The sequence below is a fragment of the Terrapene carolina genome, unplaced genomic scaffold (genome assembly GCF_002925995.2).
Source record: "Terrapene carolina triunguis isolate 2854851 unplaced genomic scaffold, T_m_triunguis-2.0 Scaffold180, whole genome shotgun sequence".
NCBI lineage: Eukaryota > Metazoa > Chordata > Testudines > Emydidae > Terrapene > Terrapene triunguis.
Genome location: NW_020664531.1, coordinates 10,843,707 through 10,915,795, shown reverse-complemented (window position 1 = coordinate 10,915,795; position 72,089 = coordinate 10,843,707).

The window sequence follows — 72,089 nt, the reverse complement described above, 5'->3', positions numbered from 1 at the left end:
GAAGGTCTGCAAACAAAGGGAAAGGGTAAATAGCCAAGCACTGAGTTAGAAGGGATGAGGGAAGGGGAGACACATAAGTAATGCATTTTATATCATATGGTGATGTTATATCATATAGATTATTAATGAAGAGAAAATAAATGGCATGTTAGTGAAATTCACATATTGCTTAACTGGGACATGGCATGAATTGAAGCAATGACAGAGAAATTATGCAAAGGGAAAGAGAGACAAGAAATAAGAGGCAATTTTAGGGTATATCTACACTGCACACTAAGGCTGGGTTCTGACTCAGGTTTGAGCCCAAGACCCCATTCTGTCCACACACAAATCAGTCTGACTAGGGTCAGCAAGCACTCAGGACTCAGGCTCCAAGCCCCTCCAATGGGGGTGGGTCAGAGCCTGTGTCCTGCTGTGACTCAGATGCAGGACCTGTAATTTGCAGTGTGGACATAGCTCAAGCAGCAGACTGAAATCAGAAGATCTGTGTAGCACAGTATGTATGCATTAGCATATCTATGTGACCAGGAGCCAGCAATTGTAAGCCCTGGTGCACAATGCAGTCTGGATGTTCAAGAGTAGGCTTGGAAACACTGAGCCAACAAGTCTGGGTCCCACAGATCCAAGTTTACAAAGCTGTGTAGACATACCCATAGAAAAAAAGAACAGATAGGAATTGCCCTATCACTGACACTATAGGCTGAATATTACCTTCACGTCCACTGCTGTAAAATGACTTGACCTAGCAATACATTTCACTACTGCTACATGAAGTGTGGGAGGAAGGCAAGAGTACGGACTTGAAGGCCCCAATCTACATCTCCAGCATGCCATGTAGCTCTGCTCCTTGTGGGCTCAGGATTCTACTCCCCAGAATAATGGGAACTTAGGTGATTGAGAAGAGCATGGATGGGTGAATCCTTGAATACATGGTTCACCAGCTATCCACTCTTGGGGGTCAGAGGCACACAACTCATAAGGATGATTGCTGCAGAATGGCATCACTGTCCCTCTGGGTCCTGCAGGAGGGAGTAGGAATGCTCTCCCACCAAAATCCCCATAACACAACCCATCCATTTGTGCTGTACGCTCAGGTCCAGCATTTGGTTATATATAGGCAAACTGTTTATTTGTTTCTTACAAATTTTACTTCATGTAAACATTCTCCCGCAGGAGATGTTGATAGCATTTAATTTATATGTAATAATTCTACCCCATTCAGACCAATCTTTTTCTTCCTCACTTACCAGACAAAGAGAAATATGTCCAGGTTCTATGAGATCCTTATCACATAGACCGCCTTTGCCAGCCAGAAAGTCTCCATCTCTCCATGCCCATTTCCCCCACCTCATTATAATTATTATTTTTAGCAGTATTTTCACCTGGGACATAACTTGCAGGATTGCTGCAGGGGATATGCCATTGCAACCATTCATGGTAGAAGAGACATCATGGAAGAATAATTATTCCTCCAGGGTGCAGGCTCCTCACAGTCTGCATGGCACGGATACATATTTTCCCTTGTTCGCCATAACTAAAACTAAATCAAAACCCATATGTGCTGCTTTGTCGAATTAGTTAAAATGCAGAGGGTCAACATAATTCATTAAGTTGCAAATTCTCCATGGCCAAATTCTTATTAGTGAGTATTGGACACTACAGTTGTACTTACTGCTGAACCCTAACTGATATAATTGCTGATGGGTGGAGTTACAGGAACCAACTAATGTGAAGGTACAGCCAGTTACCACAGAAGCGAGATGAGTCTTTAAAGCCAGGGTCTAAACAACAGGATCCAAGAACACCCCTCCCCTTTCAGGAGTGAAAAATGTTTGACTCAGTCCTCTTCCTCCTCCCTTTTCCTCAGCGATGAATCTTCTTCTGCTGACGCCTGAAATCTTAGCCTGACCGCCCTATGTCTGGAACCATGTTGTCAGCTATAACTAATGGCTTCTTGCTGTGGAACTGTTGCTGACCTAAAATTTTTTTTTTTTGACAGGGATTTCGCCCTACTCACATGATTGGTGTCTCCTAGACAGTGGATGTGTCAGATGTAATCACTGTAGTAAGTTGATGTATGAGATTCAGCTACTCGTACAATTGATCCTGTTCTTAGCATGCATATTTCAGTAAATGTTACATCAACTACATATCAAGTGTTTCATTTATCAAAGGATGTGTGTATTTCACATCAATGTATCTGAGTCTATATTCATACGTTTTGTTGGATGGAAAAATTGAATCAGTTTGCTAAGCATCTTTTTAAGCATCAGATGTATCTAATTCAGTCAGTGACATATTTGCTCCTAAAGGTGATGTATATGATTCAGTCAATCATGCACCATATTTGGTTCAATGCATGACAAATCCGATTTAGTGGTTGACACAAGGGATCCATTTCAATAAATGGGTATATCTGATTCACTAGGTAATGTACTAGTTTCAAATAAGATCTTTCTCTTCAGTGAGTGATACTTTTTTACTTCACCTTCCTCCTCCCCCACAACAGGTGAATTATTTCTTTGAGTATGAGTGGTATCAGATTTATACTGGGCTGTATACTTTATTTCAGTCCATGATGTACACCTTTTATAATTCATTTAAATATCAGCAGATGACGTATCCAGTTCATCTGCGTAACGTTTCCACAATATTTTGGATGTTGCATTGAATACTGCATAAGAAGAATAACAGGGTAAGGATATACTCGACACAATGCATAGAAAACCTGCAGCAAGCTTAATTAAACAGAACTAAAAATTGCCCTTACGGTGAATCTGCATAGCACTTGATTCAAAGACAACTGAAGTCAAAGGGAGTCTTTCCATTGGTTTCAATGGGCTTTGAATAAAGCCTTGAGAAAGTATCAGTCACTCTTCTAAGCATGCCTACTTTGGACTACCTAGTGGAGGCAAAGGGGAGGCAGCAGAGCTTAGTCCTGTAGCTTCCTTGTGGCAGGTGTCCAGTGCAGGTACTCACTACAGAGGGGATATTGTTCCCTTCCAAACAGGAGCTGGTGTGGATTTAGGGGGGCATATCCCCTAAGGAAGCTGGAAAAGGGGGAATTTGGACTACTAACGTGGCACAGTGGGGAAGCAACACCCCTCTTTTCCAGGCCCCTGTTAGTTCCCATATAAGGGCAGGGTAGAAGGATCCCAGCAAAGGGCTGGGACTAGATTGGGAAGGAAGAGGGCTGAGGGCAGCCCTCCCAAATAGGTGGGAATATTAAGGAAAGACTGATGACCTGCACTGTACGATTTATTGCTGGGTATTCCCAGATGTGTTAAATGAACAAAGTTACGACAAGTCAAACAGCTTCTATTGTTTCCTTTTCTGTCTTCTCTCATGGCCAGAACAAAATCTCAAGTCACTCTTCTAAGCATTCCTGCTTTGGAACTGTGAAAGACAAATGATCTGGTTCTAAACTGTACTGGGGATCAATTCAATCCTCCATCTCTACTGCACCAATTTTTACAGAGTTTTCACGTCGGGGAGCTTTAAGGTAACATTTATTATTAAGGTGTGCATACACAAAGGATTTCACTCTAAAGTGAAAGAATCATTTTCAAATTCTTTTGTAAAACATGTAGAGAATAATTCTTGGTCAACTTGCACTTGATTTTGGTGTTAGCTTGTAAAAAGAAAATGTGTGCACCAGAAGCTGGGCAGAACTGAAAATTAATATTATTGCCCTGTGTATTTGTAGTTTTATAACTCATGGGTACATTAGAAATTTCTAGATTGAGACGAGGGGCACAGCTTCAGGGTAAATAATAAACACTATGGTTTAAATTCCATGTCTCTTGAATATTGAAAATTCTTGGCTGGGCCCAGGATACAAGAGAAGATGCCCAGTTGTTATCTCTCCCCTTCGTCTAATAACAAATGCATCATCCCACTTCCATTTCTCTCCTAGAGGGAGTGAGATGTGTGAAGCATTATTTGCCTTTACTGGTACCAGCCCACCACTGCATGTCCAAGTCGTCACCTCAAGAACCAACAAGAAGGATTTCCCTGAGAGTGGCACCTCATACTCCCTCCTGCAGCTCCTGTCCAGACAGGTAGAGTCATCTGGGAATTAGTTTGTTTTTCTTTGTTTCTTTGTTGCTTTAGTTGACACACACACTTGTAACAGTATTATTACAATTTGCCCTAGAACTAGTACAGACATAGTAAGACAGTCCCTAGCCCAAAGACATAGGTTAGGACATCACATTAGTTAAATTAGGGAAGATGGGCGATTAGTACAAGGACTGTAACTGCACAAGGAACTGGCTAATGGGAAGAAGGCAACGGCTTGTGTTGCAAAGTCAATAATTGGACCGGAGGGAAGTTCCTCAAGGATCGGTCTTGGGACACATCTTATTCAATATTTTTATTAATGACCTTGGCGCAAAAAGTAGGAGTGTGCTAATGAAATTTGCTGGTGATAGAAAATTGGGCAGCATTATCAATATCAAGGAGGATCAGAATATTATATAAGAGGATCTGGATGACCTTGACTATTGGAGTAACAGACATGGGATGAAATAAAATAGTGCAAAGTGCAAGGTCATGCACTTATGGTCTAATAATAAGAATTTATGCTACAAGTTGGGGATTCATCAGTTGGAAACAACGGAGGAGGAAAGAGACATGGGTGTGTGGGTTGATCATACAATAACTATCAGCCAACAGTGTGATGCAGCTGTGAAAAAGGCAAATGTGATTGTAGGACATGTTAGGCAAGGCATTTCCAGAAGAGATAGATAAGTATCAGTGCCATCGTACAAGGTACTGGAAATACCTCATTTGCAATACTGCACACAATTCTCATCACCCAAGTTCAAGAAAGAATTTAAACTGGAGACGGTATAAAGAAGAGGTACTAGGATGATCAGAAGAATGGAAGACCTATCTTATGAGAGGATACTGGAAGAATCTGGATGGTTTAGTCTAGCAAAAAGAAGGCTGAGAGAGGTTATGACTGCTCTCTATAAATACATTAGTGGGGTAAATACGAGGGAGGCTGAAGAGCTATTTAAGCTAAAATCAGTGTTGGGCACAAGAACAAATGGACATAAACTAGCCATAGACAAATTCAGGTTGGAAATTAAAAGAAGTTTCTAACCATCAGAGGGGTGAGGCTCTGGAATAGCCTCCGAATAGGAGCTGTGGGGGCAAACAACTTAATAGTTTTACCAGAGAGATGGACACATTTATGAGTGCAATTGTCTGATGAGATTGCTTGTTTTGGTAGGTGCAGGGTTCAACAACCCTGGTGCTCAATTCAAGTTTATATCTTATGTTCCTGAACCTCATGCTTCAGAGTTTCAGCCAGCCACAAGCAGGGGTCAGGAAGGGATTTTTTCTCTCCCTGCAATGTATTCTGTTAGGGTTTTCTTTATCTTCTACCTCTGAAGCATCAGAGATATCCAAAGCTGCAGATGGGACTTTAGGGGGATGTGGTGAATTCTCAATCTCAGGGCACATGTCTGGCTGGTTTTTGCTCACATGCACAGGGTCTAACTGACCACTATTTGTGGGGTCGGGAAGGAAGTTCCAAAGGTTGCCGATCCCTGCTTTAATGCATGCCTCTCCCTGGCTCCTCAGATGGAAACTCCACTTCCCCTCTTCTCATCCCTAAGATAGGGGAACTGCCATACATTTCCTATTACGGTCTTGACTCCCCACCCCATCCCACCCCCCACTGCCCCTGGGGTTCTCCCTTTCGGTTCTCCCTTTCCCTGGACCCACCCCCACAACCTCCCCTGCCTCTTGCCTATCTCTCCCATCCTGCCAGGGCTTCTCCTCTGCCCATATCCCAAGTAGAACAGAAGTCCCAAGACAGTGGAAGGAGGGAAGTGATGCTGGTGTGTCTGGGGCCCTGGACCCAGCAGCAGCTTTTTCCTGGCTCCCTGCTCCACTGCCTCAGGATCCCCTCTCTACTATGGGACCAGACATTGAATTGAGGGCTCAGTAGCAGGGCACGTCTGTGTCCTTAGAGCTCTGCCCAGCTCTGACAAATGAGGGATCAGAAGAGCTTCTCATGGCATCACAAGAGTCCTTCATGTAAGCGCCAAAATCCTGTGACTCACAATCAGTTTGTAAGAGGTGGAACACTGCCTTCCCCTGGCTACTTCAACAGCACTTTCCTCACCCACCATCAATCCCCCAGGCTGGGGGTTCTGCCATCCAATCCCTCTCTCTCCCATCTCTTCACTGCCCTCTGTACACACACCCCAGCCTCCCTCCTGGCCCCCCAAATCCCTTGCACCTGATTCCCCTGCAAGCCCTAAATCTGCCTCCTGCTCCCCACAGTACCCTGCTCCCCCTCATTCTTCCCATCCATCTTTCTCATTGTCTCTCCTGCTCCTCACAGTCCCTGTGTCTTGTCAAGCCCCCTGACCCATAGAGTAGCAGCCATTTTATCTGTGGGCTTGACTTCAATCTCATTTAAACTAGTGGGAGTTAGCAGCCAACTTTATTAAAGGCAGTCTCACTTCCACATGCACACAGGCTGTAGGGAAATGGTTACCATCTTGCTGGCTTCATCCCTATTGACAGTAATGAGCAACTGTGAAGATTTTGAATAAGGGAAAATTCATGAGATGAAACAGTTCATGAAACAGTTGTGATAAAAATCACAAGTGTTGGCAATACCACAAATCTGCTACTCACTGTACTCCCAACCTCACAATTTGGGTCATCTGTACTATTTCACAATGTCCCCAAATCCAACATCCTTATTCAATTATATTGAAATCACTTGTGATTTTTTTTCTTTGTTGTACCCTGATGAGATTGGCATCTGCATCAAACTTTGATGGCTAAAGCACGTTCTTCAAGGGCCTTTGCATTAGAGGAGCTGATCTTTAAAAAACACCTTTTTGGGAGACATAAAACAATAGACATTGAGTAGTTATTGCAATGCATTGCATGAAGGCTGTGATTAGCCTAGCGATATATTTTAGTGCTTGCATTTTTTGTCAAGCACTTAAAGACAATAAAAATGTGTCCTTTTATGTATGTGCCAAGATATAAACCATGGTAAGCAGTAAAACCTAGCCATTTTATACATCTATCTGTCAGCCATCATATGACCGCAAGAGTGTCTTAAAAACCACATAACTTACTAACACTCATGGCTTCTATTATAATCCACACCTTTATACTCAAACTGATTGTTGGCTATATTAATGGAGATTAATATAGTTTGAATTTCTACCAAACTATGGCATTTTTTATGCTTATGATTTTCCTTTAAGATGTCTGAATGTTATTTTATTGCATATGTTCAGCTATTACTGATAGTTGTTTTTCTCATATGAAACAGTCAATTAAAGATATTAAGCATAAAAGGACTTCAATCTGCTAAAATAATTTAATATAAAGAAAATTTCATACAGATTGTGCAGTACTTAATTAGTGCTTGTCTTACTACTGCAATTCCAAAGACTTAATTTATAATGTATTGTAACTGTGAACAAACTGAAAAGTATTGTTTCTATGGCTTTCAGTAAGCTTTGGATCAGCCCAAGACTGCTTTTTTCCACCAATAGATATTCAAGCCTTTTACAAGAGTATCTTTTGCCCCATTTTACAGATAGAATATTTGGAATACAGAGAGGTTAGCATGACAAAATCCTCAGAAGCTTGTGCAGGTGCAAGTAGCCATTTGGGAGCCCAACTCAGAGCTCCAGATGTAGTAGAGCATAAAAGGGTATGCTAAGTATCACCTGGAGCGACTGTGTCTCTTGAAGCACAATCCATCCAACTGCTCCTCTTGGGAAGTTGTGACTCTGTTTTGCCCCCTCTGCATGTGCAAAAGTCTACAGTGCAGCCTGGCTTTACTCCTTTGGCTAAACAAGTAAATAACATTTATTGCACCTGACGCTTGCCCTGCAGCTGATGGGAGTTGTAGTAAGGAACCTTCCAGGCAGCTATCAGGAGTACTTGGTCAGACTGGATAGATACAAGGTTGAAAAAGAGACATCCCTTTGGATGAATCTCTGTTTAGCAGAGCAAAGATCCCCTACCACTTACTCTTTTTTTTTTTTTAATTTCACACACCTGACCCATGAGATATGAGCCAGCACAGCAATCCAGGTGTGATGTTGTGCAGTCTATATGGTTTTATAAAAACATGATAATAAGTGAATATAATGTAACTGGGATAGTTTTAGAAAAAATATGGTAATAAGTGAATATAACGTAACTGGGATATGCTTCATGCAAAAGATCTCTTGTAAGGTATCATTACAAAGCTTATAATCTATTGAGTGTGATCATGCGATTTGTAGAAATGTACCACTCTTGTATCTAAAACTAGAAATATAAAACATAACTCTGAGGTCCTATTGTAATTATGTAAAGTGTGGGCCATTAATGATGGTTTGGAATCTTGATGACTCCCATTAACAAGGACCATTATCCGCAGATGGCTGTGTTTACCTGTGAGTCTTCCTGCATATGTGTGTGCTGGCAAGTGGGCAATGAAGTCTTGCAGTGACATGTGATCATGTCACCTGAACTGGAATCCATCTTTAACCTGGTGCTTTTCCAGTGGGGGGTGGGGGGTGGAAACCCAGAGGGACAAAGGGTTCCCGCCTTATGCAAAAGATATATAAAGGGGTGGAAGAGAACAGAGGGAGAGAGGAGCCATCATGAAGAATCCCCTAGCTACCACCTGAGCTGGAACAAGAGCTGTACCAGGGGAAAGAATTGTGCCCAGGCCTGGAAGGTGTCCAGTCTGAGAAAAAGCTTACTGAAGCATCTCTGAGGGTGAGATTATCTGTATTCAGTTTGATTAGGCATAGATTTGCGCATTTTATTTTATTTTGCTTGTGACTTACTTTGTTCTGTCTGTTACTACTTGGAACCACTTAAATCCTACTGTCTGTATTTAATAAAATCACTTTTTATTTAGTAATTTACTCAGAGTATGTATTAATACCTGGGGGAGCAAACAGCTGTGCATATCTCTCTATCAGTGTTATAGAGGGCGAACAATTTATGAGTTTACTCTGCATAAGCTTTATGCAGGGTAAAACGGATTTATTTGGGTTTAGACCCCATTGGGAGTTGGGCATCTGAGTGCTAAAGACAAGCACACTTCTGTGAGCTGTTTTCAGGTAAACTTGCAGCTTTGGGGCAAGTGATTCAGACCCTGGGTCTGTGTTGGAGCAGACTGGAGTGTCTGGCTCAGCAAGACAGGGTGCTGGAGTCCTGAGCTGGCAGGGAAAACAGGAACAGAGGTAGTCTTTGCACATCGGGTGGCAGCTCCCAAGGGGGTTTCTGTGATCCAACCCGTCACACCAGGGTCATTGTCTAGACACAAGAGGCTAGGTTCTCCATTGTCTTGCACATTGTGCAGCTATTTACACCAATCCATTCTGATACGTTGGCAGTGTTGCCAACTCTTACAATTTTATCGCAAGTCCCATGATATTTGATATTTTTTGCTCACAGCCCCAGCTCTTGGAATTGTGTGATTAGAAGAGACCTTCCACTTCCAGGTAAAAGAAAAAAATGTCTAGCCCTGAAGGTTGCAAAGAAAAGTTGTAAAATGTGTCCCAAGTGCTCCCAAACAATTGAAAAACTAACAAGAAGTAAAAAAGAACCCCAAATGTAGTTTCCCCCCGCCCCCCTTCATCTCATGGTTTTTTGTGTCTGACTCATGATTTTTTTTAACTCTTTCTAAAGTGATGGTAGTACCTCACACCAACTTTGCAATGGGATAAATGTCTACACAAGAGGCAGGACAACAAAGAATCAGGACCAAGTTATGATCCTGAAGTAGCACAAGCTCCCTTCCCTTACTGCCCCATTAAAGCATTATATTTTTAGGCCCCTCTATAGCTTGGACATTGCTTTTATATTTGCCGATACAGTAAGCTATTTTTCTAATAGCCTTTCCACTTTTTGTACCTTTCCACTTCACTCTGAACTTTGATTTTTATTCAGGACCAAATATCAATCTGGTCTGATGTATCTGGAGCATTTCAGGGGGAAAAAAATCAGATTTGCAGGTGTATTTGTACTGTGAAGGAAGCATAGGCCGAGCTGTTAATTGTGCCTTTGTTTGGTGAGAGGAGAATGAGATGATGCAGTGCTGCTTTCTGTGCTGCTGTTGCTGATGCTGCAGTATCTGTTCCTGAACAGAAGGCTGTCATTGTAACATAACTCCCTTCTATTTGCTCTGCTACCTGTATTATGTGGAGACACCTATAAATTCATATAATTTCCAGTGCCTGAACAACAAAACCATTCTCCCCCATTTCAGCTTTAGTATCAATTTTATAAGTGATACAAAGTCCTTTGGGTGGACCTTCCTATCATAATGTCCCTCAAGATTGTGTGGCAGCTTTCAGGTTCTGCAGATTGACTAGTTAAAAATACCCATCTTACCCGTGACCTAAACATTACTATTGTGCAGGATATCATGCTGTTTGAGGACTCCAATGTTGTGCAGACTTCCTCTGTTTGTATGTCAGATATATCTAGTTAGAAAAGTCTGCAAAGATGGTGCTTTTATATTTACATCTTCTCATTAATGCACTCAAGCATAGCCTTGGTTCACACTGACTGTTAATCCACACATATACACAAAGGGAACATTCCTATTCAGAATCAGATCCTGAAGCAGTGATTCCACTTGAAGTATTGCCTTTGATCTGAGGTGTCTCCATTGGCTTGTGCAGTTGGAGCCATTTGATTTTCTCACCCTCAGTGGTACATTTTTTACCCCTGTCAAGGGCACACTCAAATTACAACACTGACTCTCAACTTGTTTGAAACTTCATTAGATTACATCCCAACAAAAATATGTCTCTAAATCCAGGGAAATCCTGACAGCGATAAAAGAGAATGGTGACTTATGAGTGTGTTGTATCCTTTGCTTTTTACACAAACAAATGCATCAGGAAGAAACCCCATGGGTCAGTGGGGTCTAAACAACTGCATTTGCTAACAGTGTGCAACATACAAGACCTAGCTATGTTGGCTTCTGAAACACAGGAGGCACTGAGTACCACTGTGGACCTTAAAAACTATTTAAAGGATACTACTCAATTCCTATGTACTACAGGGAGGTATCTGCTCTAATTGCCCTGTAACACCCTCTTCAAACTCTGTTAAAATAAATCTCTCTGTTTTTAAAGACAGATGTTGTAGAGGTTGTTAAAATTCAGAAACAAATATTAACATGGAAGCCTGAGGAAGCTCCAGGTTCTCTATGGCTGGTGGAGCTCTGCTCTTAGTGCCCGGTATCTGCCATTTTGCAGTATACAGAATAATCTGGACACATAACTTACTCTCCTACTGCTGCTCCTGGCCAAGCCGCCACTGTACCAGCAGGTTACATTGCATGTCTCAAATCCCACCTGTCCTAACACCCATGGTCCCATTAGGCCTCCCCCAGCTGGTGGGAGATGCAGAAGTGTATGTGTCCTGCTAGCTACCTACAGAGCACTGGAACCAAAAACTGGTTCCTTCTGCTCCTCAATGAAGTTCTGGATAGGGGCCCTTGAACCCCTCACTCCATGGAGGAGCCAAAATCAGGCCACTTTTCCCATCTGGACAAGTAGCATGTCTCCCACGTTCTGACACAATGGCAGTAGTGGCAACAGGGTCCCCTGCCCTCCTAAGCAGCAGCAGGATGGATCCATCAGAACCACTGCTAGATGGGTTCTTAGAGCAAAGAGAAAAGATGTCAGCTACAGTAGCTGGAGCCCTGGTCTGCGCTGGTGGTGGGTTTGGAGTTAGGTGGCTTCCTTCCTGGCTCTACTCTCCCCTTCATCTTCTGGAGGTTTTCTGCAGACGCAGGCAGAGATTACTGCATTGGTTTCACTCATGTCAGTTTCCTTCCAAATCAGAGCTATAGTTTCAGGCTCTCTGCACACTCAAGTAGAGTTACTCTCAAATCATGTTTTCATATCTATCTTCAGAAAGATGAGGGTCATCAGCTTTTTTTTTTTTTAATGACAGCTTAGATTCAGGGAGCCAGAATCCCATGTACCAGCCTATAATACCTATGGCTGAATCTGGCTCTGGTTCCCTACATTACAAACTGGAAACATTTCTTCAGCTGGTTGAATTTAAATCACCAAAAACACTGTGGCAAGAGTGAGAGCATGGGGTGGCGTAGCAGATCAGACACATCCCATTATTGTTTATATAAGCTGATATGGTTTAGGAGTTTGAAGAAAAAACTTGAGTTGTCCTTCTAAACCTAACAGGTAGAACTACCTACTGTCCACTCACAGTCAACAATCTCATGCATGCCTAGGCCAGAATCAGCACCTATCAAGTAGGGAGGAATAGCTCAGTGGTTTGAGCATTGGCCTGCTAAATCCAGGATTGTGAGTTCAACCCTTGAGAGGGGCCACTTAGGGATCTGGGGCAAAATCAGTACTTGGTCCTGCTAGTGAAGGCAGGGGGCTGGACTTGATGACCTTTTGGGGTCCCTTCCAGTTCTAGGAGATAGGATATCTCCATATATTATTATTTTATTTTTTATTATATCTTTTCTATTTTCACAATGAGAGATAGGCGCCTAACAACAGGCCAACACACTTCTGCAGCAGCGATGGTTGTGAAATTATGCCTACAGCACAACGAGTTTGAAAGCCCACTCCAACTATCCTAGATAGTCATGAGGGGCAGATATTTATATTCCAGCTGTCAGGTCCACCAGCCAACTGATGAATTATCCTAAGAGTTATAATCCAGAAGATGAAAGGAAAGGCAATAAGGACCCATGCAAATAAAGAGATTCATAAATACTCGTGTCAGAGAAAGAGGTGATTAATAGTATGACAATTTTACAGTACAACCCCAAACCATATACTAGAAGGGAACAGTGTGCTACATACGAAAGCCCTGCTCCCTTGCTGGGGCATCCGACCATACATGTCATAATGTGATATTTGGATGTCTCCTAAGTAGAACCCATCAGAACTTAGCCCTGTAGGGAGAATGGATGGAAAAGAAGTAAATCTGCTACACAAGTTTCCTCACGCAGCTACCTTTAAAGGGACAAATCCTGGTATTGGTTCAATTTATCAAGAGATCTGACACTGCCCCCAGTAGTCCAAAAGCATACCTTCCACTCTGCCATTAACTGGCAGTCATTACAGGCCTGGAGAAATCATAGTGTCATAGTGTTTAAGGCCAGAAGGGACCACTAGATCATCTAGTCAGATTTCCAGTATATCACAGGGCCCCAATACTGCCCAGCACCAGCATACTAAACCCAACAACTGAAATGAGACCAAATTATTACAGCCCACAGGTAACTAGACTATTATGTGCCACAGGCAGAGAGGAGGAGAGACTGAGGTGCACCAGTGCTCGAGGCCCCCACAAGGGCAGGGAAATAATTAAATGAGATATACCCAGATAATCCTGGCAAGTGACCCACACCCACACTTTGCAGAGACAGGTGAGAAAACCTCCCAGGTCACTGCCAATCTGCCCTTGTGGAAAACAACTTCTGAATCCCATACATATGGTGATCAGTTAGGCCTTGAGTGTGTGAGCAAGAACCAGCCAGCCAAGCATCTGAGAGAGAGAACGCCCAGTGCCACCTCAGATCCCTGGCCCACTCTGCCCAAAGTCCTATCTCCAGCCATGGACATCCCTGAGTCTTAAGAAGGAGATAAAAACCCTCCCAGTATACCCTGGTGGGGGGGGAACATCCCTTCCTGACCCCTGCCAGTAGCCAGCTGAAACCCTGAAATGTAAGGGTTTAGAAACATGCATTTAGAAACATAAGCAAGAAATACGTAATTCTTGCCTGTGCTCACAAGTGTGAAGGAATTACTTTGAAAGTTCTTATTCAGACTGTAAGATGTTCAAGATGTTAGTCTGGATCTGTAAAAAGCGACAAAGAGTCCTGTGGCACCTTATAGACTAACAGACGTATTGGAGTATTCACCCACGAAAGCTTATGCTCCAATACGTCTGTTAGTCTATAAGGTGCCACAGGACTCTTTGTCGCTTTTAACTAGTACAATAATCCATGACTAGGGCCTACAGGGACTAACTGCAATGCAAATAAATAAATAAATAAATAATAAGGAAGGTTATGGTCCATTTTATTTCATTTTATTACAAGCCTTTCACTCTAGGCACATTCAGGCTTTAAACAATCCAAAAAATGCCATGTTGGGATGCTAACAGATCTTTAAAAATAATCAGAGATGTCTTCCCCTTCCCAAACAAGCGTAGAGCTCTCAATAGAGCAAGAGAAGTTATATTCCTCACATATCAAGGGGAGAACAAACTCCCTGGAAATCTAATGTATTTTAGGGATGAGCAGATCTTTATCTCTTATTTTTATGTTTAATTTTCATATGATGATTAAAATCTATTCAAAACTGATATGAACAAGCCTTAGGTTTAATTTTGTTTTTTTTATCCTGAACCTTTTGCCCTTCCAATCTGTAAAATGCCTGATACGAGCTCAAATTAATTGAAAACTGTATAGATAATCTTTTGCATCTTGGAAGAAAATGCATTTTTAGATTTTTGCCCTTGATAACTGAAGTTCTATTAGCAGCTGTGAATTGAAAATTTTGAAACAGCTTATGCAATAAATTAGACATTTCCAAACTAGACATATGCAGATCTCAAATCACCCCTTTCCATAAAGACAAATGCAAACTTTTGAACCTAATTATAACCTCCCCACCCCCCAGCTTTATTTCTGAGCTATGGCATTGCAGTGCAAGGCTATTTACCTCATTATAGAAATGTCATAAATTGCTGCTAAGTGAGATAATGTACCATAAAAGATCATAAAATGTACCATAAAATAATGTTTAAAAATAATCATTTCTGCGCTTGTACATAACAGTTCAAAGTTAGAGATGCTGCTTCAGGTGTGGACCCTAGTATGATTTGCATAATTTCTCTTTGATACAAGAACCAGCTGAATTATTTCATAAATGAACTTCAGCAGAGCTGGATTTAACATAAATCTCTTTCTGTAGCCAGATTGTTCTATTATTTCTTCCAGACCCCAAAGTCATGTTGTAGGTATCTCTCACTGATACTGTGATACTGATTCAACTGTGTAGGCTTTGGGGGGAAAAGAGGCTGGTATGTGGGAGAGGGCTCTAAGAGGTATGATAGACTCATTTCTCCAGACCATCATTGACTTTAATGGGAAAACACACCAGTTCCTCATTATGCCTGCCTATAGTCTGCTAACACGGATTTCTGGGCTGTAGCTTCTAATGTTCATAATTTGTGGTGTCACTGTATTTCTGTCCATATGTTGACCCCATTTAGAAGACAAATAATCTATCTTCTGAACTTTTGACTTGCCCTACACAATCAGAGCTATTTCTCTTCCACAATCAATTTGAGCAAACTCTCCCCAGCTCCCATCCCCATCTTTTTCCTATTTGAAAAAGGTTATACACGTGGTGTTGTCATGAAGACAGGAATATGCTTCCTTGACTCAGTGACAGTTTACCAAGGCAAGTGTAAAACTTGTGTTCTAGTCTCTGTTCAATTCTATTCTACTTTATGCTTCAGCTTGACCTGTGGTGTCCCTCTCTGCAATGGACTAACATTCACAAAGACTTTGTGTAGGCTATACATTTCCTCTCAAGTGGTCTCCTTGAGCATTTTAGATACTACCTTTGGATAGATTCACACGCCCACTTTACTCATGAGTAAAACAGTCTCCCAGGGTGAGGTTGGGAACAGAGAAGGGAGCAGACTTTTAACTGTATGGGTTTCTTTATAAAACAGGATAGCTCATTTCCATCCAGAACTGAATTTTGGTTTATATTGGTCTTACCTGAGTATGTTTTATTAACAGTTGCTATGCAAAGTCTAAAAACTGTTTGGGTCAACACTATTGTATATCAGAAAGGGGATTTCACACAGGAAAAATCATTCACATAATCAGACTTCAGTGTTAATTTAGTTACTATACCCACCATGTATTTTCAACAATTTTATTACAAAGCTTAGTAATTGTTGAAGAACTTGGGTGAAATCTATTTGCACTGAAGTTGATAAAACTCCCTTTGACTTTAATGGGGCCAGGATTTCACCCTCTGTGTTTAATCAGTGATTCACTACCTAACATCTTATCCCCTTTCCATCCTATTTGGTCCCACAGTAAGGGCCTAATCCAACATCTTGGAAAGACTCAAATTGACTTCAGTGGGCTTTGGACCAGGCCTTATTGCCTTGGGGCCAAATTGTGTACCCTTTGGAAGAGCAAAACAAAAAAACTCAAAAGCAGAAAAGCGTTCATGGTGTGTGTCAGGTCCAGAGAGGCAATGCACCCTCCATGTGCCACAGATCAGTGCACTCTCTGTTATCTTTTCTACATTCACATTTCTACATTCTGTTATCTTTTCTACATTCACACGGTTACCTGTTGCTGACAACATATTCAGCAGTGGATACAGCAGTAGGAACTGGTGCTGAATACAATGTAGCTGAGAGTGCAGCTAAGGACAAACCGTGCTTGGAGCGGGTTTTTAGAAATGGTGCAGAACATGTTTTGTCATTGGTTATTATTGTCAGCTGAGTCACTCAAAAGAGTCAAATGGTCAACAGAGAATCCCAGAAATTTAGGGCTGGAAGCGACCTTCAGAGGTCATCTAATCCAGCCCCCAGCACTGACGCAGAATTACGTATACTGAGACCATCCCGGACAGGTGTTTGTCTAATAAGTTCTTAAAAACTACCACTGATGGGGATTCCACAACCTCCCAAGGTAACCTGTTCCAGTGCTTAATTAGCCTTATAAATAGTAAATTCCAATTTGTCGACTTCTTTCTTAAAGTGTAATGCCCAAAACTGGACACAACATTCCAGCTGAGGAATCACCAGTGCCAAGCAGAGCAGAATAATTACCTCCCATGTCTTACATCCAACTCTCCTGTTAATACATCCGAGAATGACATTTGCCTTTTTCACAACAGCATCCCTGGCCACATACTTTTAAAGACAAGTTCTGAACATGGAATTGCTATTGACTTTACATAGAATGTGGCCAGATGGCTGGATGTGATGTGGATGGCTGGATAGATACATGCACCTGAAGACTTCTCAATATTTTACAGCCGCTGTACAACAATTAAAATATTATTCACTTGTAAATGGAGTAAAGAATAATAGGAATAAATATGAATCACATGTTGGAAACAGAATCAAAATTGCCAACCATTTTTTTAAAATATTATGTTTTGCAGGCAGCTTTACCTCAGCTCAGAGCTTCCTTTTGTGGCTTAAATACAATTCAACCAATTAATTTACAGTCATTATTGACCTATCTTTCCTTTCCAAATCCTGACACTAAAATGTGACTCCCAAATTGATTTACCCAGGCTTCCTTTATAGAAATTATCAATCAAAAATGATCCATGACTAAAAAGAATTTTTTTTGTCTTGTTTTATTTTACATGCATGCAAGGATAATGTGACTGAGACACTTACATGAGACTCTGGTTCTCCTGGTCATGATTACAAATGATTCTAGCATTTTCTCCAAAGGCTCCACATAATTGAGAAATTTCATATTGATGCAGTGCTGAAAAAATTACAGCATTATTGAATTGACTTATCATCCAGCAAGATATACTATAGGTTTAAAAGGGTAAGTGTCTTCACATCAGCAAGAAACAAAGGTAGACACTTGAAAACAGAAAATTATGATTTCATGAGTTATTCCAGACAGAAAATGTACCTAAATTGATCAAACTATATGAAGTGAAAATACCCATTCCTCAACTTCTGACCCTACCTGACTGCCAAGAAATCCATTTGGAATGTTCGGAACCCAATGTAATTACCAAACAAGAAGAAATGACTGCTTAGGACATACTTTATATATTTTCTCATTACTGTTCAGTTTACACTATTTCATAAAGGTACAAAGGGGGAGAGGAATAGCAACATGAGGAGAAAAGGAAATAAAAGGAGAGAGAGACAAAAAGATATTGGTTAGATTCTCAACTGATGTAAATATGATGTAGCCCCATGTAGGTCAAAAACTTGCACTGATTTGCACCAGCTGAGCATCTTGTTGCATTGTAGTTTTGGTACTCTACTCACAGTCTCCTCCTGTAAGAGCTGCAGTTGCCATGCAATAAGCATTGTGCTTGTTCAGCACAGCAATATACATAAATATGTTCTACATCCCATTAGTGTGGTTATGATTTTGTATTTTCCAGCTAGCAAGCAGAAGCCAGATTTTTTTTCTTTGTTGAAAGTAATGTAAGACAGAAGTGCAATAATTATCTACACTAGAATTTGTACATGACCAACTCCTCTTAGAATCATCCCTGACTGAAATCCTTTTCTTTTTTTCCTTTGATCTGAATAAAATAGCTACAGTTTTCATTACATTTAATTGATCTGATGCTAAGAGGTGCTAAGCACCCATAGCTCTCATTAAAGTTAATGGAATTCGGTGTCTGTGGTGATGCGCTAGAAGACTATGATCTAAGATGATAAAGCAAGACCAAAATTTTAAATAGTAATTACTAATTTTGAGTGCCTCAAGTTTCATAAGTCTAGGTGGTAGCACCTTGGAATTGATTTTCAGAGGCCATGACCACTTGCAGGTCTTCTTGAAATTGGTGGGAGTTGCTGGTGCACAACAGCTTTGAAAAATCAGGAAAGCGATTATCAAGTTAGGCATCCAAAAGTTGAAGTATCTAAAATGCATGAGCACTTTTGAAAATCAAGCTACAACTCTCAAGCCAGGGGATAAAGGCATTGGGTCCTTTAAATACACACACACACGTTTTTCTAATATTGGTATAGATGGAAATAATTTGCTGGGCTAATAAAGATTTTGGATTATACTAATAAGACAATATACAGGCTGGTTAGAATTTCTTTGCCCCAGGCTCCTGCACAGGACCCTTTGCACATCTCTGTTGGCACAAAGGGGCCAGCAGTGTAGTCAAATTGGGCATCTGAAGATTAATCAGCCTGGGAGCTTCCCCCAGGTGGTGTTGAGTAGGGTGGTCAACCTTCCAGGATTGTCCTAGAGTCTCCAGTAATTAAAGATTAATATTTTATTAAAGATTATGTTATGTGATGAAACCTCCAGGAATACATCCAGCCAAAATTGGCAACCCTAGGCTGAACTGGAATAGGTAAGGTATTTGGGGCTTAAAGGAGGGAGAAGGAATGGTTGGCGCACACTGTGCTGTAGAAGTCACTAGCCAGCAGAGTAGGAGGCTTTTACAAGAGAGCAGAATTTAGAGGCCTCAGAGGTACAAGAACAACAAATAGGATTTTTTTATGGGTTCAGTGTCAGCAGAACCACAGTGTAATTCTTTAGAGGGTGCATGACTTCCCCCTAAAACTCCAGATGAAAAACTATTTGTTATGACTTTTTCCCCCCTAGGTATTTTCACATACTAATGTTCACACTTCTATCTCTTTGTGTGTCTTATAAAGGAAAAACAACTCAGCCATTTCATGGCGAAAAGTGGTTTACTGCATCTGCCCACTACTTTTATCCTCTGCTTATTTCCTAAGGAAACTGTATTTAAAGTGCCAGCAGTGGTAGTTTCACTGACATGAAAGAATATAAGAGTTCCACAGAAGCCATTACATTCCTTACTGTCAATGAGCTGCACATTAGGAACCAAATTCTGCTCTGTTAGAATGGTGTAAATCCCTAGCAATTCCACCAAATTTAATGGAATTACTCCTGATATATACCATGTAACCAAGATTGGAATCTGAGCCTAGGAAGTATCAAAGTGGGGCGTAATATAATAGATCATAAAGACATCAACCTTAAAGTTCTCTTTATAATCCCCATATCAAGGAGTGCCCTCGGTAGGCTATGGGTTCATAGATTGTGGATGGTTCCTGGTTTAATGCACAGTCTAAGGGAGTCTAGAAACCACACATACAAGAGTCCTAAGCAAGGAGTAAACACAGCTAAAATCCCATCATGTTTATGATAGATTGTAATGGCTGTCTGGTCTATTATGTCAGTAATATAGTTACTGAGAGTCAAAGATCTCATAGTTAAAGAAACCCCAAGTAAGCAGTAAAATCATAGACTATAATGGCTCTAAAGGAGCCTTTAGAGTTTATCATGTCAAAAGTCAGTACATTTAATTGTCCATTTTCCAATTTTAAAATGTCTGTGACTAAGTATATGTACTACAGACTAATAGCCTTGAAAAAACCATTATCGACATCATGTAAAACTCCAGACTAAGGAAAAGAATTCATATATAAGCCTTCCAGGAATGTAGCTGACAAATACCATTTCCCTGAATATGGGCAGGGAAGGATTTGCATGGAATCATGTTATCACAATTAATGCATTGTGGGTAGATTGTACAGAAACATTCTGCATTTTCTCCCACCTTAACTATAGCTGTTGTCCACATTTCTAATACATTTTATTTTCACATTTTTTAAACACACCAAAAAAAAAAAAAAAAACCCAAGGAAAACTACAACATTCAGTATTAAAATATGGTTAAGTGTTTGACAAGTCCACAAACTAAAAGCCATACCTGTTCAGTCCCAAACTGCGTTTTTAGTCTTCCTTACAATTCTTTACTGATTTTTGGCTTCCAAAAGTATTAATACTTTGCAAAATATATATTTTCCTTTCTTCATCCAAGCATCAAACTATGCTTTCCAAACATTAAAACAAGCAAGATTTTGACTTACACGACCATCCTGATCAGGATATTGGATCAGTTGAGGCTTTCATTATTTCTGGTCAATATGTGTTGGTATGTTTATAATATCAACAACAAAACAAAGAAAAGACAACCAAAGGACAAAAATAATACATAAAATGTGAGAATATATTTACAATAAATGACCATCCTGAAGGGCATTCATTTTTGTTTAATTCCAAATGTATTAGTACAAACCAAAAGAAAACATAAAAATTCCACAGCCAACTTTTAAAAGATGTATAATGAACCGGAGGCTTTACACATACAGGATGACACGTGTAGGAGCAAGTGTAGTTTTATATTATTTCATTTAATAGCAGATGTTTTGCCTCTCTGGCTTGTATACAAACAATGTATGGTATCAATGTACTTTTAATATTCTATATAAATCACTCTGCATTGAGATCTGTGTGTAAAATACTATGTAAAAAGCAAATGACTTTCTTGCCAGAAGGGAGGGGGAAATGAAGCGAGGAAGAGGCAGATGATAGCACAACAGGGCCCTGGTCTGTGACTGAGGCTCCAAGGCAGTATGATAATACAAATGCTAAATAAATAATAAATAATAATAATAATAATTGTGTTATCAACTCTCACAGGTTGTTTGTTTTTTGCAAGCAAGATATTTGATGTTTTACTTAAAGCACCAGCTTCTGGAGGCAAGTGATTATGGAAGAATTTCAGCTCTCATTTAAAGAAAGCAAGGAAGTTTCTAGCCCTGCTGCTTGCAGAGAAAACTTTCAAATGTGACCCAAGTGTAACCTAAAGGCTGAAAAAACAAATGAAAAGAACCCAAACAGAATTGTTGTTGTTTTATTTTTAAGTCTCATGATTTTGGGAGGCCCGACTGATTGGTTGGATGTGGCAATACTGTATTCTTACTCTGCTTTCTTTTGCTCTTATTGGCATGGAAATTATTTGGTTTTGATATATACATATTATCAAAAATGCTTTTGTTAGTAACATATTTTCCCTACGCTCTAAAAGGGAATTTGGAGAGCTGTAAGTACCAGTGATGAAAGTAGATGAAGAGGCTCAACTGACACCTCCTCCACTAAAAGCAGAGGGAGAGTTCCTTCTCCTGAGTATCTGGTGCTGTTAAACTTATAGTGAGAACTCTGCTGGCTAGTGTGGTGAAAACTCATGTTTCAATTCCCTTTAACCACTGGTAAGTAATATCACCCCCTTCTGACAATTAGTAGATGATAAGATCTTGAAGGTTAGCTTCCCATTGGCAGAGAAATTAGTGACATGGAGTCTGGATATATTCTAAGCATCACTTGTTTTATTTACATTTACACACCAGTCCTGGAACAGAGGTGGTGACAGACAGCATGCAGAGCAATCATTTCTTTCAAGAATCTCAGCCCAACACCAATGCCCAGTTGCCAGAGATCAACTCTGCCTCACTAAGTGACTCTAGTTAAGGCAGAGAGCAAATTGTCTTGCTGCTTTTCACATCTAGCCATAAAAACCTGCAAAAAGCATTGATGTGTCTCTGTCCTGAAAGTGCTCCCCAACACCCTCTCAGAGATGCAGGTGATTTCTTCAGATGTGCCTCCTGTTCATAAAGGTTAGGTCATCCAATCAGAAAACAGAAACAAGACCACATGGCTTATATGACCCATCACATAACATGAAGAGTGAGTTATGAATAATTAATCTGCTCATGAATGCCCATACTGAAGAGTTGGTGAGGCATAGACTTGACATTATTTATGCAAAGGATTCACTCAGTGATGGATTATGGATAGAGAACAGATTAGTAAAAAGTGCTACATGTTTGTGAATAATTTCTTCTTCTCCCCCTTTCCCTAGTTAGTGGGGGGAGTCTGGTTGCCAGATCAGTTTTTCCAGGCTTTCTAGACAATGTTCATTCTGCATTTAATCCACCCTTTTGTACACAGTCTAGCCACCTTTTTCTTGGCCATCCTTTTGTTCTTTGCCTACAAACATTAGTCTCAAATACCTCCCTAGTGGTATTCTCTTCATCTGTCCTTCATACATGCTCATACCATCTCAGTCTCCTCTCTTGCACCTTCTTGCTGATACTGCAGGCCTTGGTCTCACTCCTGATGACACTGCTCTGCATGTAGTACAGGAATGTCACCTCTCTCACTGCCCTCAAACATCTCATTTCAATGGCTTTGAGTCTTCTCAAGTGCCTCTCTCTCATTGCTCATGGCTCTGATCTGTATTGAAGAGCAGGGCTGACTATGCTTTTGTATAGCTGTCGCTTAAGTACTCTGGGCAATTGTTTATCATAAGTCACTGCACTTACCTTGTGTCAGACTTTTCCTGCTCTCAGCAGCCTTGCTTGCAGTTCTGCATCAATTTATCCACATACCATTTGTGAATAATTTATGAACAGAAAAAGGGGCTAAAATACCTGATTTAATTTGTCACTGTGCATTGTTTGGTCATGTCAAACCTTAACTTGATGGTGGACTTTCTCTTTCTAATTAATACATTTTACTCAGACTATTCTGCAGACAATTTTAATTTATTTCAGTATCACTGCCCTACTTTGGGGAACAGAGAAAATTCTCAAATTGTCCAATAAGCCTCAGTCCAGCAAAGCACTTAGGTCCTGATTCAGCAAAGCACCTATCAACATCCTTATTTTAAGATGGCTTAAGTCCATCCCCATTCAATACACCACTTAAACAAGTGCTTAAATTTAAACACACACACAAGTCACATAGAAATCAATTAATAGTAGTTAAACACATACTTAAACTTAGACATTTGCTTAAGGGCTTTGCTGGACTGGTACCATAGTCAGTGTTTAGTCATACACAAAGGTGGTGCACATATCTGTGTTATAAATGTGGATGAAGGTCTGGTTCCAAACATATGTGTTTGTTGGTGTTGTTTTTGCTATTAAACATGGATGATGGAATTTGTAGGCAGATTAGAAAGTATAGTAGTTGCCAGTGTTACTGCCAGCCATGTATCATATGCTTTCAAATTCAGTTCTCATTTTCAAGATAGGAAAATAATTCATTTTAGATACTGACTCTCTAGTATAGTTTGCATTCCCAGGAAATATTACATAGCAGTACAAATTATGAACTTTTTCATAAATCCCAGAAAAGATTCCTTTAGATAGCAATACATGATAACTTTTTTTTCCTAAGTTATACTTAGAAAAAAAGTTATGTTGCTAGTCCTGACACAGAGTAATATAAATTAAAGCTGCCTGAGATCATCTACATGGGTATACTATGGGCAAACCCCAGAGGACCTCTAGGCCCTAGGTCAGCCAGTGGTATAAGGCCACACACCAGGGTCCTTAACAGCTGCTATCATTAGCATATGGGGAATTTAATTTATTAAAATCCTAGGACAGTTTCTCTACAAATGGATAAAATAAAAGACAAATCCTGTAATGAGAAATAAGCTAGTTTTACACATTCAGTGAAGATTGTGGCATGCAAATCTTTGTGAGGAAAGCAGACTGATTAAGGAATAGTTTATCGAATATCTGTTTGTACCATTCTCACCTGGTGCTGGATGCAGTATAAGAACCTGAATAGAACACGTGTATCATAACATACATGAGTCTGAATACACACAGGGTTGAGTAAGAAGATACATTTTATAGTCTCTTTTAAGAGTAGAACAACACTTTAGGAGTTTTCAGGAAACCACAGTGACCCGCAATGTAAATCACACAAGGCAGTCTAATGTCATTTATGTCAATTGCCAATTACAACATGTTTATTCCAGTCATTTGCAGTCAGATGGCTTCTGCTGATGAGTACTTTACCTGGAAGATGAAACTGGCTTTCCATAGATACTAGTGTGGCTAAAAGAAGACTTTAATTACTTTACTTTGTCCCATACTTAGTTGTACTACAAATCAAGGAGAAACTGCAAGACACAGGGTTCATTTCACTCACTTGTGCAGGCAAGTTTTCTTTATAATTAGCCAAATGTTTTAAGTCTCTTGCCACAAAATGTAATTCTAACATCTCCACCATTTTTCCCTTTCTTGTCTCTGAAATGAAGTATTTTGGATGATATCATAAAACAAAAGATCACAATTATGAACAATCTGATGGATTTTGTTGTTGTGACTTTTTTGTGAATTATTTACATATAGTTCTTGTAGCATTAACATCTCCTTAAACACACTGTTTGAAAATGTTCTGATACGTTATTGATATGGCATTTCTAGGGCTAAAGATTTTATTCTTTCTTAATTCATTACTTGTAAAGTGCCCTCAGATGGAAACAATGTAGAACTGAAAAGTATTATTAATAATAATAAAAACTGAATGTTCTAGGAAGTATACTCATGACTTTGTCCATCTGCCTGTCCAACTTTTTTTTAATGAGGCTTCAACAACTGAAAAATAGTTTTTATTGGCAAGGTGATTTTTCCAAGCTTTCATACTTTGCAACAATCCACCCCCAGCAACATATGCCTCTGGCTGAGCTCAGCTTCTGTGCTGTAAATAAATCTCTAAGAAGAACTGTGAAACGTATGACTGGTGAACAAGTTAGTGAAGAATATATGAAACTTATTTTCATATTCTCATTTATCTGAGGTTCATTCTTCTCTTCATCATGGTTCAGAATAAGGCTTTACAGAGCTTAAAATCAATTAAAGATGATTTAGGTGTTACAAAAACAATTACATATACCTGATTAGTGTGTCAAAATATTTTGTATTTGGTTGATCAACTTAAGAGACTCAGACACAGTTTCAATCCATCAAATATCTCTTTAACATCAACATTGTCTATCTGACCATCTAACTTTTAAGTCAGTTAATTTAGAGCAAAATAATTGATTAGAGTACAACTATAATTAAGGACTCAAATTCTGGCTCTATGGAAGTCAATAGCAACACTCCTGGGGTTGTTTTTTAAGCCATTCTAATTCCCCTTTCTTTAGTTGGTCATGAATTTTAGATGATTTATTTGGGACTGACATTTTCTATTTTGTCATCAGACATAGGGGTGATTTTTAAAAAGTCTGAGCTTGTCTAATTCAGTCATTTTGGAAGTGTGTGCATGGGAGGAAATATTTTTCTTGTACCAGTATGCTGTAATCTGAAATTTTGCACATGTATAACATAACAATAGTTGAAGGTAAAAACATCAAAGGGCATTTGTTTTGTAGGTCTCATTGAGAGGAGGAAGCCAATTTGTAGGAAATGGATTCAGTAGTTTAAAAGTTATGGCTAATTAAAATGGAAAATATTTTTCTTAGTTACCAAAGCAACAACCTCTAGTCAAGCATGCCCTTAAATTGCCAGCTACTCAAATCCTAAACCAGGAGGCTCACTCTTTACTCTGATCTCTTCCAACTCCAAAGGAATGGTGGAATACAGACTGGAGCATACCTAGAATTTAATAGCCACTGCCATCTCAATCACTTTATCCCAAACAGAGGTGTCAGACAGCATTAACTGACAAGCACTCCAGCCTAAATGAGATGGTCTCTTGAAGGGAATGCAAATCCTTGTGTGTTTCAGGATGTTCAGCACTCTGACCTCACTAAAGTGAGACACTGATAATGATGCTCAATAACATCACAGACTCTTCACTTGCTTTAAAGTACTGGTTTTCAATCTGTGGTCTGCGGACCCCCGGGGGTCCACAGACAGTGTCTAATATTTCAAAAGGGCTCTGCACTGCCATTCAACATTTTTTAGGGGCCTGCTAATGAAAAAAGGTTGAAAATCACTGCTTTAAAGCAACCAGGCTGTAGGCTTCAGAGAACCCAGAAAATCATGGCAATCTGTATCAGAACGAGAGCGAACCGTAGTATAGGGGGAACAGTATTATACATACACTATTTTCTAAAGTTTCTTATTATGCTTCCATTCAACAAATCTGTGCCTTTTAATGGTGAAAATGTCTAGGGAGACCTAGCTCTCAGGCAACATATTTTACTAATAATTAGAGCTGGCTGAAAATTTTTCAAATGAACAGTTTTCTGTTAGAAACTGCTGATTTGGTTACATCAAAACATTTTGTGGGAACATATTGACTTAGTCAGTTTTCATGAGTAACTATTGAAAAGTTACGTTTTGATAAAGTGGAAACATTTCACTTCAACATTATCATTTAGTTCATATAACATCTAATAATAAGGCTGAAACAAAATACTTCCAGAATAGTTCATTTAGTGAAAAAAATCCAAGATTTGAAATTTTCATCCTGATTCAGGGCATAACCAAATCTGGAAACCGCAGAACTTCCTGTGGGATGGAAATTCCAAATTTTGACCAACTCTACAAATAATGTCAAGCTCATCAGAGATCAGTTGGAGGAACTACTAATGCCATAGTGTATTCTGAATTAATGAGACTTCACATTTCTTCCTGTAAGAGTTCAGTTGCTGTTGTTGTAGCCCTCTTTTGGAATCATGCCACCTTTTAAACAAGTGCCACCTATGTGTCTGCTGGAGACAGGGAGACTCCATCAGCCCTGATGTATTGTGAATTTTCTAAACATTCGAAAAATTGTTAATATTGTACATGCCAGAAAATCTGCGTTGAATACAAAGGGAAGAATAGAAAACTCAGATGCCTATGTTGTGGTAGAATTGGTTTCCAGCTAACTCTAAAGGAATAGCAACAACCGTATTTTTGTTTTCAGGCAAGTTACAAGGAGACTTGTGACATTTTTTTTACCATCAGCTACCTGATTGGAATCTCTAACCAAGATTGTGTATCCTGATCCATAGATTACTTCACGTTCAATTTTAACTCAACAGGCAAAAACAAAATATAAACTCTTAGGAGTTATGTGTGTGCAATTACTATGGTTTCTGAGTGCTATGGTAACCAAACCTCTTAAGGTACCCAGATTTGCATGAGGCATACCACAAATCAGGGGGAAATGATGAGCACTTGAGATGCTAGGCCCAAGAGGCACTGGTCCTTGTGGGTTCCAATAACCATGCAGCTACATGGCTAAATTAAAGGGAACGGGAAGTTTGCAAATGCCTTAGGTATGGTTGGTTCAGCAGCTACATTCCAAGGTACAACACAGCAATTCCTAGCTTGGCCCTGTAAAGCAGCCCAATAAGGATAGCTAAGGCTCCTCAAACTCAGATGCTGGGGTGCCCTCTCCAGTCTAGTCCTCTATTAAAAACCACATAGGTAACTCACAGGTTTTTCCAGTCCATGGTGTGTTTCATTGGGGGTCCCTCTGCCAGGGCCGGCTCCAGGGTTTGGGCCGCCCCAAGCAGCTAAAAAAAAAAAAAAGCCGTGATTGCGATCGCGATCTGCGGCAGCAATTCGGCGGAAGGTCCTTCGCTCCGAGCGGGAGTGAGGGACCGTCTGCCGAATTGCCGCCAAATAGCTGGACCTGCCACCCCTCTCCGGAGTGGCCGCCCCACGCACCTGCTTGCCAAGCTGGTGCCTGGAGCCAGCCCTGCCCTCTGCACTGTACACCTGATGCTGTAGTAACACTCCAACTGCAGTGGTAGCTTGGCTACAAGCTCCCCACTCCCCCATGGTCTCTACATATCTATAATGATCCTTTACAAAGACAGTAGCCCCTTCTTGTTGGTCCAACCACTGGCCAGAACACACTGACCACTTCCCAGACAAGTCCCCAGTGTTCTGGCTCCTGCCCCTTTAAGAGTCTGAGCTAGTCACCATCTCTATGTCCATAGAGTTCTGTTCAGGCCCCTGTCTCCTCAGCCTTCCAGCTGCATGGCCCCTAACCAGTCTCTCCTACTTCCCCACAAGTTCTGCACAGACCTCAATCTGGCTGCAATGCCTGCCAGTCAGCTCTCCAGCTCCTCTGCTCAGCTGCTTGCTCACCCTGTGGTTCCTCAATGGCTTCCCCTACACTTCGCTTCCTAGTGCCACTCCCAGCTCACCATGCAGCGACTGCAGCCAGAGAGAGACCTTATTTACAAGGTGAAAGTGTTTCATAGATTGTATGTTCCCCCTCTCTATTGGCTGGAGTGGGAAGGGGTGTGCTCATCTCTACCTGGAAGGTTGTAGGTCAGTGGGGAGGGGTTGATGGGAATGGTGGTTTCTTGCTTAGCAGATTCATCCAAAGTGATTGTTACTTTCACTTTTAGGTCTCTGGTTTAAAGCTCGTCTAGGTTGGTGTAGCGCAAAGAGATCCCATTGAGAACCCATTGCTGATGATGGGTTCTGCTTGATAACGATCCAAAGCACTGCAGACTGATGAACGTTCACTTTCATCATCTGTGTCAGATGCCACAGCAGAAGTTGATTTTCTTTTTTGGTGGTTTAGGCTCTGTAGTTTCTGCATCAGAGTGTTGGTGTTTTTTTAAGGTGCTCCAGACCTCGTCCCGCTCAGATTTTGGATGGCACTTCAGATTCTTAAACCTTGTGTTGAGTGTTGTAGCTATCTTTAGAAATCTCACATTGGTACCTTCTTTTCGTTTTGTCAAATCTGCTGTGAAAGTGTTCTTAAAACGAACATGTACTGGGTCATCATCCGAGACTGCTATAATATGAAATATATGCAGAATGTGGGTAAAACAGAGCAGGAGACATACAATTCTACCCCCAAGGAGTACAGTTACAAATTTAATTGATGCATTATTTTTTAATGAGCATCATCAGCATGGAAGCATGACCTCCAGGATGGTGACTGAAGCATGAAGGGGCATCCGAATGTTTAGAATATCTGGCATGTAAATAACTTGCAACGCTGGCTACAAAAGTGCCATGTGAAAGCCTGTTTTCACTTTCAGGTGACATTGTAAATAAGAAACAGGCAGCAGTATCTCCCGTCAATGTAAACAAACTTGTTTGTTTTAGCGATTGGCCGAATAAGAAGTAGGACTGAGTGGACTTGTAGGCTCTAAAGTTTTACATTGTGTTGTCATTGAGTGCAGTTATGTAACCAAAAATTCTGCATTTGTAAGTTACACTTTCACTACAGTGCATATATTTGTAATAAAAAATAATAATATAAAGTGAGCACTGTGCACTTTGTATTCTGTGTTGTAATTGAAATCAATATTGAAAATGTAGAAAAACATCCAAAAATATTTAATAAATATCAATTGGTATTCTATTGTTATAAGTGCAATTAATCGCGATTAATATTTTTGAGTTAATCACGTGAGTTAACTGTGATAATTGACAGCCCTAGTCTAGACTATGTCTACACTTACAGCGGCATATAAAGTACAGGCACTACAGGTATAGCTACACACCAGAGTGAAAGGCTCTGGCAGTGGGGAGGCAGCGGGAAAAGGCTCTGGCTGCTCCCTGCTTTTGGAATCTTTCACTGAAAGGCACTGGCAGGAGGGAGGCAGTGGGACACTACACTGCTAAAAAATAGCCGTGTACATATGGAAGGCACTGCTTGGGTGTTCATAGAGCTGTGTAGGGTATATAACCTGAGGGTTGAGGCATGTCGGGTACTCTATTTTATTTTACTCACCTAAGCAGTGCCTCGCCATCTAAACTGCTATTTATATCCATGCCAGCTGGGCATTCAGTGTCTATACTCAAAACACTGCCGTAAGCATAGATGATACAGCTTTAGTGATACAGCTTAATAGGGTGTTGGCTAGGTGGGGCCTCACCAGAGTCCACTCAGCTCTGCCGCTGTCCTCTGAATCACCCCCTGCAACAAAGCCCTCGGTCTACACTCACCCTCATAGTGAAGTCCCCACAGGAAGGGAGCCAAGAGAACATTGGACCCTTGGCAGCTTGACAATAGACTCATTGCCACAAGAGCTTGTTCCCCTCCTCCAGAATTCCCGGGAGCCAATTCGTCACCAAAACTCAAGTGCATGTATAGTTTTGGTGACTACCAAAGGGTCACTAGAGGAATGGTGGGTAGGTGGCCTATGCAAATGATGTTCTTTATGGCAGTACTTTTCCCTTTTCATCATTAGGAGAAAAGAGCTCTTTCCCTTCTGGAGCTTCTGGCCCTAATGCTTACAGAAACATTTCATTCTGAACCATAAAAAAAACCAACCCCTCTCATTAGTAAGCAGGTTTTAGTATGACATAAAACATTAAAAAGGACATAGTGTTTTCATTTAGTGTGGATGACTTCAAATGTTTGACTCTGCCATACATATCTGAAAATATTGCTCCATTTCCTGATCTGTGGCATAAAAAAAACCACATGGCAGATGTAACTTCACAACAAAGGCTGCTTTGGAGATGGGTCTGGAAGGGAACGGAGAGATTTCACTTTTGGCAGAGAACCTGCAAATATTATTACAACTTCAGGTAATTCATCTTTGTCAATAATTAGTGAAAAGTAGTATGACAGCCAAAACTGGCTTAAATGATTGATCTACTTGGGTAATGATATTACAGCTGATGAACTTGGCCACATAGGCTAGAAAGTCAAAGTGAAAAAGATAATGAATAGCATTATGTAAATTAATATCTAGTCAGGTAAGGGGCAAAATTTAATTTTAACAGTACATTCTTATTCCTAAGAAATATTGTTATGACAGAAATGATTGAAATGGGTTAGATTAAAAGTTATTGTAAACAAGCTTTTACTAATATTCACCTAGCAAATGCTACTGCTAGAATAAAGGTTTTGAAGCCAGCATTAAAAATCTCAGTTGTCTTTCAACCATAAGTCAATCAAATACTATTATTTAGTGCTGAAATGCACCCATGCTTGCTGCCACAGCAAGGATGAATGTTTTGGAAGAGTTAGGTAAGCATGAAAAACATTTAGGCCCAGTCCTGGAATTCTTACTCATGCAAGTAATCCCTACTCCTGCAAGGAGTACCATTGCCTCAAGGGAGTGTCCCAGGAACATCAGAAGCTCTACTGTGGAATTCTCAAGGCGCTCAAAGCACCTTGCACTACACACCAGTCAGACTGTGCCTGATACAGTGCCAGGTGAAGTCAATGGAAAAACTTGCATGCAGACCTAAAGCATTTTAAAGAAATGTTGTTCATGGAAGGCAGTGCCTTTCAACGTTCATTACAATGCCAGGGAATCAACGGCAGTCTTAACTCTGCCCTCTTTTGACCCTTCTGCACACACCCCTTCACTTAACCAGATTTCCCCCCAGTGCTAGTAATTGAGGATATTTGGTCTAATAGTTTGTTTTATCCGAAAAGGGTAGTTTGGGAAAGACTTGTGTACAGTAAGCCAGTCAAAAAGAATGATGGAAGGCTGGCATTCCTAGGAGGTCAGAATTAAGGTTGCTGGGCATGGTCTGTAGCGAACAGTAGTTGAAATGATAAAGTATGTGCTTGTGGGTGGATGTGCTGCAATAATAAATAATAATAGATGCATGTATTGCTAGGTGGTTTAACTTTTCTTTTCCTTGCGTTTGTGGGTTTGAGTCATGCATGTTACATTTGTAGCAGCCATAACTGCTTCACAACAAAGTTTACTATATTATTTTCCTATATTTTTAAAATATGTAATTAGGGGTGTGCATTGCAGGAGAGGAGAGAGGGGTGGACTTGTGGGGGGTAAAAGGGCAGCAGGGGAATATTTCCTTTGTCAGAAGCTATGCATGGGCCCGTCCCTCTTATAGGATACAATCTGACAGAAAAGCATAGGTTTTCCTAGGGAAAGTTTTATGTGCACCCCACTCCCATTAATCAGGTTTGCATGCACCTTTGTCCACCACCCACACATTGTTCAGATTTCTGATTGATGAGGGAGGTGCACAATCAGGCTTATCTGTGACCTAATTTCAATGTAAAACAAATCCATTGCATCAGTTCTCCTCAGGGCACACCTGTCTGTCAAGTTTTGTGGAGACAGACAATGTTGCTGAGAAATATCAGTCAACAATGAAAATAGAACTGGGACAATTTCAGCCAGAGACCAAATTCAAAGACTTCCTACTAAAAATATATGAGAAAAGCCAAACAAAAGCCCTGTAGAAAATTCTTTTGCTCTGCTCAGAAGCCACATACTACATCATCTGTGTTTCCCCACTTTTGTATTAAAAAGTGAACACAGATTATAAAAAAGATGTGATCGACTATGAGCTATCTTTATTTTTCAATAATTGGTCATATATTTCTTTTTCATAAAGAGGCTTCTTCAAGCAACACAAAGTACTCAAGTCACAGATCATGCTGTCAATCCGCTCAAATATGCTTACATTTTCTGAGATCAGAGAGCAGGCTGTCAAAGTAGTTAACAAGTGTGCTTCTTCAGTTCAATATTTCCAGAACTTTCTTTTAACATATATCATCTGTCAAACATAATCAGGAAAGAAATTATCTTGTCAGAAGCTTCATACTTAGCTTCCTCACTGGAAGCTTGTAGGTTTCCATATCTTGTTTTTTTTTCCAGTGTAAATTCCATGAAGGCTATGCCCTTGACCCAGTATTAAGGCACTTTGAGCAGAATCAGAAATCAAGTTAGTGTAGTTGGTATGCATGCACTGTTCGGCAATAAGCTAAGCCCTCAGCCATAGCAGAGGACTTTCTTTCAGTAGATTCCTATTTCTTTTCCACAGTCTTTATAATTAGTATTCTGTTTTCATGGATATATTCAGTATTATTGATAAGTGCTTGACATTTTTTTTTCTTTTAAGGAAGAAAAAAAGGGAAGAGAAAGAGGAGAGACGCCAGTGCTGTGTGATTTCCTCTGCATAAAAGAGTCCAGCAGCATTTGTTGGGAAATGATGATGTTTCAAGGATTAGCTGATTGGAGTGTGCTGCAGATTTGATACACTCAGTGGCCAGTGTTTGTCAGAAAGGCTTTGACATAAACAACAGAGGGAAAGAGATATATGTATGACTTCTTGGCTGATGCTTGGTGATTAGGATTGTTCGGTGAGTTTATTAATGTCTCTTGAGGTGGGAATGAGTAGGAAGAGCCCAGTCACGTTACCTGGGGCTTACATGCCTGTCAGTGGTAAAGGAACCCCCAGGACCACAGCATAACATAGCACCAAAAACAGATGGTGGGGGGAAAGAGGAAATAAATTTATTGCATCTTCCTATCTGCCACGTTAAGTCACAAACCTCTCTGACCAGAACTTCTCCATGCTGGCTAGTGCAGTGAGTGACAGTCAAGGCTTTCCAAGGGCAGCTTGCCTCAGCCACAGTCAGGGAAGGAGAGAGAAACAATTGTTAAACTGAAAGTCCCACATAAGTAATTCAGTCCTTCAGCAAGGCCACCAAGTTCCTAAGTTTTCTTTGCTGCCTGTCCTGGGTTTAGGTAGATGCTTCCTGAGCCTCTTTTCCTGCTTGGATGAAAAAAGTAGGAAAACACTTCTTTCTCTAAAGACCGTAGGGGGAATCTTTGTAGCCAGCAAGTCCTCTGAGGCAATGCAAGCCCCGGGCCTAACTCTTTAACAGTCATCCCTATGCACGTCAGTGCAGAGTGTGGATACCCATTACAAGGGGGTGAGTGTCAAAATGGCGCAGGAGGGTTTGCCTGATTCTCATCTCACTTATACCACTATGGTTGTGTTGACTTCAGTGGACTTGCCAGTGAAGTGCACCAGCAAAAGAAAGAGGAGAATCAGGCCAAAGGATTTGCCAACGGAAGTTTCCATTATTGCCCTGGCCGAAGGGGTATTCTCCTTAAATTTAGTCACTAGCTTTTTTGTACCAAGCTGTAGTCTTTCCACAGTTATAAAGGGAGACTGACTATGTATGCTAGTCAATGTCCTTATGTAATCAGCTTCTTTTGAGGCAAGCTTCTTCTACATGCACAGGGAAACTTGGATGTGCTGCCCTAGTCAGCCACGTATAGTATGATCGGTCTCTAATCTCCCTACCCCACCTATGCTCAAAGCTGACCATGAAATGTCACTTCATTCTGCCTCCCCCCCCCCACCCTCCACCCCAATATGCTCCAGGCATCCTGAGAATCAACTACTGTGCATGTTGTCCAATTGCTGTGGCTGATTTACAAAACGATATTAGTGAAAAAAAAAACAGTAGCAAAACATGCCTCCCTGATATCTTGTAAACTTTATTTTAAGTGTACCTAAAAAATAAATGAAAACTTTAAATATGGCTTTGAGTATTTGAGTTCCATGGGAGATCTATGTATTGCAAAGAGAAACAGCCCTTACTCTTCCAAAAGTTCCACAGAAATGACTCTCGAGCATGAAGGCCATCACAAATAAGTTAAAAAAATTAGCATAAATACTTTTCAATGGTATTTCATGTCTTCCTAGGGGAATTTTTGTTCTTTAGAATCTTCAGCTTGATAGGTTACTCTGCTTGCACTTGAATGGAATATTGGGTCTCTCCACAGAGTCCACACAACACACAGCAAACAACTACACAGCACTGCCTGTCTTCATTCTCTACGTGGAATTTTTTTTCATTCCCTAATATGCTGCTGTGATCCTTCAAAGCCCAATACACACATCTTTAATGTGTGGAAGGAGAAATATAGTTCTGGAATAGCATTCAATAAAGTCATTTTGAAAGTTGGTTACATTTTCTTCACAGTACTACTTCACAGGCTACATTGATTGCAGTTCCTCAATAACCTTCATGTACATTAAAGAAAAAAAAAAGGGAGAGAGAATTTAGCTGGATGCTTATGAAGGTTCCCTCTGGGCCTTCTCAGTGTTCCTTTTATTTTCATTATACCAGCCTGATCAGAACAAGTTCCTTAAGTTAATGGACTGTATATAAGAAAAGGAAGTAAAACACCTGCCAAAGCATTGGTTAGATATTTGGTACTCAGATACCTTTGCTGAAAATTATTGCCTCGTGTCTCACCATGTTTCTGTCTTGTGCTTTTATTTAACAATGCAGGTCATATTATTTAACTAAAAAGTAAAAGGCCTGGCAAGCTGTTCCATAAAAATCCATCTAGTCCTGATGTCCATATGCTTACTATCATCACACTTTACTTTCTGGAGTACTGGCAATACAATTTGAAACTCACTCCAAAACATAACAGTAGGGTGAGTGTGCGATCCAGTGCTATGGCTGAAATAACTACTCAGAGCTGTCAGTGAACTCCTGACTTAGGCCCCCACCCTGCAAATACTCAAGCAGGTGCTTAACTTTAGGCATGATGGTACACCTGTTGAAGTCAATACAAGTGCTAGTGTGCTTAATGTTAGGCATGTGCTCAAGTAACTTTCTAAATCAGGACTTAAGCTTTGAATATCATAGAGCCTTCTTCTACACTATCCCCAAGCAGCTAACAACCTTCCTATATCACTCTGCCAATCCACTCTATTCTTTACATAACTCCCTATTTAAGACAGTTCTGTGTCTCTTACAAGAAGTGAATCACTCAAATAATATATATTTTAAAAAGCAAAACAAAAAGAATGATATATCTCCTTTTTATGACCTCCCATTCCGGATTTCTCAAGGGTCCTGTCTACTCTGTGTTTGCCTTGTTTAGACTGTAAGACTTTGGGGCAGAAACTGTCTGCATTTTTTTTGTCTTATATGGCAAACAGTTATTAATAAATAATACTCAGAGAATGTGTAACCACTGATACATATTTCTGAACTACTTAACATTGTTCATCATTTCTCAGGACAGGAGAAAGGCAATTCTTTGATTAAAGGTGAATGGAACAAGAACTGGCAAACTTTGTCCAGGGACAGACACAATCCTTTAGGTCTGGAGAACAGAGACTTTGACTGAACAGTTGGGTTTGCCAGAAGAAAGGTTGTAACCTTTATATTCCAATAATGGTCTGGCACTATGTTAATGGGAAGCATGACAAGGTTCAGCATGGGAGAATCATGAAAATATGAATGTTACTGGTCACTGTCATTAGGCCAGTGATCCCTAGAGAGAAATCCACTGGCATGATTTCACTTTAAGACATTGCTAGGGATATACTGTAAAAATGTTACTGTATAATATCAGGACAGATGCCTGAATCTTATATATTGTAGTGTGTTCATCTGTATTTGACAAAGTTTCATGTGTCATATGATGAAGATGGTAAAGTATAATTAACATGGAAAAATACTAGTGAAATGGTACCTCTGTTATTCAAAAACTAAAAGGCATCAAATTTACAAAATGTTCTAATCTTGTGGTATACAAAATACTCAAAGGTGCAAGGAAACCAGAAAGGTAAAGAAGTAGCAAAAAGAAAGGGGGAAGGCAAGAGAGAGAGAGAAAGGGAAAAAAAACTACGAATCTGATTTGGGAATTGTAGGAAGCAAACACGATCCACATTTAGTCCTTCTTAGAAATGCATAATATAACAGTAACCCCTCTTTAGGCCTGATCTCGCAAGATTCTGAACACCTCTTGTGTTGTGCAGAGTGTCTCATCTCCTACTGAAAGCATTGGGAGCCCACATTTTTCAAAGGCCTGCAACCTCTGTTCAGGCTATGACACACAAAAAAACCATGGAGCCTCTCTGTGCATCCACCTCCCTTGTGGGGGGCATGGATCTGTGTTCACGCTCCACTCCCTATCACTACCCGGCCTGGGCTAGTGAAGCTTATGATCCAGCCAGGGGACCAAATTCAGGGATGAATCCTGGTATGTGACACTTGAGGTACATTGTGCCTATGCTAAGAAGACCTCCCTTGTATGTGGAAGGTGGGATGATGCTTGACTCATTGTGAAAGTCCTACTCCTGTCTCCAAACTCCTGCAGGGTTGGGAGAATCAATTATCACTCAGTAACCCCATCCCTGCTGCAAAAGCTCACTGTCCGAAGCTGCAATCCTGCCTTGTTTTCGTGAGGCAGGATTTGAGAAGACAAGAGCTACAAAAAGGACCCTCTGAATGAGTGAATGAAACTAATTAAACTTGTCAGAGTAAACTGATGGTGAATTGCAATAGTCTGATGAGAGCTGTCATATCCACCTGTGGAATCTACTGTCTGACAGAACTGATTAGAGCCAGGCTGTTGCAGAATTAATATATTGCAAATATGAGTTTTGTAGATACAGTATTCCAGAAAGAAGAACAAAGCTCCCCCAGGTCAATATGCAAACAAATGTTCTTCTAAAGTATCCATTCCCTTGGAATCACTATGCAGTGCAGTCAGCAATCTCCTCTGATCGCTTCATCTAGATAAAATCTGAGGTGGATCCTGTGTGGTGACAGTGCAGCACTGGATGCAATTCTCAGTCTGAAAGCTAGAGAGCCATGGGATTTCTTAGACTCATCAGAATGAATCCATGATGTCAGGACTTCTGGTGCTTCTGTGGCCATCAGTAGATTTCACATGTCCACTGTACAGTTACTGAATTCCATGTTATTACCCATTTTTGTTATAGCACAGAAGTTACAGCAGTGTGTGAGACAATGTAATGCAATAAAAAGTTTAGAAATACAATTTCTTCTTAGTTACATTGTAAAGTATGATTAGTGCCAAGTAATGCAGTGTCATCTCTTTTTTTGGCTTTGGCATTCTAATGATCAATTGGCAGTGTAAGGAAGCAATATGGTTTGTATACAATTTGAATAGCTCATTTTAGACATGGATTATACCAATATTTTAGAGGAAGGCTAAGACCTACATGAAGAAAATACAGATGGCCTCCTCCTGTTGCACACAGCTATAAAGTTATTAGAAAAGTATTATTTATCTGTGATAATATTCAACTGGTGAAGCAGACAAGGCAATCTGAAAGTAAAATGGATGTAGGCTGTGACCTCTGGTTGTACTCTAAGGAAAATGAATGAGTTTACTAAATTAGGAATATTAAACACCGACTAGTGTTGCTTCCTGGAAAACAAATTGAAAAACATCATTCAGCCTAGTTTGGAGAGAAGAGGCTCTTCTTATGTATTATCACTTGGAACATTTGCATGGAAAAGATCTTTGTTCCATTGGAGTTTGTCTGCTCCTGCTCTGAATAATAATAATAAAATAAGAGCAACATGTCACATTTATATTGTACCTTTCATGAAGGAATGTTTTATGAACTTAGGCTCCTATTCTGCAAACACTTATGCATGTGCATAATTTTATTTACCTAAGTAGTCCTGTTGACATCTATGGAACTGCTCATGTGTTTAAAGTTAAGCAAACACAAGTGCTTGCAGGATAGAGGCACAAGGATCACTGTCTCTGGGGTGAAACACAAATAATGTTTAACAGTGAAAGCAGTGAACAGGAGCAGCAAACAGGAGTTTTGCGAGGGAGTTCTCCAGGTGAAGGAAGAGGGACTATGTGACCCTTGGGGTGAGTTTCCTGACTCAGTCTGTTGAGTGCTTGCTTGCTGTTTGTCGTGTGCCTGCTTGATTGAAGTTTATAGTGGGGTCTGTTTTGGAGGCTGTGTACTGACCCAAGCAGGCCTGCTAGGCTAGGCTGAGAGCTTCCTAACAGGCTCTAGCCTGCTATCCTTTGATCCCTGATCCCTTTAGGATCTCTTGACAAGGGGGCAGGGCTAACACCGGGACTATAGGGGTGTAAAAAGCCAGCTCCTAAGCAACCAGAGGAGCTAGCAAACAGGAGCAGCAGACAGGGGAGTTTTGCAAGGTTGTTTTGAGAAGGAGACTGAGAGCCAGATACACCTAACAAACATACTCTAAACTTAGGCCAGTAACCTCTGCCCCAAAGAACAAAGAACAAACAAACAAATCCTGTGCAAGAGTAAAAATAATGTAGGCAGAAGTCCAACAACAGAGTGTGGGCTATCCAGTTTAGGGCACCAAATGCAGCATGTGTGATTACCTGCATTGGTGGCAGGTGGAATCTTGTGTGCATTCGGTGCAAGCAACTCATGGCCCTCAGGGACCAAATACAGGATCTTGAGACCAGAGTGGCTGAATTGGAGGAGCTAAGGGAGACAGAGAGGTACATACATGAGACTTTCCAGGACACAGTGGAGTGGTCCTATCCCCAGTCTGACAGCTTCTGTGTTGTGGAGGAGAAAAAGTTTCAGGGAAGGAGAACATCAAGCTGGAGCAGAGGGAAATGATCCCATAGATGAGACCCTCCCTCAGATGATGTTATGATATCCTCTTTTACTAAGGATTCCCCCCGTTATTAGGAAGAGACAAGTAATAATAATGGGGGATTCACTTATTAGAACTATAGACAGTTAGGTTTGTGATTGTCAGGAGAACCGTATGGTGACTTGCCTGCCTGGTGCAAAGGTTGCGGAACTCTTGAGACATCTAGACAGACTTATGTGCACTGCTGGGGAGGAGCTGGTGGTCATGGTACACGTAGGTACCAATGACATAGGGAAAGGTAGAAGATGGGTCCTGGAAGCCAAATTTAGGCTGCTAGGTAGGAGACTAGAGTGAAGTTCAGAACTTCCATGGTAACATTAGCTGAAATGCTTCCAGTTTCACATGCAGGGCCAGTTAGACAGAAAGAATTCCAGAGTCCCAGTGCGTGGATGAGATGATGGTGCTGGGAGGAGGGATTGAGGTTTATTATTAACCGTGTAACCTTTTGGGAAAGGAGGAGCCTATACAAGAAGGATGGGCTCCACCTAAACCAAAAAGGAACCAGACTGCTGGCATGTAAAATTAAAAAGATCATAGAGGAGTTTTTAAAACAAAGAGCTGGGGAAAGCCCACAGGTGCAGAGGCATACACAGTTCAGGCAGAAACAACCCTTAGAGGAGGATTTATTACAGAGGATACTCTATATCAGGGGTCGGCAACCTTCGTCACTCGGCCCATCAGGGTGATCCGCTGGCAAGCTGCGAGACATCTTGTTTACATTGACTGTCTGCAGGCACAGCTCCCCGCAGCTCCCAGTGACCATGGTTCACCATTCATAGCCAATGGGAGCTGCAGGAAGCGGCGCGGGCTACAGAGACATGCTGGCCGCCGCTTCCCGCAGCTCCCATTGGCCGGGAACAATGAACCACAGTCATTGGGAGCTGCGGGGGGCTGTGCCTGCGGACGGTCAACTAAACAAGATGTCTCATGGCCCGCCACCGAATTACCCTGATGGGCCGTGTGCTGAAGGTTGCCAACCCCTGCTCTATATCCTAGTACAGAGGAGAGAATAGAAGTTGATAAAATTCAGATAGGAACTGAAAAGAAACAGCTAAGCGAAAAAGAGTCCTATTCAATTATATAACATGAAGGTAGACAGCTAAATAGTGACAAATTTTATAAGTATTTTGTACAAATGGTTGAAATCTAAATACTAAGATGGGTGAACTTTAGTGCCTGGTACTAAATGAGGATATTGATATAATAGGCATCACAGAAACTTGGTGGAACAATGAAAATCTAGGGGAAATAGTAATTCCAGGGTACAAAAAACATAGGAAAGACAGAGTAGATTGCGCTGCTGGGGGAGTGGCACTATATGTGAAAGAAAGCATAGCGTCAAAAGTAGTAAAAATCTTGAATCAAACTGTATCATATAATCTCTATGGATAGAAATTGCATACTTGAACAATATAAGTATAGCAGTAGGAATATACTACTGATCACCTGACCAGGATGGAGTTGATGACTGTGAAATGCTCAGGGAGATTAGAGAGTTTACAAAAACAGAAAACCCAATAATAATGGGGGATTTCAGCTCTTCACATATTGACTGAGACCATGTCACCTCAGGGTAGGATGCACAGACAACATTTCTAGACACCATTAATGACTCCTTCTCAGATAAGCTAGTCCTGGAACCCACAAGGGGAGAGGCAATTCTTGATTGGGTCCTAAGTGGAGCACAAGATCTGGTCCAAAAGGTGAATATAGCTTAACCTCATGGTAATAGTGACCGTAATATAATTAGATTTAACATCCCCATATGGGGGGTATCTACAAACAAAAAAACCAAACCAACCCCAACACGGTAGAATGTTACAAAACATTAGGAGTCTAATTAAATGGAAATTGAAAGGAACAGTCACAAGAGTGAAATGCCTGCAAGCTGCATGGAAATTATTTAAAAACACCATAATAAAGGCTCAAACTATATGTATACCCCAAATAAAAATAAAATTCAGAGGACTAAATAAATGCCACCATGACTAACCTGAGTAAAAGAAGTGGTTAGAGGCAAAAAGTCATCCTTTAAAAATTAGAAGTCAAATCCTACTGAAGCAGACAGAAAGGGGCATAAATTCAGAAAAGTCAAGTGTCAAAGTATAATTAGGCAGGCCAAAAAAGAATCTGAAGAGCAATTAACAGAAGAAACAAAAACTAACAGCAATTTTTTAAGTGCATCAGAAGCAGGAAGCCTGCTAAACAATCAGTGGAGCCACTGGATGGTTGAGGTGCTAAAGGAGCACTCAAGGGCATTGGGCGGGGGGGGGGAGAGGGATAGCTCAGTGGGTTGGGCATTGGCCTGCTAAATCCAGGGTTGTGAGCTCAATCCTTGAGGGGACCATTTGGGGCAAACATCTGTCTGGGTATTGGTCCTGCTTTGAGTAGGGGGTTGGACTAAATGACCTCCTGAGGTCCCTTCGAACCCTGATATTCTATGATTCTAAATGAATTCTTTGTATTGGTCTTCACTGCAGAGGAGGTGAGGGAGATTCCCACACCTGAGCCATTCTTTTAAGGTGACAGATCTGAGGAACTGTCCCAGATTGAAATGTCAATAGAAAAGGCTTTGCAATAAATTGATAAATTTAACTATAATAAGTCACCAGTATCAGATGGTATTTACTCAAGTGTTCTGAAGGAACTCAGATATGAAATTGTAGAAATACTAACTATAGTATGTAACCTGTTGCTCAAGTAAGCCTCTGACCAAGATAATTGGAAGATAGTTCATGTAACACATTTTTTTTAAAAAGTCTCCAGCAGCAACCCTGGCAATTACAGGGTTACTAATCTACTAACCTCAGTACCAGGCAAATTGGTTGAAACTACAGTAAAGAACAGAATTATCAGACACACAGAGGAACACAATATGTTGGGGAAGAGCCAACATGGCTTTGGTAAAAGGAAATCTAACCTATTAGAATTCTTTGAGGGTGTCAACAAGCATGTGTACAAGGCTGATCTGATCTCTATAGTATACTTGGACTTTCAGAAAGCCTTCGACAAGGTCCCACACCAAAGGCTCTAAAGCAAAGTAGGCAATCATGGGATAAGAGGGAAGGTCCTCTCATGGATCAGTAACTGGTTAAAAGATAGGAAATAAAGGATAGGAATATATAGTCGGTTTTCACAATGGAAAGAGGTAAATAGCAGCCTCCCCAAGGATCTGTACTGGGAACTGTGCTATTCAGCATATTCATAAATTATCTGGAAAAGGGGATGAACAGTGAGTTGGCAAAATTTACATACACTACAAAATTACTCAAGGTAGCTAAGTCCAAAGCTGACTGCAAGAGCTACAAAGGGATCTCACAAAACTGGGTGACTGGGCAACAAATGGCAGATGAAATTCAATATTGAAAATGCACATTGAAAAATATAATCCCAACTATACATAAAATGACAGGGTCTAATTTAGCTGTTCTCACTCAAGAAAGAGATTTTGTAGTCATTGTGGAGATTTCTCTGAAAACATTGGTTTATGTACAGCTGCAGTCAAAAATGCTAACAGAATGGTAGAAACCATTAGGAAAGGGACAAATAATATGACAGAAAATATCGTAATGCCACTATTTAAATCCCTGGTATGCCCACACCTTGAATAATATGTGCAGTTCTGGTCGCTCCATCTTAGAATATGATAGAGGTCTATAAAATCATGAATGGTGTAAAGAAAGTGAATAAGGAAGTGTTATTTACCCCTTCACATAAAACAACACTATGGGTTATGCAACAAAATTAATAGACAGCAGGTTTTAAAATAACATAAAGAAGTACTTTGTCAGACAATGCACAGTCGACCTGTGGAACTTATTGCCAGGGGATGTTGTGAAGGCCAAAAGTATAATTGGGGTCAAAAAATAATTGAATAAGTTCATGGAGGATAGGCCCATCAATGGCTATTAGTCAAGATGGTAAGGGATGCAATCCCATGCTCTGGGTGTCCCTAAACCTCTGACTGCCAGAAGCTAGGACTGGACAACAGGGGATGGATCACTCAATAATTCCCTTGTTCCGTTAATGCCCTCTGAAGCTTCTGGAATTGGTCACTGTTGGAAGACAGGATACTGAGCTAGATGGACTATTGGTCTGACCCAGTATGGCTGTTCTTATGTTCTTGTTAGTGCACAGCAACAAAACGCAATATTTTCAGATATGAAATGAAGAATATCTAATCTAGATGAAATTGCCAGGGGATTTTAATGATCCAAGTTAGAATTTGTTCAGGAAACCAGCATTAATACCCCTGACTGTTATGACATATGCACTGGGATCTTTAACGTCCACAAGTTATCAGAACCTCAGGGTTACATCTTACCCAAACCAAAGGATCTCACGCAGCACGGTGTCTCTTAGCACCATGCTGAGGCATTGTTTCATAACTGACTCAGAAGGAGAGCACTATGTAATGAGTCACCATCGGCTCTTCCTGGATCATTTAAGTGATTTTGGAGAGCTCACATTCAAGTATTCACCAATCCTGACTCTGCTTCCAGTTTGAACCTGTAAGATTTCACATAGCACAATATGGCAGTGAAATTATCTAATTAAATAATAATTCTTGTTTGTGACATCATAGTAATCTCCTAGGACAATAATTATGATGTCCCACACAAAGATTGCAGAGTAACAATACCCATGGGAACCAGATGAACATCTATCATTGCCTTCAAAGATCTAGTTTCATATAAGGTCCTAAATAACTAAAGCAGCAAATCAAGCAACAAGGGAGAAAAAAACTGGAAATACTATAAATTACTGTATGTTTGTATAAATTGTTTCTAACAAAGGGCCAGGTTCTTAAATGCATGGCTTTGGTCCTTTGAATTATAATGTGGTCCCACTCTCTACCACCCAAAGATGTGAGGTGTCTCTGTTCTATGACTTGATAATCAGTGCAGCTCCATTAAATCTATTTGAGAGCTTGGCTACACTTGCGAGTTACAGCGCAATAAAGGAGCCCCGGGCGCACTAGCTCACTACACGTCCACACTGGCAAGGCACATAGAGCACTCTGACTCCACGGCTAGAGCGCTGCTGGTACTCCACCTCAGCGAATGGAATAACGTTTGCTGTGCCCCTGCTGGAGTGCCGCAGCACCAGTGTGAACGGGATGTTGCATTACTGCGCTCTGATCAGCCTCTGGAAAGGTCGCAGAATCCCCTTAAGTCAAGTCTCCACTCTTGTCTTTGTTTTGAATCGCAGCAGGAATGAGGATATGCCCTTTGAAAGCTCCGTTTCTGACAGCTGGCTGCTTATATGCCTGAGACAAAGCAACCATTACGGTGGAATGCTGTGAGTGAGAGAGGCAGGGGGGTAGAGGGGGTCTGCTGCTGTCTGAACTTACAAGACAGCATGCTGACATGCTCTCAGCCCCCCAAAAAACCCCTCTCTCTCCCCCCACCTAGACACAACACACTCCCTGTTATACTCCATCCCACCTCCCCATTTGAAAAGCATGTTGCAGTCACTTGCATGCTGGGATAGCTGCCCATAATGCACTGCTCCCAATGCCGCTGCAAGTGCTGCAAATGTGGCCATGCCAGTGACCTTGCAGCTGTCAGTGTGGACAGACTGCAATACTTTCCCTACTGCGCTCTACGAAGGCTGGTTTAACTCACAGCGCTCTACATCGGCAAGTGTAGCCATGCCCTGAGTTACACCGATTTAAACCAGCAGAGCATCTCACCTTTTTTCAAGTTTCTCCAGGAGGTATCAGTGAGGTCTTTAAAGTTCAGATGAAAACACCACATGTGCCTTTACATCAAGAACAACCTTTATATAAAGTTTAATGAGTACACTGGCATCTGAGATTCAGTAGTAGCTTGCAGTAAAAAATAATCTGCAGAGCTGTAGCCCCATTTTTTTTTTACCTGTAGTTGGAAGCTTGTTGTTTGCTGAAAGCTTTTCCTCAACTGGTTGTTCTGCTTTGTACTGATTCTGAATAATTAACCTTTATCAAGTTGTAGAGCAGAGACACCTCACATCCTTGGTTGGGAGAGAGTGGGATCACATTATAATTCAAAGAACCAAAGTCATGCATTTTACTTGTTAATGGCATGATTATATTTTTTCTTCTTCACAAGCAACTGGTAAAAAGCTACTCAGAGTCTGTTAATCATCCATATGAGCCTTCTGTATACCAAACAATTGTTCAGGTATGACTTCTGAATAAGCACTCAGCCCCATGCATTCTATTTAAAGTGTTTCTGTTCAAAGCAGAGGCAGTGCCAGATGCTGCTCTGTTTAGCAATGCTCTTGTGATAGCTCTGAATGTCCCTCAGCATCATATATACCTGCCCAAAAGTCAGGGCAATGTCACAAACACATTGAACATCTACTGTCTAGGTTGTATCTGCGGAGGCATGGTGGATACTGCACTTGAATGAAAAACCAACCTATCACTCTTGCACATAGTAATGTGGAGAGAATGCTCTTTAAACGGGTGCTATTGAGTTTGAAAAGTGAGAAGGAGAAGGGGTCTCTGCAGGAGGAAAGACATTTAAACAATATAAAATGAAATATATGTATAGCTATATTGAACACATACTGAAATAAGATGTATATAATTCACCTAATCAAGGAACTGTTTCTTAAACAGAATACTTAAGCCCTTTAACCCTTTAGAATTTGTGTAGTCCTCCTCAACAATATTGCATCTATAGGTATGTGTGGACGAGTATCATCTCAAGATATTAAACTTACCACCAACCCATTATAATACTAAATAAGCATTTGGGCACATGTAATAGATATGATATATTTTGCAGAGCTGTTTCTGAACCTCACTGCACAAGGATAAGGACTGGTGACTGCCTTCAATACTCATTGTGGGGTCTAATTTTCAAAGAACTTGGATGAGCATAGAATATTTATTTACAAAGAAGACTTCTGAGTGAATACAGACAGGCTGAACACTAGGCCTGGCCGCAAAATGAGTAAGGGGCCCATAAGCTGAATATGCATAATTTTTGGGTGCAGGCACACCAGAGGGATTTTTAATGAAACCTAAACAATGTAAGACTATGGGATTTGTGCTCCTAAACAGAGCACATTGAATTTTTCCATAGAAATGTTCAGCTTTTTGGCTGAAGACCAAAAACCAAAATACACCTCTACCTCTATATAACGCTGTCCTCGGGAGCCAAAAAATCTTATCGCGTTATAGATGAAACCACTTTATATCAAACTTGCTTTGATCCACCGGAGTGCGCAGCCCTCCCCCCCACCGGAGCACTGCTTTACCGCGTTATATCCAAATTTGTGTTATATCGGGTTGCGTTATATCGGGGTAGAGGTGTATGTGTATTCAGAAATGCTGTCACGGTCCCTCATGGGAGATGTAGTTCGGGTGTCTCATGTTTCCATTCGCCTTTGTATGCTAGGCTCCCTGGTCATAGATTCCAAGGCCAGAAGAGACCATTATGATCATCCCATCTGACCTCCTGTATAACAAAGGCCATAGAACTTCCACAAGATAATTCCTACAGAATATTTTTAAAAATTAAAAAATTGCCAGTGATGGAGAATCCACCAAAATCCTTTGTAAATTGTTCCAAGGGTGAATTATTCTCATTGTTAAAAAAAAAAAAATGCCTTATTTCCAGTCTGAATTTGTCTAACTTCATCTTCCAGCCATTGGATAGTGTTATATCTTTCTCTGATAGACTAAAGAACCCATTATTAAATATTTGTTTCCCATGTAGATATTTACAGACTGTAAGCAAGTCACCCCTTAACCTTCTCTTTAAGCTAAATAGATGAGCTCCTTGAGTCTATCACTATAAGGCATGTTTTCTAATCCTTTAATCATTCTTATGGCTCTTCTCTGAACCCTTTCCAATTTATCAACATCTTTCTAACTGTTGATACCAGAACTGGACATAGTATTCCAGCAGTCACACCAGAGCCAAACAGAGCTAAAGTAACCTCTTTACTCTTATTCAAGATTTCTTTGTTTATGCACCGCAGGACTGCATTAACTCTTTTGGCCATAGTGTCACATTGGGTACTCATGTTCAGTTGATTATCCACCACAACCCCCAAATCCTTTTCAGGGTCATTGCTTCCCAGGATATAATAATGGCTCACACTCTATGTTCCTAGATGTTTACATTTACACTTAGTTGCACTGCAATGCATATTGTTTGCTTGCGCACAGTTGACCAAGTGATCCAAATTGCTTGGAATCAGTGACCTGCCCTATTCGTTATTTGCCAATCCCCTAATTTTTGTGTCATCTGCAAACTTTGTCAGTGATGATTTTATGTTCTCTTCCAGGTCATTGATAAAAATATTAAATAGTGTGGGGACAAAAACTGACCCCGGTGGAAACACACCCACTCGATGATGGTTTCCCATTTACAATTACAGACTACATCTCCGATGATGCACTGGAGGTGAGGAAGGCAGCTAAATCATGGAAGTACCTGGCCATTGCGAAGCATGGCAGACATGGTCTGGTTGAGGGGCCTGACCCATGGAAGAGAATGAAGACATGAGGAATTCAATCTACAACTCCCATGAGGTACTGTGGCAAGATATCCCAACGGAAATCTTTTGGTTCTAGGGTGTTTGTTTTTGATGAAAAATCAAAATTTTCTACAGAAATTAGGCACTTTGCATGGAAAAAAAGTTTAATTAAAAGCCCAATTTTCTGCCAAAAAATAGTTTAGAATGAAAATTTTTTACTAGCCCTACTTTTAATTAACTTAGGGTATGTCTACACTGCAATGTAAACCAGGATTCAAACTCAGGCTCAAGCCTAATCCCCTTTCCATCTACATGCTAACCCAGGGTTTGGACCCAGTGTCTCAGGACCCCACAGGGGGTAGGGTCTGAAACTGAGTCAAACCAGGACCCAGGTTCAAGCCCTATTGCTTTGCAGTGAAGTTGCAGCCCTACTGGACTCATGCTCTGGGAGTCTTCAACAATATTTCACAATCCCAGGGGCTGACTTTGTCCTCTGCACACTCAAGTTTTCCCACACCACTAACAAAGGGAGGATTCAAGGACCCACTGGGATATGGGTGGTTGGATTCGGGCTTTCTTAATGCAGTGTAGATGCTGGAGCCCTAGATTGGGACCCAGGGTTCAATAATTCTTAACTCGGGGTTACAAATGAATATAGATGCTCAAGTCCTAGGTTAACAAACCCTGGGTATGCTAACTTCATTTCCACTAACCCTGGGCTTACATATCAGTGTAGACATAGCCTTAAGTGGTTGTGAAAAATCCACCCTTTGAAAGGGAGCTCTGGAATGCTAGGAATTTTTGCTGCCTGGTGACCCTGGGACTCTTGGGCACCCATCCCAATACCTTCCCTCCCTTAAGCCTGGCAGTCCCAAGAACAGTGAAGGCATCTCTTGTCTGGCTGCTCTAGGCTCTGTTGGAACATGCTTTGAACAACATGTTTTATTTTAACAAAGTGAAACTTTAATATATGTGGAGATAAAATTAAGGGACAGACTCTGCTCCCTTACATTGAAAAGAACTTTCTTCAGCAAGAAGTAACATTTAAATCAATGAGACTATTCAGTAAATACAGCATCATTTAGTCATCCCATACATATGCAGAGTTCCTTAACTTTCCTCTGAAGTACCTAGTATTGGCCATTGTCAGCGACAGGATACTGAATGAGATGAAGTTTAGTTCAAATCACTATGTCAATCCGTTTATTCCTATTTCTGAATGAGGAAACATTGGAAAGAAACATTAGTAGATTTAAAATTACACTGAAAATACTGATTGTCAAGTGAAGTCTGGATGGTAGGTTACCACCACCACACTCACCCTACAATAAAAATAAAAATAAACGCCTTTAAACTGACACTACCATGGCATGCTAGCACTCACTCACCACCTCATGATCTTCCATCTGGACCTACACAGGCATCTAGGGACCTGCTGCCATTTGTGGCAGGCTGAATGGAGAATGTGGCTGGCCGGAGATGGTGATTTGCCAGCCTCTGTTCGTTATCTATCCTGGGTCCCACTATAATTGTCTCTGGATCATTGAGGAAAATACAGGAGAGAGAAGAAAAACATAATTTTATCCTACACTCACAGAGCCCAAAGTTGCAGTCCCATTCACCCATGGATTTTGCCTTCATGTTTGCAGCAACTTTGGGCCTGCAACAGTGAACATGAACATTAATACATTTATTCAATGTTGCAAATGAGCTATTCAACTCTTGGAGTACCACATCATCCATAAAAGGGCAGTGGAGATTATGATAAAGAACAAACCTCCAGGAGGAAAGCAGCTTTCCAGCTACATCATCATGCCCATCTGGAATTGCACAAGGACATAACTCCTTACAATGCATGTAGGGATAAGGCAGAACCAAGCACTAGAAGAAAACACTTAGAGTAGTATAGCATAGTATGCCCACTACTAAGCCAAATGCCTGCTCTTACTACTGATTTCCTTGTAAAAGGCTATGTGGCCATACCCCTAACCGTACTAAACATTTGTTACCATAGACTACTAGGTTGTTAAGGACTGTGTATGCAGCTGTTGGGCTAATTCCAGTGGTTTCTCTTCTGCCGCCACTCCCACGCCCTTCTTTCTCTTTCCCCAGATACACCCTCCCAGTTCCAACACCCATATCCTCAGATGCTGCCTCCTTGAAACAGGAACGCCTGACACAGTAGCCAATAGTGGGCTGACTGGAGACCTTCTCCACCTCTGACTAAAATCTTGCATCTTCTAGAACCAGGACTAGATGATGTGTGACTAATTCAGCTTAAGCATGTCATACTTAATTCTGCAAACAGGCAGCATGTGGCCATCTTTGATGTCATAGCCACAAGCCCATCCATTTCAACCCATCCTTTGATGTGCAGAAGCTCTGACTAAGATTTTCACAAGTGACTAATGATTTTGGATGTCCAACTGGAGACTGATCTTCAGAAAGTGCTGAACATCAACCCTCTAATAATCAGGTCCTTTTAAAGTGTCTCAAGTTGAGCACCCAAAACATAAGGTACACAAAACTATTAGTCACTGGTGAATTCCCAGCACAGGACTCTGCACCTTCCCAAGCTATTAAAAATTTGCCTTGTGTCAATGGAATATGCCTTTTCGATATCAAATATTGCAGCTTCATCCCAGCATGTTGTTCTATTTAAAATATTACATTGCGTTGAGTGCATAATATGTTACGGTAGCTAGTAACGTAAGTGTGATCCTCTGTGACTAACTTTCAAAGTACAGTAGTGTGAGAGAGTAATATGCATGTCCTTTTATGATTAAAAAGGATAGAAGCACAGACCTTAATGGGCTTCACCTTGAAAAGCCTAAGCCATAATGGAGCCAATATTGCACAAAAACAAGCATTTGTTTTCAGGGATTCTGTAGCCATAGTAGATTTAGTATGCGTATAAGTTCTGATAAAAATTACCCCGAGTCTATCAAGAACTGCTTCTGCAATCTCTTATTCATGCTGCCAAAACTGGTAATAATCTGCCACAGAATTTTAGGGTGTCTGCTAATAACGCATTTAAAACAAAAAAGGTAATTTAAACATTTGATTTAAACTACCCACTCATTAAGGATATATAGAGGAATGGTTTCCACTCTGCCTTTATCTAACTGTGGGTTTGCCTTTGCCGCCCTTATTCCTACAGACCAGTATGTCATTTGGTGATTATAGCTATTGATTGAGAGTAACCTTCTTCCATTACCCTCCATTAATAATTAGCAGAATTGAAAATAACAATCCATAAGGCCTCAAGACATGCTTGTAATGAGATGTGACTCTCAATAGGTTGTCGTGTGGTGAATGATAAAGAAGTGAACTGAGTTCAGACCAAATTAAATGGCTCTTTTTAATGCTCCTTTTTGGCTTTACTGTATTTCCAGTTGTGTGATCTTGCAATGTGCGGGCTGGAAACTGTGAAGGGGCTCATGACAAAAATGTGTAGACACCAGTTCACATACACATTAATATGTTAACTGTGAATAGCAGGGGCCAGTGTGGATGGACTCAATGAGTAAATTTTTTACCAAGAGGTTATGACACTTTCAAAGAGTCACCTAAAGGCAACCTGTCTGAGCAGCAGTAGTAGGGGGAGACAATAGCTGCCAATGGCCTTCCATCCATCTATGTTCAAACAATGAGCAACTGAGTTGTCCCATTGTTAACTGTCCAGATTAAACCCCAGGTCATGACAGACTCATGCAATTCCTAGCCCTGTGGTCTTTTGCATGCTACTGCATGAGGAGACCCTAAGCATCATCACACGTTTAATACAACAGCCTTGGATGAGTTGTCTGCAGGGATTGAAACCTGGATTTCTGGATCTAAAAGCATGCAACCCTACTGCCTCAGCTAAAATGGCACATCTCTGTGAATTCAAAGCAGCTATCAACCTATATGTGGTCCAGTCACATACCAAGGAAAGAGAGCTACATTGTGTAACCATGCACCACACAATCCTCCTGGCTCTGGAAGCTTGTGTTAGATCAGGTCTAATTGAGGCAACATTCATTTTATTCATATCTTCATTTAGAGCAGTGGTTATGCAATTCAAAAGTCTGAGTAATAGCAGAATTGGACAAAAATATACGAAGTAAGAAACAACATTATTACTTGTTCTTTTACATCTTTTACATCTTCTGTCCTTGAAATTATCTTTCTGTTCCTGACCATATTACCCAAATTGTAGGTATTACTTTTCTCTGTTTCTTTCTTTATTTTTCCTATTAAAAACAGCTAAATAAAATGTATATTCATTTGGTAAATGTGGCTTTTAGAGGTACATTTGCAGTAGGAAATACTTATTTAAAGGATAGGAATTCTAGGCATGTGGTGCTTGGAGCAATTTGAAATTACTGGAGTGCTACTGATTTATAAATTAGTACTTGTAAGTGGCTCAAACAGAATCTTTGTGGTTCAATATAACTCCTGTTAAATTGGCTATTTGAAGAGAATAAACACTGGAAATTGAAAGAGAACATTGCCTATTTCTTGTCGATAGGTCTCTTGGAAGTTAGCTGTCCTATAACATTTATTTAACAAAGGGAAAAGAATGCCTGCATGCTTAGTTTAAAATCAGTTTTTGTGCTTTGATAATTGTACAGCACTCATAAGTGGGTCAAAGACGTGCCATAATATGTTGTTGAAAAGGATTAAATGGCCAGTCTCACATTCACTGCTAGAAAATAAAATGCATTTAGGCCAAACTATGCACTAAATACGTGATAAACAGTTAAATTATTTAAAGTTTTTTAAAAATAATAAATCTAAACCAAATTGAGGCAGATTTTCACCCTCAATTCCACTCCCCATGCACTGCACAGGATTTGCCCCAACGTGAAGACAAAGGTCTGTGTGGATATATCTGCCTACCTTTGTGCATGCAGTTGCCACAGTTCCATGTGCAAATCATGCATTAGTATTCAGACTCATTTCCTCATGCAAATGTCTAACTTGTTTCTGCAGTCACATTAACTGCATGTGTCAATATGGGTGCACAAATATATATATAAAATGTATGCTGTTATGTCCAACATTATGGAATTCTCTCTCCCTCTCAGGTATCTTCACTGCCTGTTTTTGAGTTCAGATCCATTCCTTCTACCAACCTCTTTATTCCTTTGTATAGACTCTCTGATAGTGACAATAACAAGTCATGCTCAGGTCAGGACTCTTCATGCAAATATCTTGTTCTGAGTGTTAGATTTTACTTTTGTGCTATTTTTTCCCCTTATACTAAACTTGGTAGTTTTATTTTGTCTCTATGACATGATTTTATCATCTATTTCAGGCAATTGATTTACAGTCAAATAGTGTATTTAGGCTTCAGATAAGAAGGAACAACCTCCTGTGTGAGCATAAGTTAGCTTGTATTGTTTTCAAGGTATTTTTAAATTGAGCAGTTTTGATTGATCAACTTTTTTACAGTTTTAATTCATATGGTTTACATTTCACAGGTTTTGCATTTGTAAATACTTATGAGATGCAAAATTTGGCAATTTTGGATCATTTCCACCTAAAAAGCCTTCCCTTCTTAAATGAAGAGGAAGGTAATCACCCACAACAACTTAGACCACATTGGTTTGAAACTTGACCAACATATGCCCAGATTTACAAAACTTTTGAGGAACTTTGGGCTGAATTTCAATGTAATCTGGGTGGAGATTCAAGCAAACTTGTCCTGTGTTCTGAGTATATAATGCACCCTGAAACTTGGTATGTTTTACATGACTTCGCCTCTACCTTGGTCCTTGCCATCCAGTCTAAGGAAATTTCACCTCTCTGCCTTGGCATGTAGGTCTCAAATAGCCTGATTGGTTTTGTCATTTGTCCCTTCCTATTGGACTTGCTGGGAAGGATACATGATTAACTTGTTTTATCATTTTATGGATTTATTGATGGTAGAGCTGTTTTCTCCTCAGCCATCTCTCTTGCTTTCTTAATGAAAAGAAAAAAAACCAAAACAGTGCTTGGTTTTATTTGCTTCAGATTATGCGACACCTTGGGGACCTAATGTTTTAACAATTTACATAGGTGTCAATATATTTTCATCAGTTCAGATAGTGTGTCATGTTCATGGCTTTTCTTCTCCCTAGTTTGAAGAATGCAAAGCAATGAAAGTATGCTAAACACCAAGAAAGCAATGTACATACTAGGAAACTGAGTGTGTGTGTGTGTTTTGTAGTGACTGAGAAAGGAGGCATATTTGAAACTCTGAAGGCTGCAAGGATACTTGCAAGGAATGCATGTCTTTGAGTTGCTCTGGGATATTGGTGTAAATGTTTTGTAACTATCATGTAACTTGTATAATTATCCAAATTTTATGAGACACACAGCTGGTGTGTTACTAATAGAAAGACTCCATTGATATCAAGGCTTTGGTTCACACAGTAGAGCACAAACATTTCTGTACTCATTACACTTGGTTATATGCACTCCTTCCCCCAATCTTGACCCTGGCCTCTGTACAGATCCCATAGACACTCTCTCCCAGGATCTCTTCTTCAGCCCCTCCTTGCACCTCTCTAGAAGCAGCACATTCCCCTAGGACAGGGGTTCTCAAACTGGGGGTCGGGACCCCTCAGGGGGTCATGAGGTTACTACATGGGGGGGCCGCTAGCTGTCAACCTCCACCCCAAACCCCGCTTTGCTTCCAGCATTTATAATGGTGTTAAATATATAAAAAGTGTTTTTAATTTATAAGGGGGGGGTCGCACTCAGAGGCTTGCTATGTGAGAGGGGTCACCGGTCCAAAAGTTTGAGACCCACTGCCCTAGGACATTCAGCAACTCTGGTGCAGATGTGTGATTGATTTGTTTAATGGGTCAGTGAAAGCATAAGAGATACCATTCCTCTGGGGTCAGAGGCCTGCAGCTGGCTGGCTGGCCAATTCTCCCCATCTGCTGCACCTCAGAAAAAAGAAGGAACTGAATTGGCTGATCCTCATAAAAGAGAGCAGCAGGAAATGGAGGGGGGAGATGGCAATACCCTCCAGAAAGCTGAGGGGCCTGGGGCTGTGCACCCAATGGACTGCTACTGGAACTACTGCAGAGAGGAAACCAGAAACCAAATGGACAGAAGGGAGACTGTGTGATGTCCTTTGTTACTGAGGCTCTGAGGAAAGCGCCAGGAAATTTTGGTTTGCTGAACGTACTGGTGTGAGGGACAGATTTGGCCTGCACAGACTTTGAGGGAAGAGCCTGTGAGGTTTTTATTCGTTTTGTTAAGAAGGCTTGAAATAACAACAACCAACCCTGCAGGAAACAGCTTCCCTGGATTGTGTGAGAGAATTTCAGGCAGAACTAACCCACGGAGTGAGCTGGCTCAGCAAGAGTGAAACCTGGTTTTGTAGGAGGAGGGTGCTCCAAGATAGGGTAGATTCTTGAGAAAGGAGCTCAAAGGATTGGGGCCCAAGCTTCTTTTACTTATGATTGTAAAATCCTGATAAAAATGTCTGCAGCACTTTCCTTAATTTAATAACTACATATTGTAAGACTCTGCTTAGAACAGGGAAAAAAAACCCATCTCCCTGTGGGAGTGTGCTAATTATCATGGGGAATATTAGGAAAAGAATTACCAACAGGCTCTTAAACTGAGCCTGTGATTGATAGTGGAATAGGTTGATTGTTCTGAATTCTAAATGCATAATTAGAGAAAGCTCACCCTGACAGCTATTAATGTTATTTTTAAACCTGCCAAATATAGATCAGAAGCCAAATGCAAATACTTTTGAAGGCCTGTTATCGTGCATGCAAGTCTGAAACATATCTGGGAATTCTCAGTCAGGACATTTTAAACATCACCTCAGTGAGATTTTAAAAATCACAGTGCTGATTAAATGGAATTTGACAAAGCCCTGGACCAATGCACAGTATTTAATGCTTTCCTGAACCTCTCTGCAAATGCCAAAGAACAATCTTTTTCAGCCTCTGAATGAGGAAGTTATCCTACCCAAATTAATGCAACACAACCTACAGAGTATTACCCCTATGACAATATTGGCCTGAGGGTATAGTACATTCCTACAAATGCCTTTTTGCTCTGGTAAATCTCAGCTCCTGGAGCCAAAGTTTTAACAGACTGCAATATTATGTCTGCCTGCTCAGAGTTCTGTTTTGATATGATATCCACAAACATATCCAGTTTACCCCAGAAGGGACATTTTTATATTTAAGAAACATTGACTTTGGAAGGGACATATTTTCAAAGTGGATCATACATAAATCCAACTATATAACTGCATTAAGATATTCCACTAGCAGTAGGCTTAATGTGAACAGAACTTCCACATCTGCTTTGAAAGCTTACCCTCAAGTGTCAATGGCCAAAGGAGAACCCTGAATAATGGAAATGGTTGGGCAAGGGCAGCTGCCAGCCATTATAGGGATGCGCATTTATTCTACATTTTACAATGTAACTTTCACAAGAATATCTTGGGGGGGATATTGGGGGGGGGATTAGAAGAACTGGGGAAAACATACAGCAAACCAACCATCCAAAATATTTGTTTTATTTTAAAAAAAGTTTGCATACCCTTGGGACTACATCTTAAGGAGAAAAGGAGCTTCTGAAGGGAAACAATACATTGTCAGATATGGATCAAAGAAAGTGATGGGGTAACTAGCTCACTACTGGGCAGAGACGGTTCAAGAGAACTAAAGAACACTATAACAGGGGTTTGGAGAGCATTGTTCTGAAGAAAGTGTTCTTTGGACCAGATTGACAGCCCGAGCGTTTTTGACATTCAGGCATCTAACAAAGTTGGCTAGATTTGAATGGGAGCTGCTGAGTGCACTCATTTAGGTGCCTAAATGGGAGCTGAGCCCTTTTGAAAATCTGGCCTTTCAGTTTCAGGAAAAAAAGGCAAAAAACAACCAACAACAGCAGCTTAGAAAGCGATGCATAAATAGTATTCCCTAACACTGCTTCAGTTGTAAGTGGCAAATGTACTTCTGTAGTATTCACAACTCCCTTTATTTGCTTTCTGTGAACATTCATGAGAATAAAGTTTGAATGAAGACAAACTGTTCCAAATACTTGTGCAAGAAGTGTCTGTGAAGCATCTTGAAAGTTGAGATTTTCAAATAACCAGAGAATTTATTCTTTCACTTTCTAATTCTGGACAGAGTCTACACAACCGGTCACAGAATATTTTTAAGCTACATCTTCTATCTTAATTTAACACATCATGTCCTTGATCCTGTAAACATTGGCTTCAATGGGTTTACTTGCATGGGTGAAGATTTGCATAACCACATAAGTGGGTAGAAAGGCTAATCTAATTAATAGAGCACCCGACTGAGGTTCTCATGATGCCAGTTCAATTCCTCACTAAACAGACTTCTTGGGCAACTCATTTGATTTTTCCCTCTCAGTTTCCCATATGTAAAAAGGAGACAATACTTGCCTGTCTTATAGGGGAGTTGTGATGCTGAAACCCCTCAATGACTGTGAGGTGCTTACATAATATAGTGATGAGAGTTGTATAAGTACCTATAAATAATAATGTCAAGACTGTCTGTGATGGGGTGGACTAGGTCTGGAGTCCCTCTATTGGAGGCCTCATGGGCCTGCCTCATCCCACCTCAGAAAAGAGTAGAGGAAAAGTCCTCCAAACAGCCTAGAATGGCTGCAGGGGAGCAGTCAATCAGAGGAGCTACTGGAGTGATCAATCAGGGCCAGAATGGTCATATAAAAAAAAGTAGCATAGGCAGAGCAGTCACTTGCTGCCTGGAGCTCAAAGAAGGAGGACTGGGTGCCTGACTGGCTGGAAGAGCAGAAGGACCAAGGACTGGTCAGTGTGGGCAGGCTGAGCACAGGGGACTGAGCCCAGAACCTAGCCAGACCAGGTGTGGGTATTGTGATGGGTCCTGCTGGTCTGGTTGAGGACTGAGCCCAGGCGAGGACCGCTGAAAGGACACCAACCAAGGGTGCTGAGATGGGCCCCTGTTTGGCTGTTAAAGAAGGCAGTACCTCTGGGGAGGAAGCTACAGCCCCATACCAAAGCCATGAGAAAGAACTCGAGACTGTATATCCCAGAAGGGGAGACAGCTGCGTGACTTGGTCAGAGGCCTGAGTCACTGAAGACCTGCTGAAAAAACCATCACCCGGGGGGAGGGGGCGCTCGCAAGAGGCAGAGGCCACTCCATTGTAAGAACTGAAAGAAAAGCAGGCTCACACCCAACCAGAAAGGGGGTGCCCATGGGAGACGGGTGCCACCCCCTTCAAAACTGAGGGAGTGCAGGAATGTATTGGCCAGAAGGGGGCAATCGCAAGAGGCGGGTGCTGAAGCCTTTACACTGGGTTCTTTGAATAATTTGACATCTGGAAAGATCTTATTATACATATAAAAAAACCCTATCAAAGATAAAACACAAGTTTTAAGTCATATGGTACTGTATGCTATTATTGTGCAACTGAACATTTTAAATGATAATTTATTTACTCAGCTCTTTGCCTCATAGCTTGGTTGACAATAGTGAATTGTTTAATGATTTTATGAGTGACTGGTCTGGGAGCTTTTCTTTGGCTTTTTTAAACGCTCTTTATTGCAGCGTGGTGACATTCATAAATATGAGGCTTGTCCTTTAATAATGTCAATTATTGGCATTGATACTAAACATTTGATTAATTATGGTTTTATTGTAAATATACCCAGTGGCTTATGTAATAGACCCCAGGATTTTATAAATCTAAAAAGAAATCCATTTAAAATAGCAACTGGATTTCAAATAAACGTAAGTGTTCATAGCCTGATGATGATATATTCTAGAGTTCAAACTTTTCTACAGATTACAGTAGTGTTATTGTACATACTACCCCCACAGATTTGATTTGAAGAATAAGGTAATTATGAGACATCAGCTAGACACACATGTGCCTATTGGAAATAAACTGAGTAATTAGAAATAGATGCATAGCAGCAATGATTTATCAAACTATATTCAAAAGAGCAGCATACTGCTACATTTTCCTTTTCGTAGAAAATCGAAGGAAAAAAATCAAAACTTGAGCATCCATTGTACAGGGGCCAACTGTAGTCCAGTCAAGCATCGTGACCGGAAAAGTTACATCTGTTAGTGAAATGCTAAGTAATCATTTTGGGGGGGGGGGGGGTTCTTCATGAAGTTTATGTGAGTAATTTGATTTCTAATGGAAAAAAAATAAAAAATCCTCAATCAATCCTCATACCAAAACATTGTTTTTTGTTCAGTTCACTGACTTTTTTTTATAGTCAAATGTTGTCTTTTACAATTTTTTAGCCAACCTGTAAAAAAAAAAATTGTTTATATTTCCTAAGATATTACTGTTGGTTTGACTAGTTCTAAATTGAACAGCCATCTGCTAGAAGGTCATGGATAAAATTGATGGGCACTAGATGTTCACCTCCTTTGGGCAGCTATGGAAATGTCACCATCAGTGAAAGTATTATATAAAAATAAAACCACACTACCCCTTTTATAAACCCATTTTCCTTTATATTCCTAGAGTTTTGCAAATGCACAGCTGTTTGTTAAAACAGTATTTACTGTTACTAAAAACAGTACAAATAGTAATTATTACTCTATTTAGTCTGTAGATTGTATCTAAACCTGAAGTTGTGCTACCATGGAAGAATGGCTACCACCATGACTGTTAATCTGTCCAATGGAATAACAAATTGCGACTTTCAATGAATAGTCATGCTGTTCATTATTCAAATAATTGTCTTGTCATAGAAAAACATGAGATCTATTCACCTCAAACCAACCAGAAGATGTTTTTTTCTTTAATTTGTCCCTTCACAGTAAGCTAATATTTGAAGTGAATTCAGATACAATTTCAATTAAAGAGTGATAGATCCTCAAAGATATTAAAGCTCCAAACTTCCACTGAAATACCTTTTGAAGATCTGGGTCTTGGCCCCTATGCATGTATTTAGGCTTGCACAAGTTTACCTTTAAATATCTAAGCCTTTGTGCCTCCGTTCCCCATCTGTACATCACTCACTCACTCATGCCCGTCACCCCAATCGGGGTATGGGCCGCCAACCACAGACCTCCAGAGTCCTTTATTCTGGGCCATTTGCTCTAGCTGGTTCCAGGTATATGGGGATAATAAAACTTCCCTACCCTACACAGATGTTGTGAGGAGTAATGGGCTTTAATGCATATGATACATTGTTATGCTGATGAAAAGCCTCTAATAAAAAGCAAAACCCAATAAAATAAATTTCAATTTTACCAAGCAAATACATGTCTTATCTGAGTGAATGTAGGATATTCCAGGGCAATAGGCAGGATAATTGCAGAGAATATTTGTAACTGTTTAAGTCCCTCTTCAGCTGAGCAATTCTGTTCTTTGATCACCGGAAGAAGATAGCTAGTATTTTTGAAGAAAGCAGTTACCTTGCTAACCACTGTAAAACAAGGAAGGGGAGGCAGAGACATCATTTAAATTGGGTAAAGTTCCAAGTAGTTCAAGTGGCAGAGTACTTTTCTCACTCCGTGTGTCACCATTGGTAGGAGTCTCTACCCTAGATCCCTGACATAGGGCACAGGTCACGGTGCTGCAGAGATGCAAAGGTGGTTTCTGCACTCCTCTGATCCTGATCCCAGTCTGAACCAAGCTGCCCACTGGCATCATTCAGCTGCTCTGGGAATCGGCTCAAAGAGTATGTCGACACTTGGAGTGGGTGGTGTAAATTCTAGCTCAGGGAGACATACCTGCACTGATCAAACTACTTGTAGTGGTACGAGCAGAAAGAGGGGCTACCTGCTGCCTTGAGTACATACCTGTCTGAGACACTAGGCATTTACTCAGGGTGACTAACCCCTCCTGCTGCTCATGCTGCCACAGCTACACTGTGATCCTAGCTGGATCAGAGCTAGCATGGATTCGTCTCCTCGAGTTGGAATTTACACTGCCAGCTCAACGTGTAGACGAACCCCAAATTATGGTGACTGCCACCAGTCTCAAGGGTGCAATATGGCAGTCATGGATCACTGGGATATGTGTAAGGAAGACCCAGCCATGTTCCATATATTAGCAGTAGAGACTGGACATCAGGATCTGAATCTGTAGAGAAAGGTAAATGTTGCATCACACTTCAGGATCTGGGCAATCAAACTAAGATCTGCTCCTGTTTTGCTTGTATATGTTTCCTTAGTGGCAACAAAAGAGAAATTTCTCAACTTTACCTTCAGGGAAGGTGATTTATTTTCATTTCTCCAGGTGAGATAGCCTATCAGGAAAGCTTATTACATAAGGAATGCTTAACTCAATGTTTCTGGTAGTATCTCATTATTTGTATTAGGGCAGTGCCTGGGGGCCCAATCTCAGTCAGGGCCTCTCTGTGCTAGGCACTGTATACATAGTACGAGAGAGTCCTTGCCTCAAGTATCTTGACATCTAAGAGGGAGATTTCCAAAGGCACAAAGTGCAGTTAAGTGCCCAAATCTCATGGAAAGTCAATAAGATTTGGGTACCTAGCTCCCATTTTTGCCTTGGAAAATCTCCTAAATAGACACAAGATGGAAGAAAGATATCATCTCCATTTTCCAAATGGGGACCTGAGGCAAAGGGATTAAATGGCTTCCCCAGGGTCACACTGCCAGTTTATGACCGACAAAGGAATTGAATCTGGATCTCCTGAATCCCTGTCCAGGGCCTTAACCAAAAGACTCTCTATTTTGTTTTAATTCTTTCCTTTGCCTTGCCAACTTTACATTGTAATCCTGGGGGAGGGGGAGAACACACATTTGATGTTGCCTTAGGCTTTTCTCTCTTCCTCAGTGCATAATTAATTCTTAGGAAACCAGCAATGATAGGCCTGGCTTTGTGTCCTAAGTGTGGACAGCAGGGCTAGCTAGGGATTGGTAAGTCTTTTCAATAGCTGGGTATTTTTCAGATAATTATTGTGGAGCAAATAAAATTGCAATAAATTGATTTTTCCAGCAAGACATAGGGTAACGCTGACCTTTCAAGTCTACCTAACATGCATCCATGCTGGTGGTTTGCAAGATCACTGTCTTTGTCTCTCAGGGTTTGTATGTGAGCATGTTGATCTATAAATTCCTTCCTCATAATAGCCATATTGTTTATTACTTCAGAGTTTTCTTTCTGCTACGCTGGTTCTTATAATAAGCTCCCCTAGAGATTTTTGAAACATGGAAAAAGTCTAACCTTGTTTTGTCCAGCTGTTCAGACAAATTAGTCATGCTAGCTCTGGTTTCTGGATAATTTTGAACTGCATGTTGAGAGATCATTATATGAAAGAAAATGTGCTCCTGATCCCAGACCAGCTTGTGGGGGCAGGGGCGGGGGAGAGGAAGGTGTAATCAAAGATGGTATCCTGTGACCCTGAATCAACTCTATTATGGAGGTTTTACACTAAGCTCCACAGTTGCTAGGGGCATTCAGACATCAGGACCACCAGAAGATTCAGTAGCAGAGAGACTGTGAAATGGACTAATCAGCAGATCTAAAGTACTGAAGTTTAGATTCTCAAAAGGAATGCCTAACTCTATGGCATCCTGTTGTCCAGGCACACATACCAGCCAGCCTCCAAAATGCCTGACTTGCTCATCCACGGCTCTCATTTCTTCAGGTTTGGGGTGCTCTGAGCACACCTACCACATCAGGCTTTGCTGCAAGAGAGGCAGGGGAACCCCCCTGTTTGAGAATTCTATGCAGGCTTAGGCATGAGCCAGGGCTCTGAGCAACTCATTAGCTGGGGTGCTTTGTGCATGCCCACTGATGGAATCTTGGTGCCTATGTGGATTTAGATGACTACTGACTTGGCTGCAGCTGAGTGGTTTTGTGAATGTCATTGGCACCTAAATGTTGGACATAGGTTCCTAAGTCCCTTTGTGAATCTATCCCTCAGTGCCTGAGAATTTACACTTCTCCTATTCAGGTATAAAGTGACCCCTTAAATGGCTGATAAAGAAATAGAATAGAGAAACTGTACTAGAAATATCTATGTATTAATACCCACAGACAGACTTCAGTTTCAAACACTGCCACCCACAAATTATTAATCATTCCTAAGTGTGAAATATGATATTCAAATAATTGCACAAAGCCATTGTGGCCATAGAGAAGAAGCCACTGGAGCACTGCTTCAGGACCAGATGGTCTAGCCACTCCAATGACAATGTGAAGAAGTGAGGGGGAGGGCTAGGGAGGGAGATTAGATTAGGAGAGAAGTGGTAGAAAGTAGAGAGCAACAGAAGGAAGATCTATATATCTGGATTCTGTGGTAATAACTCAATCTCTTGGTTATAGGGAATGTACAGCTCTCTTAACATCAAATCCTGCAGCACAAATAAAGTCCACAGAAGGCCATAAATGGAGCAGAACTGGCACAGTTCAACTCTGTGGGGAGTATATGCATCATGGAGTTCATCTCTGCACTCTGTGATAGCAGAGTGGGGCCTGTGAATGCATCACTGGATGTATCCAACACACCTGTCTCCCGTGCACACACTTGTGCAGGGGATTCCAGCAAACCCAGAACCCCACTCTTGCTCCACTTCCCAGTGAGGAGGATTCCATCCCATTGGCCCTGCACAGCCTATTCACCTTGGCTGTGTGCTAAGGAGAGTGTTTTGCCATTAAGCTTCATTCCCATAGTTTATGACAGCATCAGAGCCCCTCAATGGAAGAATAGCTCCATAATTCACACCTGCCTGTTATTTATTCTAAACACGCAGTTAGTTCAAGCTGATTTGGCCTTTATCCAAAAAAGTACTAAACTAGAAAACTTACCTTTACAGGACTGTGACACAGAACTGACAGACAAGGCTATGAGGGGAAAATATCAGAAAGTCTTGGACATTAAAACCAAAAGGTTCACATAGGCCTCTGGTATATCAGATGAGATGTACCAGCAGATATATTTTAAGGTGTTACTGCAAGCAGTTACCTATAAATGCTTTCTACTGCACCTATTTCCATCAAAGTAAGAGTCTGCAGAGACTATACTCTTTGCAGTGAAGGGATTTGCCTTAGGGCTTGCTTACATGGGGTGTTTTCCCCACCAGAGCAAGCCACTAATGCATAATGGATAAATTGACCTGCACCAGCATGGCTTACTCTACTTTGAAACCAAACCACTTCAGTGCAAGTCACTTTTTACATGAGTGTGGCAGGTGTATACTAGGGGGTTAGCGTAGTGTCCTAAATCTCAGCGTAGACAAGACACACATGGGATAGCAAGTACTTCCTCTGTTTCCTCTGTCTTTCCTTCCTCCATGGCGGCATTTCCAATTCAAAACACTTTGGGTTTGATTTTTGCACTGGAAAGTCAAGTTTCCTTTGAAAAAACTGCTAATTTTCTGACCAACTTAAGTTCAAATCCAATTTCAGGCATAACTTTTGAATAACTGGGTTTTTGTTTCTATGAATATTTTGGGAATAGCTGTTTCGTATGCACTCTTCTTTTTGGCCCTGATTGAGGAAAGCACCTGAGCATGTGCTTAACTTTAAGTATGTGCTCAGGTCATATCAGTCAGTGGGAATTAAACATGTGCATAAGTGCTTTCCTGAATCAAGAATATGTGCACAAACAAGAGTACTCCTCATTGATTCTTACCTATTAATCATCCTCTTAGGTAAATATTCAAGTTGTCCAATCAGGGAGAAGAAAAATAATTCTCAGGGTATATGAGCAATTACCCACCACATATAATAAATATTCAAAACATAAAAATTCAGACAACCCATAGGCTGACAATTATTTCCTCCAAACTACCAACTGAATGATTATGTATAACAAATACCCTTACAGAAAAAGGGTTGCATTTATAATTAATATTATTCACAATGAATAATTCAGCCAGCTCTAATTTCAATGTAGTGCTGATTCAGTCCTGGCATATCTGATGCTCCGTGTAATACATATCGGCTTTGTTGGTTTACTTTTTCATGGCACAATAGGTGAGACTGGGATTGGCTTGACATTGGCTAATAATTTTGCTCTTCTTTAAATGTAAAAGTTTCTGGCATCAACCTATGTCCAACAGTCATTCCTGAGCTTATTTAACTTCACCCACAGGAATCACTGTTTTCTTAGAATTTGATCTTTAAAGTGTAAATATGTTTTCCTCATAGGAAAAAATCACCACCACAACATGAAGAAAAAGATCTGCTTATCAAAGGATATGCCATCAAAGGGGAAAGTCACCAAATATGCCATTGCTTGAAAACCCGCCAATACTCTTTGAGGAAAGAGATAAAAGGATGCTAAGTGGAGAAAAATGTCAGAGAAATTATTTTTAACATGTGACCATTGCCAGGTTTCACTTCAAAACATGTCTGAGTTGAGGAGCATCCCTACGTGGTGTGAAAATTCATATTGTTTTGTCATTATTGAAAATCCAGTTGAGTATCCTAACTCTATGGTATCAACATGCAATTTTAATATAAATATCAAATGAAACTTGGAGTCAAGTTTCTACTCAGCTACAATAAATACATAAGATTTACATTCTTTTTGTTTCCTTAATTAAAAAGCCCTATGTTTTTCTACAGCCATTATCTAAAATTCTAAAAGTGTTAGTGACATATTTTGGACTATTATCATACAATATATTTTGCATACTTTGTATTTTTAAAGGCTTTTTTCACCATGGAGAGAGGAAAGAAATTATATCTGAGTATCAGTTCAGGCAGTCAACTCCCATATAACTTACTCAGACAAAACTCCCATTTGAATCTGACTGCAAACTTGAACCACATAAATTTTGATGCCCAGAAATGGAAATAAGTGGCTGATTTCCCAGAAACCTCTTGTGCGATGTAGCTACTTGCAGCAGTTTAGGATACACTGAACTGACAAATAGGTATGAGCTTGTGATACAAAATAACTTACCCAGGGCCCAGTACTATCTGTTTACTATAGGTACTTCTGTGCACATCATACTTTTTATTATATTTATCTTCACAATCTCCCTTTCCAGAAGGGAAATATCATTTTTCAGAGAGGGAACTAAGGCACAAAGAAACTTTCCCAAGATCGCAGAGAGTCTGTGGTGCAGCAGAGACTCAAACAGTGATCTCCTAAGTCCTGGGCTGGCTCCCTAACCACTGAACCACTCTTCCTCTGACTATTGATACTCAACGATGTAATCCACTACACACTGATTTATACTTGATTACATATTCCATTAGAACTATGGAACTCATAAAGATGAAAAAGGGTGGTACAATCACACTCTTAATATATAATCACATGTAGTAATTTGAAGAGAGAAGAAAACATACTGTTTCCGAATACAATACAAGATGAAACCAAGCTGACAGGTGAGAATGCCCAGGTAGTTTTTGTTTTTCCTGATTCCACTCTGTCATTTCTTAGTTTACTTCTGTCCTGTGCTGCTCTTGCTGCTGATGAGTTTCTTGGTAAGTTTAGAGCAGACAGCCATTTCCATTATAGAAACAAAAATGTATCCTGTGTTTCTCTTCACTTCTCCTCCAGTCTGTGGCTGTCAGTGTCAAATGCCTAATACAAATTTTAATAGTTTGGTGCTTTTGTGCTGCATGTGCATTGAAAAATATCTTATCTCAGATCTTGCTGCATAAAGCTTTTAATGCTAAATTCCTTCATGTTCCCCAGGTTTCTCCTTATGTTTGAGATATACATAATGAATACTACATTCAGATTCATTTCATCCTATCTTCCTTTAGAAATGAATAAACTGCTATTTTCTCAGGACTTTGTATTTAGAGGATTATCTACTTATGTCCATTAGTAATGCAGTCTAATAGAAAGAAATGCAGCATTCAGGAAAGATGCTAGATTGACGGACTTGGAAACTGAATTCTTCCATTTATCATCAGAACAGTAGCCAAATTAGCTTCTTCACACTGCTCTACCAAGGCACCTCAACCCCAACCCCCAGATATCCATTTCTGAGGGTCAATGATAGTTTGCTCTCTAAAGCCCGTTCCATCCTTGACTTCTATGACAAGATGGACAATGGTGGAAGGTAACATGAATCAGGAAGATTTTTGTAGCATGGTTATGTAGTGCTCGGGGACTGGACTCAGACCAATGATTTAATCCTTAGATGGCTACGACGGACTTTCAGATACAGCTGACTTGGTCCAAATTCAAACTAATGGCATAAAAGTGATTAGCCTACACAACCTATTGTCAGTCTCCTCTATTATCCAGTCTTCAGTAATGAAATAGTTAAAGTACAGTTCCTCTGAAAAACATATTTTCCATATCTCTCACTTTCCTCTGTTGAACTATTATTTCTGAAAATATTACATTGCTCGGAAGAATAACTCAAAAGTAGAGCTATGCAAAAATGCTTTGTTATTTTTGGTGAGCTTTCATGCAGAAATTGTCTCTGTCATTCCAGCTAATCTCATAACCCAAAAATGTTGTTTTGCAAGCTTTCCATAAAATGTCCATTTCCACATTAAAAAAAAAAGCACTATTTTGCATGTTTCCAAGAGCCAATTGACACAGAGCTTTTCTCTGAGATATTTATCATCAAGAATTTCAGTTCAATGGGTTTTAGCATACCAACACCACAAGGCTTTAAATTAATAGAAAACAAATAAGTCCTGCCCAGTCTACAGCAAACACAAGTCTTGTGAAAATCTCTTTCGTGGTTTCTGGTTTACCTTCCTTTCCTCTAAAATCAGTTTTTCTCCTTTTCTGTCTATCAGTAAACTATTTTTATAAGGTTCTCTTGTGTAATACCGAAGGTCCTGGTTTCTCTGTCAGCAGCCCTGCCTTACTTACCCAATCAACTTTCCTTTTGTGTTTAGCCCCCGAGTTTTGATTATTCCCAATCAGTTATACTGCATATCTACCACTCTGCTATGCTTCTGATAAAGAAGAGATGCTTCTGGGTCTAAAGCAATACTGAATTATCTTGTATTGTAACTCTGGATCTGGAAAATTGCCACGAGCAAAGTGTTACTTTTTTAAAATTGAGAGGACTATATTTGAGACACAATATGTTAAATTAAGTGACTGTACTTAAGCTAAAAGTCTTTATATGTGTTTACAGCTTCCTGGCATTGCTGAAAAGAAATTGGTGAACTTCAAGAGCTAATAGGAGGATTTAAAAATCTATGTAAACATCTATTATTCAACCACACGTTCCATAGCACTTACTTTAAAAAAGGGAGGTGGGGCTTCACAGAATAGCACTGAAACCCATTGTAGTGGTCCCCCACTCTCAAGTGAGGAGGGAGGCCAATCCACCTCACTACTGCAGGCAACAAGAGTCAAGCTCGGGCCCCACTGGCCCGGGCAGAGTAACAAGTAGTCTATAGCACGCAGCCTCTTGGCTGGGGCAGACACCAACTAACAGTCTGGGAGCTCTGACCCTGTGGGTGGGGCAGAACAACAAGAGTCTCTAGCCCACAGCCTCCTGGCTAGGGAAGACAATCATCTACCAGTACAGGCCTTCTAGCCTAGGGGAAGTGTGCAGCGAACCCCATGTGTGAGGGATGGCAGCAAGGGGGGTAGGGAGATCCAGGCCCACCCTACTCCACTGGATACCAGCCCAGGGCCCTGTTAGTGGCAGATGGGTCAGCAGGGAAACACAAAACACAGTGTCTCACTTCCCACCAACACAACCAGACTGAAGTCTGGTTCTCCTGGACTACTTCCTACCCAACTCCACCTACATCATTCACTTGGCACTGGGCTCCATTTTGCTGCTTTGCAGTCAGGAAGCATCCTTTCTGGCATCTCCTCGGAGCCCTCCATCTCTTTAATCAGTAGGGCACTGGTACCGGCTGCTGGTCCGGTATCCTGCAGAAGGCTCAGCTGCTTAGAAGAGAAGTCCACCTTCTTCCCTGCTCTAGCCCCAGGGCCCTCCCTTTATACTTCCTGTCCCCACCCCAGTACTTCCGGCCGGGGGAAAGGGCAGATTTGACTTCACCCCCTGGGGGGAGTGTAGTGGTCCTTCACTCTTGAGTCTGGAGGGAGGCCACTCCACCTCACTACATTTACAGAGACACATTTTCTGCTTTGAGTACATTTGGCATGCTGGTACTAAATATTATGGTCTCTTAAAGAATGCTGCATCAAAAAATGCAGGGTTAGATCCTCAGCTGATATAAATCACTACAGTTGCATTGACTTCCACAGACCTACACCGGTTCACATCAGCTGAGGATCTCTTCCCCTGGTGCTTTTTAGAAAAGAGAAACCCACAAATGTTTCAAAAACCTCCTTATGAAATGCACTATAACAATTAATGTTGTTAGTTAAAGCTGTGAAACTGGCTATTTGTAAATGGATGCCCAATGTTTATTTTAAAATCTTCCTAGTTCCATGTGTGATTTCCAAGTTACTACATTTGTTCATCTTCTGTGCTGTATAATTACTTTCAAGACCAAGCTTCACTTAAACAGAACTCATAGCAAACAGCCTGTGTAATTACATTCAAATCACTTGTGTCTGGGGTTTACTAGAAGCATCATCTAACCGTCTTCTGAAGCAAAAAAATAGTCCAAGAAGTTCACCACATTTCCTGCTTTTTTACTGGGAATTCCAATTTTATAAAAATAGAAATGGAAATGACACAACATTATTGTCTGCAGTCTGAAATCCTTTTTCAGTTCCATGGTAGGTTTCATAAGATCATTTGCTATGAGCAGAATTGCCTTCAGATGTAAGTGAACTGAGAAAAAATTAACATAAAATAAAACAATATGAAGCACTTATACAACACCTTGAAATATGAAATCTCATAACACCCCTATGAGGTAGTGAAATTTGCAGATATTTAAATGTAGCAGTATCTGAATTATTGAAAAATATATGTTAAAATGGGATGGGGGGGGAGGATTGGGGTAGTATAGCTTTTCATTGTTCATCTCCCTAGCAGACATATGTATTACTGTGGGCCAGAATTGTATGTAACCTCTCTACGGGGAATATGTGATATGAGGCCTGGAAGTTCAACAGACTTCACTGAAATTGTGCCAGATAAGAATGGATTTTTGGGACAATATGTGTGAAGTAGATTTCCTATGAAATATCTAGGGAGAGATTAATGCAAATTCCCCATTGCTAGTTATGCAAAAACCCAGCCTTTTGAAGCTAAATCCTGAGGAGAAGGTGATTGTCTGCTGATTACCTGTTCCTGGGTTTGTAAGTCAAAGGCCTGAGCAGTATAAAGCAACAGGCTGATCTGACCAGTTTGGGTTCTGGTTCTGAATCTGAGACTGTTGTGAACTTATAACTATGGAGAAAACCCAGTTGTGGATTCTGAAGGACTAACACCTATCAGATTCTGAGACTGGAGTTGGAGTGACCTCTGGTGAGCTATTTAGCATAGGTTCTTTTATTGTATTTAATGTTTTCTCTGTAATGCTTTTGCCTTAAGAATAAATGTGGTTGCTGAGAAAGCTGTGTGGTAACTTATAACTTCAGGCAATTATGCTGTCCAGAGCCTCTGGAGAGAAAGCAAAGAGCAGGCCAAGCCTGTTTGGCTTTCTGGGAATATCACAGAGTAAATGATGGATCTCTGCCACCTTAACACCCCAGTTATAAGGGAGGGGTGCAAGTCTCCACCCAAGGCAGGTGACAGCTGGGAGCTGGAAACCTTTGGGTGGGTGCCCTTGGTGGACCACAGAGAGGGATACAGGTACATTTATCCTGAACTGTGACATATATAGTGGCAATGTGTGTGGGATCTCTGACAGTGTGAAATTCCATACATGCCAACAGCAGTGAGAGCAAGTACTGTAGAAGGCAGAAGCACAGAGAAAAGTCTCATACTCTCTTTTAGGAAAGGAATAGCAAAAAGAGAGATGGGAAAATGAATGATGAAGAGCTGAAGAAAGGTCAGCTGCTTGAGCTATTCAAGGAAATGCAGTTCAATACTGGGAGTGGACAAGGTGTGGCTAGTCAACTTGCTGTATTTTTATGACCAAAAGAGGAATAATGGTCTGGGTTCACAGGGGACATCAAGCCCACGGGTAGAAAGTCCAGCAGGCCAGGAAAATCTTGGCACTGACTCCCTGAAAGGAAGGCCAGAAGGAAGCTGACAAAGGCAGCCACCATGTTCTCTTGGGATAGAGTGTACCACAGCAACAGGAATTATGGACAGCTTGACAATTAGAACAGGAGAAGCTACCACAGGAGAGGAACAAACTATGTCTGGAAACCCAGCTGCTTGAAGACTGGGAGCACCAGCAAAGGAGAGAACACGAGGAGTGAGATCATCAACATGAGAGAGAAGAGAGGGAGAACCAGCGCCAGCGGGAGGAGTGGCAGCGCCATCATGAGGAGAGAGCGAGAAGGACCAGGAACGTCAATACCAGCTCCAGATTCAGAGTCTGTGCCAGGAGACCCTCTCTCCCTGTCCCAGTGGGTGGCATAGACATCAAATTATTTCCTTGCTTTAGAGAAAGTGATGACATGGATGTGTTTTTCAGATATTTTTGAAACAGGGTGTACATTGAACAAGATGGGGGCAGGGAGGACTTAGTATGGCATCCCACTCCACTACTGTTAGGGACAAAGGCCTTAGACTTTTTCACTCTTATGGACAGAGAAGATTATAAAAATTATGGGCGATGTAAGCAAGCTTTAAACTGACCTCTGAATCATATAGGAAAATGTTTGGGGGAGTTCAGAAAAAAAGGGAACATGACCTGTGCTGAGGTTTCAAGTCAAATTAGGGGTTACATAAGAAAGTGAGCAACTCGTTGGGGGATTATTATGGTTGATGAGGGCTATGAATTAATCAGTTTAGAACAATTCTATAAACTCTGCCACCCTGACTTGAAATCATGATCAACAAACAAAGATCCTAGGGATGGGACCATAGCTGAAAACTGTACTGACCGACATGCAGATAATTGGCCTGGGTTTGAGAGGAAAATCAAGGGAGGTTGGCATAAAGCTGATCCAGTCAGGGCTCCCTCCCCACAGAAGGAAGAAGGGACTAAACCCAGACGTTGGTGGGAGGCAAACCCTAACAGAGGCCCAAAAAAGGAACTTGGGGATCAGATATGCTTCTGTTGTTACATGACTAGTCATAAGGCAACAAACTGCCCAGTGCTAGAGAGATCAGGGGCTAGTGGTAACCTGCAGCAGGTCCACGTGTCAATG